Here is a 72,089-nt window from a genome sequence, read left to right as displayed (position 1 = left end):
ATGAAAATTTGTACAGAGAAAACAACAATAATAGAAAAAAAAAAACTAACAGTAGCGATACATTGCAATAGTTGCTGAGGTTACGAAAGTGAAATGAATTGTCAGTATGCACTGTGTGAAAAAAACGGAGGGACCTACTAAAAAGACAACGCTTGTAGAGTGTGGGACCCTCTTGTATTTAAAAGCTCGATGCAAATATTGATTGAAAATAGCAACAAAGTAGCACAAAAAGTTTGGCACAAAAAAGTTTGGCAGCCCACTACGAGACAGACGGACAGACAGTTACATACAAAACAACAAACAAACAAAATAATGAGCATGAGACAAGACTGGAACAGCAACAAGACTACTTGTAGGAAAAAAACTGACTTGACACGAGAGGAAACAAGACTATAGCGTGACAAAGAGGTAACAAAGAAGATAGGAATATGCATCAGAGACAACGGTCCTCGGAGGTTTGAGGAAGAAAGAGAAGAAAAAAGAATATACAACAAACCCTTCAACTGCGAAGTATAGGTTAAAGAAGATCTTATCATAATCAAATCTTAGACAATAGTAACAATAATATAAAGAACGGCAATGCAGAATTTGCGGACAGGTATCAAAATAAGCCAATAAACTAATCTGATTCTGGGGGTCGTCATTATATGATTGGAAAAGAAAAAAACCTCAATCTCCTTTTAAATGACTATAATTATAGAAGGAGCAGATTTTATATCGTGATTAAGGGAATTCCAATAATTTCGTCTAGTGTAAATAAGTGTATTCTTTGCTAGAATCGTTCGAAGAGGTGGTAAGTTAAACTCGTTAGAGCTTTCCCCATAAAGGAGAAATCCAGTCCCAAAACAAGTTAGTCTGATAAAAAAAGAGTAAAATCATACGAGTTCAACAGTAAAGATTTGACTAAAATCAGATGACAGATTCATTGAAGTAATGAAATTTTGAAGTTATTCTAATTTCTGCAGAATAGTTCTTGTACAGTGGATATGAATATGCTAATGAGTGAACTGACCATGTCATAAACTCACAATTTTCCATTGATCAAAAAAAAAATTACGGAAATTTATTGTTTCTGTCATTGAAGTGTGAGACATGATAAGTATTCCAGGTTGAATAACTTCAGAACAGTGATCAGTTAGATATATCAGGATTTGAGCCATGGACATAATTGCGTTTGAATGAAAAACTGGAAATTTCAAAATTTTACGCACAAACTATATGGCAAGTTTTAAGGGTATGACATGCTCGCTTTTCCATTTGCATATTCATATTGACCGTTCAAGAACTGTTTCCTCAAAAACTAGCAAAACTTGAAAATGTCATTAATTCCTTATTTTTCAGCTGATTTCGATCAAAATTTTACTGTTGAACTCGCAATATTTTACTCTTTCTTATCAGACTAACTTATATTTGGACTGGATTTCCCCTTTAAGATGTATAGTAACCCAACTCCTGTTTGCGTTAAGAAATAGTCTTTAAAGCAAGATTTCCTTTCTCAACACAGTTAATTTCCTGTCTGATTGACTCATCATATCTTCATTTTATCCTTTAATATCCTTTATTTCGTTTGTGTTTGGTATTGCTGACACATTCATTCTCACACAGTCACTTTGCCCAAATTATCACGGGAATGCAATTACTGATCATGTCACGCATCAAAGATAACAAAGGCATAGAAATTCTATTAAAGGACAAGTCCACCTTCATATACATAAGGATTGAGAGAATGCAGCAGTATTAGTAGAACACATCAGTGAAAGTTTGAGGAAAATTGCACAATCCGTTCAAAAGTTACGAATATTTTAAGTATCTGCGCTGTCACTGCTGGAAGAGAAGACTACTACAGTGTATGATGTCACATGCGTACAACTATATAAGGAAAATAAAAAGAGAATTTCACAAAACTTTACTTTTTGAATAAAGTGCACATTTCTTCGACTTGCTACTGACGTATGTTCAGGGTAATATTATTCCCCTGCCTTCTGAAAGAGAGAAGTCGAGTGTTCTTTTGTTATGCGAGAAAAATGGAAATATGTTGAATGTTCTTTATTCTTTCTTTATATCGTTGTACTCATGTGACATCACAAGCTATAGTAGTCTTTTCATCCAGCCGTGACTGAGCACAAACTTCAAAAATTCATAACTTTTGAACGGATTGTCCGATTTTGCTCAAACTCTCACTGATGTGTTCTACTAATATTGCTGCATTCACTCAATCCACATGTCTATGAAGGTGAACTTGTCCTTTAATCATCTCAAGACGTAGACAATAAGGAATGCTTACTCGTGGCAAGAGATAATGAAGATCATGCGGTCACTTACGGTTTGTCAGGTTGTACGTTCTCGTTCTCGTCCTTCTCCCTTTCCTTTTCTTTGCCTTCGACATCTTCTCCTTTCACCTCATCTACCTCTCCATCATTCTTCACGTCGCTGGGGGCGTCTGTTGCTGGCTCGCTGTTAGCGGGGAGAGTTTTCGCGCCTTTTTCCTCCCCACCTTCCAGGTCTTCTGCTTTCGAGGGTGTTTCCACAGCTTCTCCCTCCTTCGTTGCCGGAGGATCTGATTCCGGCTCTTGTTTCGTTTCCTTGACTATAGTCTCTTCAGCAGTCGTCTGCTCGTTGCTAACCTGTTCTCCGTTATCTCTTTTCTTCTCATCCTCCTCCTCCTTTTCCTCCTTATCTTTTTTGCTCTCCTCTTCTGGTTTATCTTGTGCTTTGTCATCGGACTTAGGCGGTTCCGAGTTCTCAACTCCCTGACTGGTTTCACCACCACCAGACTCCTGGCCCATATCGGTATACTCCACGCCGCTGACGCTACTCAGTGTTTTCCCCTCTCGCTCTTTGTCATCTGGTATAAACAAATGCCATTATATATAATATATTATATATTATAAATTGGAATATATATTAGATTTTATGTTATATATCATATCTTATATTTCATATATTATATATTATATATTACATATTATATATTATATATTATATATTATATATTATATATTATATATTATGTATTGTATATTATATATTATATGTTATATATCATATATTATATATTATATATTACATATTACATATTATATATATTTATTTTTTTTCAACAGTTTATGTGCTTAGATGTACTAAACTACCATGATAAAACAGATAGACTGCGAGGGAAGTATGCTCTGCTCGTTGTGAATGATTGAAATTTAATGGAAAATATTGTACTCCATAAAATTGTAAAATAATGATTTAAAATCTACAAACTTGCAAACAGTTGCTTGAAGATAATAATCTTCTAAAACACTACAAACACAAACAGTAAAGATATATAGAACGGAAAGGCTTTTCAGTGAGGCATCATTTTTTTTTCTTTTATCATTACATTTCGTATTAGGGAAATGTAAATTTTAGTCATTGATAGCATGCTTTGTCCACATTTTAATTTGTGAATTTTTCAATTGCAAATTATTCCAAACTTTTTAAACTTCTTTTAAACTTTGTTTTAAAGACTTCATCTGTCATACAACCTGTTCAAACAAACCGAGAGGGGAAGAGTGTGTGTATCAACAGACAAATGTGGTAAATGTTGTTTCGTTTTTTCTCACTGACAATAATAGGACTTCTGTATTTGATAATGCTACTTCTGAGGTTCGATGGTTATCATTATTGTATATTTCTATGTAATATCAATTAAAATAATCATGTTAACATTTTACAAAAGTTGCTGATTGCGTTTTTTTAACCAAAAGATAAAAATATCAGCCCGACCCGATTTTTGTCATTTTTTTTTGACCCACCCACCTTTCTTCGTCACGTCACCGTTTGCTTGAGATTTCACAGCGAAGTCGACTTCATCTTCGACTTCGACGAGTGGAATGTTGTCGATGCCGCCATCGGGACTTTCTCCCATTGTCGGGAGGTCCTGGTGTTCGAAGTCTTGTATCTCCTTCATGATGACGGACTCTCGTCCTGACCTCTCCCTTTAAAGTTAAAGAAATCGGATTGATTAAAGAATATTCTGATTACAAGTTGGTTATATTGCACCGATTTAATTCAATCTCAGTTTAATGTAATGCCAGCTAATCCTTTCCTTAACATCATACTGAATAATAATATAGAAAATGTGTTTACTGTTGTAACTTGGCCATTATTTTTCCACTTATTATCTGTATACATATAGTATAATATATTGTATTTCATTTCAGGGTCTGTATTCTTTTTTTGAATTGCTCAATTTCATGAATCGAAGTATGTATACCTTTATGTATCATTTTTGTTGATGATGGAAATAAATTGCATGGAGCTGAACTAAGCTGAACTGAATATGAAAACAACTGAAACAAAAGTAGCTAAAATCATGCCGCAAAAAATGCTGTTAAGTCACAAATCAATATTTTCAGATGAAAACTATACTTTGTCCACCACGTTTTGATCAATATCCAATAAGTAGAATGGTGAAGGTGTCATCAACATCTCACTCTATTCATCACAATTGCTTTTATCTCTTTCAAATAAGATTTTGTATTGGATATAATGATGTGCGTACATTGCATAATTTGTTTGCTTATGATTTAATTATTTTACAACTTATATACCACATTATTAATGTTAAATTTGTCATTTATATATAATTTGAATAAATGCAGAAAAGTACATGCAAACGAAAGAAATTTTATAGTCTCACTTGTTTTCACGAGAGATAAAAATTGATAGTAGCAAATTGACATGCAAATGAATGACCTCCAAAGTGCAAACTGATGAACTTTTTGTCAATTCTTCGCTGATTTCATTTCATTTACACGAAAAAAAAAATATCCCTTATCCCTCGCGTCAAAGGGCTGTTGCGCTAAGATTACTTTGCGTTGATGATGCGTTGTTCAACCCCATATCAACGTTGTTGCAGGTTTACAAATCCTAAAATGGTCTTTAGGATTATTTATAATCCTTACGCAGAAGCTAACGTAGGGAACAGTGAATTGATGATACGCTCACCTCAGCTACTTTGCGTTATCCGGTTGTCACTGATATAATCATTTAGCGAAAGTGTGAAACTTACAACTACAAGTCTTTATCATATTCGTTTCATGCAACGTGTACTATTCAGCTCAAATCCAACACCAAAAAAAAAATCTACTGCAATGATTATTATTTTATCACTTATCATGTGAATTTCATAGCATATCTTCTATACATTGGAACAATATCAAATGTGGGAACGATTAAATTCATTTAAACTGTTCAAAATCAGAACTAAGAAACTGATACAAATTTTCCAACTTATGGAAGGAAGCAGGGACTTCTATCTTTCAATATATAACATGAAAACTTGAAAAACTTTACAACTTGAAAACTCATCAGGTGAACTGCGTGTGTTATATTTGCTGTATAAATATTTAAATTTACATTAAGAAAAAAGATGTAGCCCCAATTACACAAATACGGCATTGGGGACTCGATAGGTTACTAAACGTGGTAGAAAAAAAAATACTAGGACGCAAGAGGACCACTCAGTCAGTAATAGGGAAAACGAAGCTTTGGGGTTAACTTACGGTGTCCTGCACTTCTGCACCAAACAAAAAGCGAGCGCAACGATAAGGATCAACGCCATGATGCTCCCTATGCTGATTGCGGCGATGATCGCTGGGGTGAATTGAAACTCTGGGGATGGGAAATGGAAAGAAGAAGGAAGGGACATTAAATAGAAGTCATTGACATGAAGAAAGTCACACTGTTTAGTCCCGCACACTACTTTACCAAAACGTGACATGAAAAGAGCGGATGAATAGAAATGTGTTCAACAATAAAAGAAAAGTTTAACGACTAACGCTGACATAACATGTTGTATACAATATGTAATACATGTATTAGAGGTCTTAATAGCTTGGGGCAGCAGGTTGATTGGTTTGTTATCGCATAGAATTGTAAGATCGCTTCAGAGATCGTTGAAGTAGTTTCTAAGTAATTGTAGTTAGAGGCAGCATTAGTGTGATTAGCAGCAGCTAGTAAGTAGTGTAAGTAAGTAAGTCTAGAAGAAATTGATAATTTCCCTTTCCTGGTCTGGATTTTGATGCCTAGACATGTCTCCGAATATCAGACTTTTAATGGGGGCTTTTGTTTTTACTTGTCATAGAGTAGTGTTTTAATGTACAATCTCATACACATGCTTGACTGCCTCTCACAGCGCCTCTTTCCTCAAAACTGTAGACTGCCTTTATGCTGCATGGTTTTTTGGATAGGTTTGTGCAAATACAAAAAGCGGGACAAATCAAACATTGTTAAAAAAAACTTAAAGTCATATCAAATGTTATAATCAGTTCATCAATTTTCGGCAATCAAATTGGGCTTTCACGGTTTTGAGACAGATTTGCAATGTATATGATATAGTAGGTTTGGAGCCCAGGGAGTACCGGTAGGTAGCTGACTCGGAAACATAGTAGAAGTAGACGGTGTTGTAATGATATTGGTAGCTGCAGTCCCGATAATCATGATAATGGCTACTTAATAGTAATAGAAGGTAACAATATCAACGGACTGAAAATACTTATTTGGCTGTCTCGGAGCACTTTTTTTTCACCCTGCCTTAATGTGTCATGCATGCTATCATGTAGGCTTGTTTTGTTTAGATTGTAGACTATTACCATGATGCTCTCAAGTCGCTTTATTTACATCAATGCCACATTTGCAACAGTGAATGGTTACATTTTGCGAGGCTCATTAAAAAAAAATGTACACAAGATCGTTACACAGAGATGATGAATAGAAATAATAGTCTTGATAATAACAATGATGACGTCAACAATATTAACAACAACTATTCATGATAGTTCTTTCTATTCATTTCATCGATAGATCCAGCAGAATTCATCAGGGAACTACACTTCGTTACTGTTGCAGCAGGCTTTTATTTAAAAAAAAGCAAAAACGAAAGAAAACAGCAGAAAATTATGTAATCTAGGTTTCTCCTACAGATGATACCAGTCGCGGTGACATAACGGTGTCATATCGGTGTCATAACCACACAACTACGTATTTTTGTTTGTTCATAGATACATCAGCAATAATTCCCAATGACTCCACATAACAATATAAAGCTTTAGGAAATCATCATTGTCTTAATTGTTACATCGCTTTAACTCTACAACAATTTGATGTGAAGGATATTCTTTCCTCCGGTGCAGAGGTGTAACTATACAAAAGATATGAAAAGTAAAACAAAAGAAAACAAATCCTATCTTCTTTAACAATGTCGAGACAAGGCTGATTCCCATCGTACGAAATCTATTAAAACCAGGACTGACTTGTCTGCTTTTCTTTCAAACGCACAGAATGAATTGTATGTGTATTTTTTTTTTTCGCAAGCCCTAGCCAAATGTCATTGTTGCATGTTTGGGACCTTCGGGGGCGGGGAAAATACCAACCATTGTTCTGTTGAATAAGCATGAGCAGATTATGGTTCCTTTGAAAATCATCAAACACTGCAGTTTTTGTCTGGAAAATTGTGTCATGACACTGAGGTATGTGCTGCGGAAAAATACAACAACAAAAACAGGGGATTCGGGGGTGATTTTTCCCATGACGATTTTCACTCGTTTGCTAATGTAGGGGAATTTTCAAAATATTCGTCCTTTTTTGTTATAATCGTAATATTGAGAACAAGTAATGTTGTCTAGATGGGTACATTGCACTGTTTGTCTGTTTTTATGTTCTGCCTAAATTACTTCCGTTGGTTAACGAAATTTCTCAATTTATTTCATTTTCAAAATCTCCCTTTGTAATGCCACATCATGCATATTGAGTGTCATTTACCTTCAGATTGTATCCATTGGGGTTTCTATACTGGATTGCTTTAGTTGACGGCTGTGTTGCCATGTACTCTTCATCACTCGCTGTTTGAAATTTCAAAGCATTCACTTTGCGCCATGCTTACATGTTAATATAAAAATAGATATCAAAATAAATCAACTGAAAATTATTAAATGTACGGCACTGTTGCATTCCAGAGGTAAGCATTCTTGTTGTATAGTTCAAAAAGAGGCACGATAATTTTTCCCCACCCTTGGAGGTCACCCCACCTCCCCTTTTCCCCATGTTAATTTTCATCGTCCATTTACACAAATTATATTAGATAACGCCTTACCTGCATCTCCTCCATCGGCAGTGGTGTCTACGGTAAAGAAAGTGAAATAATGGACAGATTAAGGTATGGCTGTAAGAAAATTAAAGGGGCACATAGCAATCAATGACAGTTGCACATCCCGTAACCTACCTAACACAACTCTAATGAACTGAAAATATTCGAAGTTGTGTACATGATTATAACTGACGTAGGAGATTAACTGTAAGGTTATGAAAAAGAAATGTAACATATCAGTATTGATTTATAAACTTATACAAGGGTTTATGATGTTAATGAAGCACATAAAAGAGTACAATATTTATATTCATCATATTTAAGTTCCTTATCATTGGGCACCTGCAAGTTTTCGATATATCCAGACTTGTGCAATGAGGCGTTAGGCATTCATTCCGATAACTGTGTATAGAAATTCAGTTTTGCAAAAGAAACAGACTTGATGTGCTATCGATACCTCCTCCTCCCCCCCCCCCCCCCTCCCCTGGACAAAATTATTGAATGTAGGCCTACACGGTCCTTTGCCGGAGATTGTGAACCTTAATTTAACGACAACTGAGTTTGGTTGTGATTTCAGTTTCATACAGGTTAGTCTACACTCTAAACAACGCTTAACAACATTTATACCCAGCCAACTTAGCAAGTATGCACTTAATGATGATATTAACTTTATTAACTAAGCGTAATGACAGCAAAGTAAACCATTCAGGTGTTGGGATACATTCTCGGGAAGTAGCGAGATTATGGCGAGAGATTTCGCAAGGTAATCAACACTATGAATAGCCTACTCTTGCTATTGGGAAAAGTATGCCATTCTATATAAAAAATGTCACTGCATGGAGAAGATTATAAAAATATGTTGCACTTGACGATGAAACATATCCACTGGTATGCTATATATGGCTGATAAGGCTGATATGGAAACCTAGAGTGAATACAGATATTGATATCTTTTGAAAAGGAAAATAATTTATCTGCTTTTACAATCATTTAACTACTAAGAGAGATAATCCACTTTCATTTAACATTTCTGTTTTTCTTCATTCGTCTTTTTCCCAACTCTTTATCATTTCCAAACCATTCGTCTTTATACAAGATAATTTTCCCTTTTGCAAATCATTTGTCATCTGTAAACCATTCGTCTACAATTACAAACTATTAATCTTTTTATCACTAGTCATCTCTTTACAAGCTGTTTGTCTTTTTACAACCATCTTCCTATTACGAATTACTTGTCTTTCACAAATCGTTTGCCTGGTATAAAGCAATTTATCTTTTTTGACAATCACTATCTTTTTATTGAGTAAAAAACAGAATATCGTTCATCTCAGAGCACAGAGCACGAGATCGAGATTAAAGAGCATTATACGCGCACTGTTACGGCTCTGCGACCGGATGTGGACCGGACCAAATCCGTGCACGTTCGGCTTTGTTCGGTCAGTCTGGTCAAGATCCGGAATTGTAAGCAACTAGACGAATGAATGATGTTAATAGCCAGCTTGGCTGGATTTTTTTTTTCTGGATGAGTCCCAAGAGACATTTGCATGTTTCGATTTGTTTTGCTTAATTCTGCTTTTATCAAAGCGCTTTACTTTAAACAATAATCACCATCAACTACTTTAGGGGTTGAAAGATTACAGGAACGACTGCTTTTCCTTCGCATTTTTGTCATGGTTATGTCTTGATCTTAACAGTAAGATTGCATTATATCAAGTGCACACCCTTGATCTTTTTCACGAGACACCATGGCCCGAATTCACGAAGGTGGTACAAATGATTCCATGGTTTAAACCATGGACAAAAACCATGGAGCGCCAAGTGTCATACGGAATATTTCGTTATAAAATTGGTCATTTCGTCGGAAAAATGACCGTTTCGTTAACGAAATTATCATTTCGTAGACGAAATGTTCATGTAGTTACAATATGTTGCCATTTCGTTACAAAATGATAATTTCATCGACGAAATGACTGATTTCGGAACGAAATATTCCGTGCGGCACTTGGCCCTCCATGGTTTTTGTCCATGGTTTCATCGATGATTTCATTTGTACCACCTTCATGAATTCGGGCCCGTATGGACAGGTATAGGTTCAAGTGGCTATTACAAAACAATGCATTCTGACACCTACTCGGTGTTGCCAGAGTTGTTCGGTCTCCAGCCTCTGTTGAAGTCACCTCCTCGGCTGTGGTAGGCAACTTGGTAGAACCTGATATTTCATCATCAGTTGTCCCCTCTTCGTCGGCAATCGACGTTAAGATTATAGTAGAATATGTTGTAGATGTTGAGTTATCCGATGGATCGGTCGCATTTTCCGTCTGTTGTAAAGTTGTTGTGGATGGCCGGTCTGTGGTACCGGACATCGTTGTGACCGTAATGTCATCTGTCGTAGTCGGTGGTGGAAACGTTGTGCCATCGGTTGCTGTCGATGGTGGTAACGTTGTGCCATCTATCACTGATGTCTGTAACAATATTGTTGCATCTTGAGTTGTGTCACCTTTAATGAGAGGGGAAAATACATTCACCAATTTGACAATCAACCTAACGTGAAATTAATTGATAATGATGACATCTGCCAAATCGACTTCGAATATTTTGCTGCCTTCGTAATGTGTAACGTCACTTTGTGTTCAAGTTACTTTTAAAGAAGATCCGTAAAAACTATTTAAGCTTGAAATCAGATTACAACAAAATGTGGATTCCATATGGAATTTCAAAGTTCCACATTGTGGTTTTTTTTTTCCCAGAGTGGTAACACATGTGGCAGTCATATAGTTTGCACAATATTTTGTTCTTCTGCCGGTCTATCAGTTTATCTGATTGTAACGTTGCTGTAGTTGCTAAGCGTATAGGCGGTGATTACGTCTTGAACTTAATAAGTGGTACATGACTGTCATGATCATTATTATTAACATGGTATGCAAATTAGACGAAGTGATGGTGCCATGGCCAACAAATGTCCCTTTACAAGCTGAGAAGGCTTCATTTTACCTTTTTACCTCCTGTGAATGAATCGAAAGGTAAAATATGCATCATTTGCATCAAAGATTTCTTAAGCTGTAATAAATGAGCTACTATAATATCTTAGAAAGAAAAAAGGCATCTGCAATTCAAAGCAGAGATAATCATTAATGAAATGCTTGATGTTCAATAACAGGGAGAATTTTGAGAGGAATTATTATCATCTCAGCTAATTTGCGTGTTCTGTGTGCAGACTTCTCTTCTTTCTTCTCTCCTCTTCCTTTCCTGTCTTTTGTACTTCGTAGACTTGTATTGTTACCGTCTTTTGTTCTTCGTAGACTTGTATTGGCACTAGCACTGGTATTCTATTTTTTTTTTCCCAACCGGTGTATCTCAAAATAATTACATGTATATTGTTATAGAATAGTATATCATTTACTCATTATTTATATAGCGATCCACGTCCGACAAGCTTTGCTTTTTAGTGGATCACTATTTTCCATAATCGAATTTGTTTTCCGCTCGCCCACGAAGTATCTATACAGTGTTTTTCCTAAATATTGTACATGCTATATGTTGTTCTATAATTTGTCTCGTATATATATTACATGAACCTTTTGCAAACGTTTGAACAATATTATTTCATCACATGTATACTTTGTACTATGTTTTTTGATTTTCGATGATTGGAAATAAACTATGATTGAATTGAATTGAATTGAATTGAATTGAATTTGCTTAATAGTAATTACGACTGAAATCATGCGAAATACGAAAATGTTATAGCTACGACAACGAAACTCTTTTTTTTTTAATTTCTGTCCGATTTTAAGAAAAATTTCTCACTTTTAGTAAACGGAATAATGGGAGATTACTCGTTACTATCGAAATCTCCAATTTTGACAATTTCAAAATGCAGTGTATAACAGATATTTAAATTGCGTGTGATTGTGTTTTAGGTGCATTGCTTTATCTTTCTTGTTTGTTCCGCAAAGGTATCATAAGCCAAGATTTCACTGCTATTTCTTCTTTTCTCTTTTTTGTATGCCATGAGACTGAGAAAGTAATATCAGCCATTCATTAAGTTATCAAAAATGCAAAATCTCCAGAAAGTATAAGTCTTGCCCGTAGTACACATACCTGCTCCAGAAATTAGTTATATGCTCAAAGGTTCTAGCTCAATGAATTCCCAGCATTTTTTTTTTCTTGTAGGGAAAAGCAAAATTCGGAAAGTTGTACAAGATACGAGCGCATGATATTAGATTTCTTGTGTAACTTTGCGTCTGAAGTAATATCAGCCCGGTTCTCTTATAGCTTTTCACTGGCCTGTTGATATTGTGTTACTCTTGAAATGCAATATAATTGTATCACATTCAAAGTTGACTTCAACAAATAGGATGAAATCAAACAAACAGAATGGTAGAAATGTCAACAAACTTGGACTTAAAATAATAATGAAGTTATGTGATGGAATGGCAAGTTCCACATGTTTTACAGAATACACGCATACTTGAAGCGATGATACTTTCACTTCACCTCCTCCATGTATATTTATTTGTGACCCTGCAGAACAAAACCAACAAAAAGTCGCCAGGCATGGATTTTTAGTTAAGGGCAGATTCTGAAAGAGCAGACTCTAAGCTTTAAAATGATGTATAACTCAACTCAAATGGACTCCCCTAACCTATCTAAATGCTGGAAAGAAAGCACACACTCTGAAAAAGTGTGATGAACTGAGAAAAGAGGCTTCGAAGTACATCATGTACATGGCCTATCGTTGTCAATTCAAGTGCTTAATCTTTACCAAGCCGTGCTAGCTGTGTGATGAAAGGGACAAAACACAGAATATAAGCCACCAGAGCAACAACAATGAATTGATTATCAGATTAAGCTGAAATTGGACATGCTCTATGAACACATTCTGTTCATGATTAATGCCAACTTTCAAAGCAGTAGCATTATCCTGTCAAAAGTTATTAGACTTGAAAGTGGAGAGTATGCAAAGAATTTCAAGAAGTGAAAAAGCGTCTATAAAGACATACTAGATTATTCTACTCTCCCCCCCCCCCCCCAAAAAAAAAAAAGTTAAAGAAAAACTGCAGAAAACACACTTTCCCATTCATGTTATGATTCCAAACTAAAAAATAATATAGAAGAACGATAGCTCTTTCAGAAAATATGAAAAACTCAACATTAACTCGGTTGATCCATTTCACCCTTTTTGAGTCCTCATGTAAAATCAAGGGCTGCGACTTTTTGTTTGTTTTGTGATGCACTGTCATGTTTGGTTTATACTCAAAAAGTCATTTAAATCATCTTTTGGTAGTTGGTTTTGAATAGCCATACCAAGTTCCTTCTTCGTTAAAGGGAGTGTATACTTTTGGTTGAGAGCTAACTTCAGGCTTCTAATATTTTTTTGTGAGATAATGAGAAACCTCTCAGGAAATATGAAAAAGCATGTAATTCCAAGTGGGATTCAACGTTTATTTGATGAAAATTGGTTTTAAAATGGCTGAAATTTCCAAAACAGAGCATTCCAAATAAAAGATGGGACAAGCCTTTTATTAGGATCGTTTTGTTTTACTTTGTTTTTGGATATCTCAGCGATTCCTTCAACCGATTTTCATCTAATAAACCTTGAATTCCCCTTAAAATGGCATGCTCTGTACTATTTCATAGGTAGTATCTTGGTATCTCGCAAAGAGTTGAAAGCCCAATTCTCATCTCCACCAATACTCTATACAATCCCTTTTAAGTCTCCTTTGCTCGGTTATTACAACACTATTCAAACGATTAGACATGAAGGATACACCTTATATTTGTTGATTTTTATGTTAAAAAAAAACAAAAAAAATGCTGAAGATATTATGAGCAGCTCATTTCGAGACTGGAAGGTGTTGACGTCATCAATTCTTCAAATTTGAATATGTGATCACAACTCATATGGCTATTAACGTCAACTTTGAAATTGTGTAGAATGACTTACACTTTTATAGATTTTTTTTAAGTTCTCTTTTGGTTCCGTTATTGAATGTTAACGTTTTGCGAAGTTGAGGAGACGTGGAAAGGCTATTTGCTCTATCATCGTAAAACCGTACGTATAGATCATTTTTAAATGATTCGTAAATCCGTCCTTTAAATTGCCACACGCAAACCTTTGAAATCGTATAATTTTCTAAATGTATCGAAACTGATATATGCAATCGTAATGGAATCCCAAAAACAGAAGAGGAAAAATAAACCTGAACCTTTCATTTAGTGTTTTTCATCTGTGACCTTGCCCCCTCCCCCCCCCCCAAAAAAAAGAATGATTCCAGTAGATTTTATTGGCAGTATCCACTTGATATGTGCAGTTCAATGACATTGATGAACCGATTTCATACGAGAGCTAATATATGCACCCCCTCCCATTAGCGCAGATTTAGGTTAAACTTCCTTGTCCAAAATCTCAGCGACAAGAAGTGTATGGTAGAAATTCATCCCAATATAACATCCAATAACAACTGATAAGAACCCCCATGTTGACCTTACTGTTCTATACCTCCCAGGCCCCCCTTACTCTCTTCTTTCTCTCTCTCTCCTTCTCTCTCTCTCTCTCTCTCTCTCTCTCTCTCTCTTTCACCTTTCACCACCTTCTTCCTATTCCTGTAATTATCATTATTGTCAACATAATTGCAATTTAATAATTCTTTTTCATTAATCATTTAGCATTCGGTTTCTTCTTCTTTTTTTTCTTATCAATTTCTATACGCAAAGGGAGCCAACGATGTATTTAGGAATATGCATGAGGAAGCTTAATGTCAATAAAATACAGATATAAATAGGTTAATGTTCAAGTACCGATCCTAGATAGTGATACATATAGGCGATCAGCAAAGTGGGCGACTACATTCATGCATGCATGTCAGTGTGACGCAGGTGGCTGAGCAAGCTGGCTATCAAGGGGAAGTTTCGGAGCAAAAAATATGGAAATCTCTGCAAACACGGACTGGAATGTCGCGTTATATTTTTGACTGAAATCCCCGACTGCATGACGGCTGTAAATGGGAGCGAAGTGCACTTTGCCTCTTTAGTTTCCAGACAATGATTTTCGATTGTTGAATATCTCTTTATCTTCTCCTTCTTCTTCTTCTTTTCCTACCCCAGATGTTTTGCCCAGTAGTGCCCACAATGATTGTCAACAATGAACGTCAATTGACACAACAGATTGGGGAAGAAATCAAGGACACTAAATCAAGGCAAATTAATCAGGTATTTGAAACATATTCCTTTGCAGATTTTCCTTTTACAATTTCCTCGTTTGATGGTAGCGAAGTTCAAAGGCGTGATCGTGTACTTCAAATAGAAGGACATGGAGAGCTGCCATCTCTTCATGCTCGCAAAAACAAAATCTTTTCCAAATTTGTCTCCAGAAAAGAAGTCTTCTTTTCCTGTAGCAACGTTCAAAATATCGTTCAGGAATAGTGTTTGTTGACAACAACAGCAAAAAAAAAATAATATTTTTTTTTCCTTTCATCTCCAGTAGCCAATCATATCGCGACATTATTCAGTGGGTTGGAGAGATAAAAAAAAACAGTTAAGTGTACTATTCTAATCATAGTGAATTATGTCATGATATTGCAATTTTGAGTACATTATCTACTAGAGGATCCCACATTGTAAGCACTTGCAAGACACACCACCCTTACGTTCACTAAGATATATCTTTGTCTGGTTCAAATTTTCAGTGTATAAAACTTCCCTAATCAAAGTGAGAAAATGAATGTCAGCATTTGACGGTCAGCGCGTCTCTAAGTATAATGGACTGCATTTTTTTGTGTGTGTGCTGGGTTTCCTTCAAGTATTCATACTTTTTTCACTTGATTTCAAATACTATGCCCTTAAACTTGATTGTAATTCTATTTATATTCTTTGTAGGGGTTCTTGATATTAGTTCAGAGTGTCTATGAATTCATATCGTTTGCCTTCGCAGGACAAGAATACATACAATCTATAGAAGCATAACGATCTTTACAAATTCCTAATCTCAACCAATCAAGTATATTTTGCTTGGAAATTCTGATTGCAAGTGCAACTACATTAAGCTTGGTTAAAGCCGGTGAATTTCTTAAGCAACAGGAATTCTCAAATTCTTTTATTCATATACACTGGCCTACAGGTCTATAAACCTTTGGTTATTTATTTCATTCTTATACTTATAGGGCATTTAAAACCACACCTGATCTGGTGGCAATGAAGTGTAATAATGTATATGGTTAGATCTCATTGGAAATTGGCACTGTAGCACTAATCTCACCTGTTGATTGCGCTTCGGTTGAAGGCGCCTCTGTTGATAGGTCATCGGTTGATGGCGTCTCGGTTGATGGTGTCTCAGTTGGTGGTGCCTGTGTTGATGGCGCCTCGGTTGTTGGGGCCTCAGATGATGGTGTCTCGGTTGATGGCACCGCTGTTGACGGCGCCGCTGTTGATGGCGTCTCTGTTGATGGCGTCTCTGTTGATGGTGCTCCTGTGGATGGCGCTGGTGTTGTTGGCGTCTCTGTTGATGGCGCTTCGGTTGATGGCGCCGCTGTCGATGGCGCCTCTGTCAATGGCGCCTCAGTCGACTGTGCCGCGGTTGTTCTGATATCGGTAATTGTTGTTCCCCCTTCTTGTGGCGTTGTAACCTCTGTGGTTTCGGTTACCACAGTTGTATACATCATTGTAGACATCGTCGGACTGGTTGCCAAGCAACAGGAGAGATGCACCAACACTAGGAGAAACACCCATCCTCGCCTGCTCACAAGCATCATGACTGAAATTGATACCGCTGGTAGTATTAGGCCTGGTGTCTATTATGTCCTCCTTGTTGAAGGATGAAGCGATGATCTGCGATCACTGAAAGTGAAAAAGATTTTGCTATTGCAGATGATAACGAATAGTGCGCCATCATTCTTCAATTAGACTTGAAGAAATAAATGAGAAAAAATACCTTTCCGTGAATACTAAACAGACGTAACTCCCCAGCTATCACTGCATGCAAGTCTGTCGATTTCAGCTAAAGTTCACATCATGATTTCTATGGTCTGGTCTTTAATTTGCATCTGTATGCAGTGACATCTAAAAAGTTTATAGCAGGAAGTTGAAAGAAAAAGTTCTTTGGCAATCGCCTAGACTACAACGAAAATGAATTGCTTTTCCCTCGCGTTAAAGATATGCCCTTGGTTTTTGAAATCTATCAGCTGTTGTCTCAATAGCAGGACAGACAATAGCTCTGCTTTTTTATACGAAATATGTTCAAAGATTGTAAAGTGCTGCTAGACAGATTTAAAACCCGTGATTACTCCGTTTGTGCCCCCCCCCCCCCCCTTCTCTGGAAGAACCTCCCCACTAATATTCAGCCCTCCACCTCCATTGACATTTTCAATGCATTGTTGATTATTGTATTCGCAGTTGATTTATATGTTTGTTTTCTTATGCTCATTGTAAAGCGTTTCGAAACATGTTTGTCTTAAGCGCTGTATGATTTTTTTTTTCAAATCATTATTTATTTTTATCATTATGACAACAATCATTCTATGAATGAACGTTTTCCCCAAAAACTGTACCCTGGGGTAATTGTTTCATCAAAAACAGCAAAATTACCGAAATTATCAAAAATGACATGACGAAGGGACACGTAGAATTAAATTCCTGGCGAAAATGCATGGAATATTACAGTATTGCATTGTTGCTGTGAATTCTTAAGCAGGCTTAATATTAAATATTTCAGCTTATGAATGGAGTTTTCTCGTTTAATGATAGAACTCTTCACTAATTTTGTTGTTTGGTTCTATAAGATAAAAGCTGCCAACGCACTTTATCATCATATAGATTTATACACGCCTGCGTTTGACTGAAACAGGTAATCAAAAGACCGCGCAACGATCTGCAGCGTCTACGTCAGAAATAGTACACACAAATCGGGATGCAAAAGAAAACAGCTGATTGTTACGCAATCGGGAGACCGTTATCGTAAGCAGTGATGTATAAAGAAATTTAAAAAAGTGCAGTTGTCATGACATTTACTTACCGATAGGTGATACCGAGATCTGAAGTGCTGATCGATCATTTGCCGTCTGCTTTCGTGCTCAGGATTTCCGCGTAATGACTACATACCCTGGCCGAAACGAACTCGCGAGTGTTTGCCAAGTTTATATTCCTTACAGCCCTTCCTCGTGGTTGAGCGTTTCCGGAAGCGAGTGAGGAAAAATCACTGGATTATGGCAACACATTCAGTTGTAAAGAATTGGGGTTCAGTCTCACAAATTCCGTAATGCCTCAACTGGCAGAAAAGGAAAAAAAAATACACCCGACTCACAACTTCATAATCTGATTCTTTGTCTACTATGAAAAAACAACAACAACAATAAATCTGTGATACAAAAGTGCTTCGTGGTTTATACGGAAACATTCCCGTCCCCTAGTCTCTTTTCATCTCCTTCTCTCCCTCTCCCTCTCATTCTCTCTCTCATTCCCTCTCTCTTCCATTGTCTCTCATTTTTTTAACGTGTTCCTCTTTCTCGCCTTTACCTCTCTTTCTTTCTTTCCTTCTTTCTTTCTTTCTTTCTATGTCTTTAAAAATTGTATCGCCATGTTCATTCAATTACCTGTTATGTTCCAAACTTGAATGCTGTGTTAAGCTTGTGTCATATCACAATATATGCAGAACACGGAGAAATGTGAACATAATTAGCTTGAATATTCAACAATTAGTTTCATAACTTCAATTTTTAATAAGCGGTGAGGGATACTTTTTTTTCTTGTTTACAGACGAGTCTGCTGATAATTTCAAAATGTGGATTAAGTTTAGCTTCAGGTGGAGCTATTTCCTCTTTTTCTCTTCCTCTTTCTCTATCTCTCTTTGTGAGATGTTATATAAAATATATATTTTCCAAATGTCCATATATGTATATATATATATATATATATATATATATATATATGTGTGTGTGTGTGTGTGTGTGTGTGTGTGTGTATATATATACATTTAACAATTTGCCAAAAATGAAAACGCTAACTTTGTGAATCTATGAGGAGTAGATGGTTGCGCTCATGGTTCTATATCATATACCTAGATGAAACATGATAATATTAATAATTGAAAAGGCCGATTAAGTTATATGCATAGATCAAAAACTCAATAACAAACCAAATACGGCCTAGCATTCTTACGATTAAAGAAAACTTAGGGGAAACATGTTTTGATATGAAGAATGACAAATGATTTATTACAAGTAAATATTCTCAGAAAATTTATGTTACCAAGTATGAGATATTTTACAATGATGCTTTGCCATCATTCGTGTAAGTGCCACGGAACTGCTGACAACACGATGTTCCCGTCCATGAAAGTCACCTGTTTCTTGTTAGCTTCTGTACAGTTTTATATGTTTGTATCATATTTTTGTCCATATTTTGATATCATTCATCCACGTGCATGCCTACCTCTGGAAAGGCGTCCATTGCCTTAAGAGGAAGGAATGCTGATTAGAGTCATTTGCTTTTTGAGGGGTATGAACGAAGTAATTTTATTTGTATAAAGTAGGATTTCAGGGGTACTGTTTGTTTGATTCATTTTCCATCTGAGAAGATGGCTGGATAGCCCATATTCAGCTACGTTAAGCTGGTCTTCCATGCATGGGATCCAGTTGGGTGTGAGGTGGGACCACTTCACCGGGTTAAACACCCTGCTCTTTGCGATGAATGAATGAAGCGGGATCTTTTACGTGCATGAGTTGTTACTCTCTCATACACGGGACCTCCATTTTATGCCCTATCCGAGGGACAGAGTGTGTTGCCTCTTGCTAGAGGGGACGGTATGCTTACACACAACATTGCTCAGTCCAGACTCGGGTTCGAACCCGGGCCGCGTGATCGTGAGGCAGACGCGCTACCGACTGAGCCAACTCACCGCCCTTGCATGAGTGCATTGAGTGCCTACGTCGTGGAGAAGATGAACTAAAGTTTTTGGCAAAGTACAAGACGTCCAAAGGAATGTATACATCTCAATAGCTATCCGCCTATCTTAATTCATTCGATCTCTATCGGTTCCACGTCACCCACATACTGGCATATGATAAAGCTGCAGTCCAGCTGAAGTTTCTAACAAAGTGGTACAGGGGAATCCCGTTATACCGAGATCGGATACAACGAGAATCCGCTTATAACGAGATAAATCGTCCGGTCCCAAATAAATTTGCGTGTTAGCCTATGGAGATTCGGAGTTCCGATTATTGCGAAATAACTTTCGGGTCTAAAACACACACACACACACACACAAAACAAAGACGAATTACACAATGAGACGTAGTATACAAGCCTGCAGTGTATTTTACCCACAAACCTGTACACATTGTTATCACTTGATTTAGTCACTTTATTCGTATCTCCTTGATGCATTCTTTCATAATGTGTCATTATAATTATGCTCTGCGGTATTTTGGTGTGATTTACAGTTTTGGAGAACCCTTTATCACTATATTCGTAAAGGTGCCTGTACGAATCTCCTCCCTTTTTACCCCTATGTAGGCTGATGTCTGAGAGAAAAGATGAATATCAGTGTGGTGCCTGAGGAAGTTTGAAATAGTCAGTAAAGGAATTCGGTAGTGTGACATTCCAGGGGCGGATCCAGGGAGGACCGCAACCGGCGCACGCCCCCTCCCCTTTATTTTTTTTGAAACAAAAGAAATAAAAAGGAAAAAATCGGGGAGGGGTGCGTGCCCCCCCCCTTTAATTTTGTAACCGCGCCCCCTCTTTACGGAATTCCTGGATCCGCCCCTGCATTCTAACTGTGTATCCAGTAATTCACAACGCATGTTTCCAAGTCGGGGGGAAAACAAAACGAGAGCTCTCAAAACCAAAACAGCAATAACGACTCACAAACCAATCAGCCGTGACGTGCTTCAAAGCTCTCCGGTGTCCGATAACACATGATTAATATTAGACTGTTAGAGATTAATGCATCGTAGTTCATAGTACGTCATAGGTATGGAGGAGGAATGAGAACTCGACCGGTAATCTCTAAAGGGGACTTCCCCCGTTCCTCGTCATGACGGGAGTCCGACTTCAAAAAATCCAATACGTCCTGAGGTGTCAGTGTGCGTGTTTTTCTCGGCACATGTATAATGCTTGTGTGTGACCGCATGTGTGTGTATTATGTTTTTGTGTTTACTTGACTTGTGTGTATCTGCGTTAACATTCTACTGTGTGAATGTGTGTGTGTGTGTGTGTGTATGCGTGTGTGTCTGGGCGTGTGTATATGAGGGTATGTGTCTACTTGACCGTTGAAATTTGCGATAACATTCCTTTACGGTCTGGTGAGCGAGTGCACTCACAGAGGTTCAGTGTGTGAGTTTCAACCAAAGAGAATCTCTTTGGTTTCAACAGTGTGTGTGTGATGGCGCGAAAATGTGTGTGAATGCGCGCGCGCGCGCGCGCGCGTGTGTGTGTGTGTGTGTGTGCGTGTTTGTCTGGGTGTGTGTGTATGAGGGTATGTGTCTACTTGACCGTTGAAATTTGCGATAACACTCCTTTACGGTCTGGTGAGCGAGTGCACTACATTACATTACATTGTAACTATTTTGGAATGGTGCATTAACTATTCAATTCCTCACTTTTGGTATTCATCTGAAAATTCATTATCTCATTTTCCACTAACCATATACTGTATATGTCCAAATACATTATCCATGTATTTTGAAAATGGAATGATATCTTTGTAGCTGTCAAATGATTAGCTGAATTTTGAAAGCTAGTAACAGATCTATAGCCTAATTACTACAACCCTAGAACTCACCACCTTTTCTTTTTACACGACTGTTTAAGAATATGGTACACTACAGAACTACAGTGGTAGCTTGTTACAGCGAGGTCTTCTGGACCTGGAAATTTTGTTGTATGTGTGTACATGCATAATTATATCAATACATGTTTTATGTATGCTAAAGTATATACACACATTTTGGTGTACATGGGTACCTTGATGTCCTTTTTACGAGTGTCAGGCATCCCTTTGCATCGTGTTTTCAATGTACTTTATGATTATTATATTTTGTTCATACATGTATGTATATATGTTAACATCATGTTTGTTGTATTTTACTGTTAAAAAGACATTGTAAATTTCTCATACTCCGAAAGGGGTCGTTAGAAATTGTTCAAATAAACTTCAAACTTCAAACTACTTACTGGCACTCTAGTACCCTTCACTGTGTGTAATCACATAGGTTCAGTGTGCGAGTTTCAACAGTGTGTGTGTGATGGCGCGAAAATGTGCCTGCCTGTGACTTCTGAAAAACAAACTAACGTTGGCCTTTATCATTAGCAACTTTACTGTACTATAGAAATTAAAACAGGGCCCTGTTTTATGAAGACTTATAATTGATGATTTATTGATGTGATAATTGAATTTACAGTCGATTATATCTTTTGATAGCAAAAACGGGGCCAAGGTGTAATAACCGCATATAAAAATTAGCTGAGAAGATCGTTATCATTCATGCAGATTTATTATTAAAGTGCAGCTTGAACAATGACACAATATTCATTGCACGAAATAATGGTAATCTGCGAGCATTCAGAAAAAGTGGTACTCGCTCAAGATATTTGTTTTCTTGATATACTGCAGTATTGATGTATCATAATGGCTGAGTAACACAACAGTTCATAGGGGATTCTAAAGCGTCCTACTTAATTTTTCTTTAAAAAATATTTGTGGAAATGTGGAAGTATCAAGATATTTGCTTAGATCAAAGATGTGTTTGTTTATCCCAGTGGGAGAAAGAACATGAGTGCGACGTGCAAGATTGCAGCGGTGATAGTGCAGATGATATTTGTTGCAATGTATATAAATTATCGATAAGGACAACAATACATCTAATATAGTATAGCCGCTCAAAAATAAAAAAAAATAAAAAAAGACAATTCTACAATCTGCAATCTCGGTCATTATAGTCTTCAAGTTTGCTGTCACTTACCTTGGCCATTTTAACGTATCCAGTATAATTTCTGATCATTTGTCAATCGTCACGATCAGGTTCCTATTATCAGAGCTGTTCTTTAATCTGCATTTATCATAATCGTAACTGTTCTCATTGTTCTGATCATTATACTAATAACTATACTTTCAAATAAAGTACTGCACAATTAAGAAGTGTGTTCCAGCGAGTTTTTCCAATTTTTGCCGCTAAAAGTGCATTTCTCATTGTGCGTTTTGATTCACAGCTCCAATTTAAAGCATAAATGTTGATTGCTGCCAGCACACTGAAAGAAAAAGCGAACTGCAGCCAGGCAAAATCTTTCCTGTTGTGAGAACTGTAGACCTGATTACTGAATGCTTTCTAAACGTCAAAGCAGGGAGGTGTGGTCAAAGCATGCACCTGGTCAGACTATAGGAGCGTGACCCGCTCACTCCACTACATCCGGAATCTGCACACTGGGAAGGCCTGACGGGGACAAAAGGCTGGATTTAGAATGTAAAAAATGGGGAATTGAAAACAGAGTAAAGCGGGTGCCCTGTCTCACCTCCTGCCTTGCTCGTGTTGCAGGGTCCACAATCAACTGACGCAATAGCTCAAGGTTTGAAGCAATTAGATAAAAGATGTGAGATACGGATCGAGAACCAGAAAGGGGTGCAGTTACGGGGTCACCCGACGCCCACAAGTCATACAGCCCACGAGTTCGACGTTGAAAAGAGGACCATGAGTCACACAGCTCACGAGTCATACAGCCCATGACTTCGACACTAGGTAAATAAAGCCCATGAGTTAGACACTAGGTAAAAAACAGCCCACGAGTTCGACAGATACAACACGGGGCTTAGTATGTGTCGGTCTCGTGGGCCCTGTTAGCTTAGTGTCAAACTCATGGGCTGTATGACTCGTGAGCTGTATAACTCATGGGCTGTATGACTCGTGAGCTCTATGACTGGTGGGCTGTATGACTCGCGGATGTCGGTCCCGTGACGTGCACCCGCAGTTACAGTGCATGGGAAATTTCGGGTGATCGGAAATATAGGCAAGTCAAGAGGGCATTAGAGTTTATTGATTTGTTTTGTTTTGATTTGATTTGGGTTTGTTTGTTTGTTTGTTTGTTTGTTTGTTTGCTTGCTTGCTTGCTTTCACGACCTATGTGATGAAGACAAATATCTTGAAGTGGTTACCTGCGATCAAACAAACACAAAACCTATCAATGCAAGTTTGAATTGATATGTTAATAAATTTGCAGCAATTAAATGGTTATCCTTTTTTTTCTCCACTTAAATCCGCCTCGTAAAGAGGAAATTATGCGAAAATTTGTGTGCAAGCCTCCCTGCGAGCTGCGACATGTATTGACCTGCGAGACTTATGGAATTATAAAAATTGCCTCATTTGATTCGCATGCACGATTTTGACATGTGTCACAATTTGTGAAACAATGTGGACATTTAAAATTTCACAACTCTTACATTGTCTGTTTGTTTGTTTGTTTGTTTGTTTGTTTGTTTGTTTGTTTGGTGGACTTTGGTGAAACCTTTGTTTGTACAAGACAAGACAGTCTTTAAAGATTCAATGTTCATTAACGCGATGAATGCAGAATCAGCACAACATTTGAATATTATACGTTCTATTTCTTATTTTTTAATACAAAAGAATATCTACAATTGATGGTCTCATATAAAGATAAATGTAAATCATGACATGTTTGAAAAAACAAACAAACAATCTCACTAAAAAGTGACAGTTAATGCCTCTTCATTTTTGGGATAGCTATCATCTAATTATTACAATCATTCTCACTCAATTTTACATTCAATACAAGCATATAATGTCAGAATACTCCCTGCTCTGTAATAGTCAATGATACAAAATGTACACTCAATAGCTTGACAGTATGCTGACGGTGAATTATTTACAAAAAAAAAACAGAATTATTATTGATGTTTAACATTACGTAATATAGAACTCCTTTGTAAATTCCTTTACATTTTTCCTGTTAACAGTGACTTTTGCAGTTGTCACCTGGAACTCTAATTTACATTTATTTCAATGTTTGGATTATATCTTCTTCAAAACCTTCAAAGTTGACATGATTATAATATGAAAATAAGTTATAGAAAACAATTTCTGGCGAATACACGAGAACACAAATATTGGTAGCATCGCTGGGTTAGAGTTATATCCTCTCATTTACAAAGACATGATGCTAGCCACTCGCTTGAAATACTCAATGTGAAATGGACGTGAATACTACAAAATTTGATATTTATATATCATATATATTTATATATATTCTACTTCTAAACAAAGGACTAGTGATTTTACGTAATGTTTCTAGTGGCATGGTCTTTTTAGTCAAGGTATATAAGTTTGTTTGCATTACTTCATAATCGAGATCACAATAACAGACGATGATTTCATTAAATTGATTGAGATTGTGGCATTATAGCAGCAATAATTTTTTTTCATTTATTAAACAGAATGAAAAAATAGGGTTCTGTATATAATTTCATAGATAAGACAGTAATTTAATTTTCTTACTTTCTACCTTCTTTTTAATCAATCTTTCTCTCTCTCTCTCTCTCTCTCTCTGTCTGTCTATCTGTCTCTCTCCTTTATCTCTATCTATCTATTTCGTTGAATGGCTTATCCAATACTGAAGCCTAAAATGTCATTCTTGACACAAAATAAGCAATTCCTTTTTTGTATAAGAATCAGAATTTATACTTTAAATTGACTTTACGACGGTGGAGTCGTCACGCTCTCCTGATGATAAGCAAAAAAAAAAAAATGGAACAGAAGTCGATTGAAGATTTTCCCTTGTAAATTACCTTTCAACCTGTGATACCTAGTTCTCAGGTTTTTTTTAGAAAAAAAAATCCCTTCTCGTTTCAAAATTGCACGAGCAGGCGAGGTTAAAAAGGAGTGTTCTAATACTGGGTACAAATTTATCTATGTATACAAAATGCTATTGATCGAAGTGATACATTATATCATGTACCGCACTAAACCTATACCACTGACGCAATTTGTTCCTTTGTATGAAACGCACGAAAGACAGTAGATAGTATGGTCTTCCGTGTGTGAACTACGCAGTAGCTTCTACATTTCTTTTCAACAAAGCTTGGCAGACTGCCACTGAAATTCCGGGGTGGACATTCACTGCTTAACCCAAATATGAAATACTGTTTCATGTTTAAGGCGCATATTTGCACGGACTATGTCTTTTGTTCAAGGTTCAAGCTGCAAGACATGAAAGAGAGGATCAAAGGGAGTATATCATTTTCTCTTCCAACATTGTATTGGGTCGATATCTGTTGAGAAGAATTCATCAATAACATGAATAAAGCATTATTTGGCAAATGATGCCGTGAATGTATCACAATACCATACAACCCGTCCTAAAGTTATGGTCCGTTTGATAAATCAACACTTGTTTGTTGTTAGTTAGTTAGTTTGTTTGTTTGCTTGCTTGCTTGCTTTTCCCTCTTTATACGGTGACTTGACAATGTCCGGAGTAGCTGCTAAAAGGAGACAACAATAGAATCATTAACAAAATATATGAGATCATTTTCACAGCCAAGGCCTGGAGGCATATTTTCAATTCAGACGCATGGCATTCTATGACCTAAAATGGCCGACTGATTTGATTTGAAGAAAAATTTGCTTGAGTGACGTTATGATGGTGAAATTATCAATTTGAAAGAAAAAAATATATATATACTTATTTATTCAACAAAATATTTTACGTCTATGATCGCCACATTAGTTCCATTAGTTTACCAGGCAAACAAAATGCCAGCGTCGACGTAGACTGGATTCAAAACGAAGAATTAAAGTATACCGATGCATAGAGCAACCACATCAATGTTTTGTTTTATTTTGTTTTGTTTCGTTTTGTGTTGTTTTGTTTTGTTGGCCTCAACATTACCATGGTTACTAATCGTTTTCTTCTTCTTTTTTCTTTCGAAATTCTCCTAATACTCTACTGCTTCCACTTGCCACGCATTTTTGAAATAAAGAGGGTATGAAAATATTAAAGGGATAGTGCAGTTTTGGTTGAGACCTAATTTCAGGTTTCTAACATTTTTTTGGTGAAATAATGAGAAACCTCTTATGAAATATGAAAGAGCATGTATTTCTATGAGGAATTCAATGTTTATTTGATGAAAATTGGTTTTGAAATGGCTGAGATATCCAAAAAAGAGCAATTCTAATAAAGTGTGGGACTCACATTTTACTATGATCGCTTTGTTTTACCTTGTTTTTGGATGTTTCAGTCATTCCAAACCCGATTTTCATCAAATAAACTTTGAATTCCTCTTAAAATGGTATGCTCTGTACTATATCATAAGTGTTTTCTTGGTATCTCGCAAAAAGTTAAAAGCCCAATTCTCATCTCCACCAATACTGTACCATCCCTTTAACTTTATCATAACTATACCGATAATATAAACACTACATTCTTATTACGATGAAAAAGAATAATATGTATCCTCTCTCTACCCCTGTTCATCTCTCTCCTTTTTGAGATCTCTCTCTCTCTCTCTCTCTCTCCCTCACTCTATATAAGTTTCCTTTTTTTCCTCCATATTGCTAAATCTTTTACGAAGTCATAGATTCTTCGAATCAGCGATGCTCGGATAAATAAAGTTGTGTCCTCCATTCTGCACACGGTGATTGAGATAGCTGAGGTAACACGCTGCTCATCTCCGTCATAGTAGTCTATTACGAGTCACCACGAGAAATCAGTGCTGTAAGTAATGCCTTTAACCCTTTCAGTGCCGGCGGTTCCGAACAGTGTGTACAAATCTATGGGGTTTTCTCTGCCAATGGGCACTCAGAGCACAAAAATAGTTAATGGCGTCCAAGTCATCAACGACACAGCCGCAGTTCATTCTCATGTCTGCATGTTGTGACTCTGATTTCTACGTTAAAGTGTTCTCGATCGCGACAAGTCCTCCATCCAGCCTCCAAAGGAGATGCCGCCGAGCCCGGCGCCGGGACCGGTGAACCTCCTGTAGGTCGGTTCGCTTTTCTCCGAAGTGAGTTCGCGCATGTCCAACCCACTCTCGTAAATGACATTGTCCACCCACCCGCTCTCGCTCTGCCGACGCGAGGTCTCCGTCGACTTCGACGTCGGCGCCTTGGTCGGGGTGGTGTTCGCCGCCCGCTCGATGATGTGCTGGAGCGAGTAGGCAGTGACGAACGAGTCGCCGGTGGTTGCCGTGCCCGAGCGGTGGAAGCGGGACCGCTCCTCGGCTTCGGTGATCTCGGCGTAGATGCTGGAGCGGTTGCTGTCGTGGGCCGACAAGTAGGAAACGTGCTTCCAGCGAGGCAACGTCGACCCGTTGTCATTGATCATGACGTCCTTCTGATGAGGGGCCTCCATCGTGCCGCGCTCCGACTTCGTCGACGAGATCTCCTCATATGGATGTGCAGTGGAGCTTAGTACCCTGCAAGTTGAAGACAGATGGTGACAGTTAGCCAATGAAATGCATGCGAGAGTCAGAGCAATGAAGGTTTGAGAGGATGCGTTTAATAATTAAACGGACATACGATTGTTGGTGGTCAAAATTATTATGGTACATGTATTACGTTATTCAATTGTTTGTGAAAACTTCAACATTACCTCAAACGAGAAGCATAGCACGTTGTTTGTAAGTTGATAAGTCTATCCAAGCAGTTATGTGTGAATGTGCCACAATTAACTTTAGGCCTTATGCTTTTATGGGAACCGAATTGATACGCATGTTACTTGTGGAAAAGGCTTATATCTTGTCATATCTCTGAAATATCAGGGAAACAAAGCGCAGCTTACGAATTACATTCTACGATGCTAGAGCACAAATAAAACAAACATCTGAATATGTTTTTGGATGTCAGATGTCAAGTGAATGTTTCTTCATCTGGATTTTGCAGACGCGGGAAGATTTTTCTTCCTGACGCGCAACCTGCATTGTACTTGCTCGCTGTTTCTAATAATATTCATTGGCTGTGGCTCACGTCCTAGCTGACAAGTCATGCCCTGGCGAGTCAGCTGGAGAGCGCCATCTACGGACAACATACTAGTCAGACCAGTCATCATTGCAGCTTTGACGAGGAAGCGAAGGAATGTGATTAAAGAAACGAGAAAAAGGAGAAACCGTCATAATCCTCGGCTTCTCCAGTAAATGGAGCTCACACCAGAGTCTCTTGGACAAATGTAAATGTAGCGAGGTCATAATACCGATGATGTTGTGCACCGTCTAATCATTCATATATGATTTCAGATAAATATGACAAGACAGTAAGCGAAAACTTCCAACCTATGCTAACTTTGCACATTACCATACACTTAATCCGAAGTATTAGAATGAAGAAGAAAGCAAGAGAAACACAGAAGGAGAGATGGGGTTGGAGTTTGGAGAGTTTGTACGTCTCATTTTTCCTTTCAGCACAAATACGATAATTATGCAATCAACTTAGAAGGGAGTAATGTGCTTATAATTGATTGATTGATTGATTGATTAGAATGTACTTCCACTTTCTGTTTGCAAAACGAGATCTAATCATACCTCTCAGAATGATTTAAGAGAAAATGATGAGAACAAAAGTCGTGTCTTTTGTTTCCACCAAATTTGTGTCAATTAGAGATATGTCCCGCTATAAGCTAACTTCTCTAGAAACTGTAGTCACTATGATAGAATGGCTCCATATCTGCCACTCAAACTTGGTCTTATACCATAGTAATCACAGGTTTGAAGCTCATCATACATAAAGTCTGCTAAGCAGACGGATCTTGCAAGGCTTTGGGGTCATTATTTTAAAGCCGTTTTTGGTTGTTTATTATTTCTTTAAAGCTTGGATGATCATTAAGGTCAGATGAAAATCATTGTCATCACCTGATTTTTCGGACGAGGCAGATGACGACCACTGCAAAGAGGAGCATGAGCACGACCAGTAGACTGCTGGCGACCACGGCCACCAGGAACGTCAGGGTGGGGCGGGAATCTGCAGGGGTGGGGTAGGGTGGAAGGTCCAGCATGACACGAAACAAGAATTTGTAGCAATTAATCATCATTGATTGGTTGATTGGTCGTCATTTACTGGTCACACAAATCATGTCGTAGGTAGTTTGGCACAGACATGATAGATGGCGAAATGTACACATTAAAAAGTCGCGAAAGTTGCGTGATATATCGTATCTTCATGAAAGTTTCATTATACAATTTCTGGTGAAGCTAAATCAAAGTTATCGTGGAACAGCAAATTAAGTACGCTGCTAAAACTGTTCTTTCCCGGAAACAATAAGAATGGATTTAGCGTAAATGTAAGTACGGCGTGCAAAAAAAAAAGAAAAGAATGCATACCATTCTGCATGCTCAAAGCAACATTTGTGACTAACGGACAACACAGAAATCTTAAAAGATATTATACTCTGCATATAGGTTTACAAATTTCATTCATGACAACAAAATGCCCTCCTGCATCACAAAGTTGAGGTTGGGTGACACAGAGTATGGGGGTCGAATACATCGACAAAGATCAATTTATGGAAACGAAACTTGCAATTGCATTCAGCCTTTCCAGTGATATCTTTTTACCTTATTTTATAGTGCATATTTCTTGCCATAACTATTTTGGCACTTATAGTTACCCTTTTAGACCAACTCATCATAAAAAAAGCATAGAAAAAAAAGTTGTACGACTATAAGTTTACAATTGAATTTTGACTCAGCAGATTTGGAATGAAAAATAGCACCGTAATCTCAAAATTGCAAGAAAGCTTTAAAAACCTTCCGTTGCATGGGCGTAATGCACGAGACTTTCAGGCAGCCTGCGAATTGGGAGCCGCGTGTTATCATTTCTGCAACATTAATGAGAAGCAATAAACCCTAGATCACCTGTGGCGGCGCTAAATCGCTCTGATCCCTATGTGGCATTTTCGGCTCGGATTAGCCTGATATCGTAGTCCATCGAAAACACCCTTACCCAATAAGGGAGGCACACAAACACAGGGTAGGAGAATCGCTGCAGGAATTACTGTAGCTTACTGGAGAGTGCTGAATGTATTAACAAAAGTGTGACTCGGGATGAAACCTGTGCATTTTAACCCAAATTAGTAAAGTTTTGTACAGGTCTAGGGATTTACCTCGGCACTAAAGCGAGATGCGATGTTGCAAAAACAAAAAGTGCTGCGATTACGGGTCCCATAATACTTTAACCTGTAAGTGCTTTCTACAGAACTATCAAGTCGTCAGTTCTTACTAAAACTCCGACCGTAATGGAAATTTGTAAAGTTTCCCTTTTCGGGTTTTGGTGTTCGTTCCACATGAAATGTGCATAGTCAAAGTCTGGAATTTGTACAGCTTGGGGTGTTGTCGTTGTTCAAGGTGGTAGAGGTCATAATGAGCCTCTATTATAACAAAACCTAAACGTAGGCAGACAAAAATGTTTAACCCGTTTTTATAATAGAAACACTGATCTTATTTGGTCGATTATTAGGTCGATCTGTCAATCATTTTCTTTTCACCTATTTAGTTCGTTTTAAATGTTGCGATAACATGAAGTCCAGCTGTACTGACTAAGTCACAGACTTCGGTATAATAATCATAATATCGATTTTTTTTTTCAGAATTCTTTCGCTAAATTCGTAGAAAACTATAGAATAGAGAATGTCATTGTTTTTCAAAAAGAAAAAAAAGTCAAAGGAATAAACTGCTTTCTCATATTATGTAAAACCGAAGTATGGCACTCCCAAGATACCGGGAAAAAAAGGTATTGTAGCATTTTCCCTGCAGCTCCCAGTGGGTATCAAACTCTTTAACGTGCCGGAATCCTTCAGTCACGTACGATGTCGACATTCGCTCTCGACAAGCGCCCTCAACAGCGGCGCCTGCAACTGCAACTGCAACTCAATGGCAGTATTGTCCCCGGGACGGGACAGATAGTGAAGCAGTACTCAGAATTTCGTTCGACCTTGAATGTGGCAGGTGTCGTAAGCAACACCCCTGGCAGATAGCTCGCCGGACAGGTGGGGAGGGGAGCATTGGCAAAAGGTGGCTGTAAAGCTCAAGACGCTCGCCTGTGAATTAATCTCTGATTGCGGATCACGTGAAGACAAGTACGTCTTGCTCATCACAGCATAAGAATTGGGGGCCCCTTGCCGTCTGAATGACAGGGGAAAATGACACAATCTTATGTGGGAGGCATACGTGATAGAATACGATATTGTGTGCTCCATTATTTTAAAGGGATGATAATAGTTTTGGTTGAGATGGGGATTCAGGTTTAAACATTTCGTGAGATAATTAGCAACCACTTAGATATAAGATACTTAAGAGCATATTATAAGAGGAATTAAGGAGTTTATTTGATGAAAATTGGTTTTCAAATTCCCAAGATATCCAAAAATAAAGAGGTCCTTATTTAAAGGTAGGATGCACCTTTTATTAAGACCACTTTGTTTTGCATTCTTTTATGGATATCTCAGTCGTTTCAAAAGCAATTTTCATCAAATGTAAACTTTTCATTTTTCTTAGATTTGTATACTCCTTACCTTAATATTTCATCTGAGTGGTTTCTAATCATCTCACGCAAAATCTAAACCTGAATCTCAATCTCAACCAAAAGTATGCCATCCCTTTAAAGTGAGATATTGATGTCGTGTGGCAAAATAAGGGGGAGAGGGGCGGGGAGAGGGGTGTAACGAGAAGCATCTTCATCAACGCCTTGTCATCGTGTATCAGCGCACAGACGTGTAATTAGTTTTTATAAAGATTTCCGCCGAAGTCCTTTTCATGCGTGCTGCTCTTACATCTGTGAGTTGTATGATAAGTTTTCACGTATACAAGTTGCAGCAGGGAGCCAAGCAGCGTCGGAGCTGCACAGAGGTCACGTAAATTGGATAAGTTTATGTTTCTGTTTTTCCTTACACATGCCAAGTTCGGGTCTTTTGGATGTCATTTCACAGCGGCAAGAGAATCTTTAAAGTTGCGATGATCCAAGAAAGGGAAAAAGATAAAGGTGTTCATGTACATATCATCATAACCTTTCAATTTTGTCTTTACGCAAAGTTTGTTTTTAATAGACTGTTGTCACACATCTAGGCTACTGTCCATATTCCAATTGTATTACTAAATTTGCTACTCGGCAAACTGAGCGAAAGTTGGTGGGGACATTTTGGGGCTCCGAATATTTTCCCTCCGCTTTCTCGTGTGTAACACTTTCGCTCAAGAGGTTAACGAGATTACTTATTAAGATTAAACACGATGGTCTAATTTTAACACGATCTTTTTTGTCAACATAATGACGAGCTATTTTCATCCCTTCATGGACACCAATCCAGCGTATTGCGTGGAGTGTCTCCCGACTGAGAAGGGGTGGACCTGCACGGGTTTAAAAAAAATGAATCAGAAATAGGTAATTTGATGAATTTGGAAGTAAATTTTTATGCACCTGTTTGGCATAATGGTAAAAGCGAGAACAATATGGCTTTGTCTGTATATTACGACACTAACCTGCTAACTCTTCAGTGAACCTGTGCATGTGAATTGAATTTTTATTTTGCTTCGTTCCGAGGACTGATGCCTTTGTTACATTAAAAACATGAGTAAGGAGTTTGATCCACAAGATTTTGCAACGGAGTGACCGACCGACCGACCGACCGACCGACCGACCGACCGACCGACCGACCGACCGACCGACCGACCCGACCCGACCCTGCTTCAGAGTGAATCATATACCCCGAATACACGCTGTGTGAGGGTGAGGTATAAAAATAACATCGAAGGACTCACAGATCTTCTCGGGGTTCTCCGTAGCCTCCTCCAGAATGTTCCCGCCATCCTCGGCCGCCAGGGTAGACGACTCCTCCACCACGTCGATCTCCTCGCCTGAAGAAGGGGAACAATGATGTGTGAGCCAGATTTCAGCAACCTATATCTCTCCTAGAGCAAGTTCCGATGGTTTCAGTGATGATGAATTACAGCTAATGATGTTGTCAGTGATGATAATGATGATGATGATGATGATGATGACGATGATATCATTACGATACTACTACTTCTATATAATTGCTGCTGCTGCTACTACTACTATACTACTAGTACTACTACTGCTACTACTACTACTACTACTACTACTACTACTATTACTACTACTACTACTACTACTACTACTACTACTACTACTACTACTACTACTACTACTATTACTACTACTACTACTACTACTACTACTACTACTACTACTACTACTACTACTACTAGAAACAAAGCAAGATAAAGCGGTATGATAAAACGTGGGTTCCACCTTTTATTACATGTATTATTAGAGGACCATTTTGTTTTTGGATATCTCAGCCATTTCAAAACCGATTTTTCATAAAATAAATTTTTAATTCCTCTTGGATGCTCTTTAATATATCATATAAGTGGTTCCTAATTATCTCGCAAAGAGTTTGAACCTGAATCCCCATCTCAACTTTAAAAAAAAAAAGCCATCCCTGCAAGTCCAAGAGACCACGGATTTGTGGTTAGTTGCTGTGTTACTTGAATGATATGAATTTGTTTCCACTTTATGTTCACAAAAGCAACGAAACAACATAAGTAAGTAACATCAACATCGATTATTACTATACAATAGAATTTTGTCTGTCTTTTTGACGGTACAAAGACATAATTGAAACGTATACCAGGTATTCGAATAACGTACTGTATACATTTGCCATGGTGAAGTACATGTCAGTCATTATAAAGAACCAAAGTGTGGGTCAAGAGCCTTTATTATCAAATGCACTGCGAAATTTTCGCCATTACCTTACTATTCATTGTTAGTGATTCGAAAGTAAAGTATCTATAAGGAAATCTTTCATTTTAATCTATTGCTATTCATATAAGCATGTTTGTTTCGCTTTCATACGTTTTGAAAAAAAAAAAATCTTTTTCCCGCAACGTCTTCAAATCAATCTAGATGCTTATGTGTTTGCTTTCTCTCTGAAGTTGGCCGATTTAATGATTATTTGTACATATCTAGTGATTATGTGCAGATCTAAAGAATCTAAGCAATAGTCTTTCTCCCGTATAAGATAATAATGAAGTGACTTTCAGAGTTGCTAATCTAAAGGTGTCAGGACGATAACATCCGGGGCAAATTTTCTCAAGAGGTGGTGGGTTCATTCCCGATTATCTCTCCTTTCTGTTAACATTGGGATTCCTGGATTTCATCCAACCCAGACCGCGACACGTCCATGAATACAATCATGACAATAATGTTTTTTTCGTTTTTACTGCTGTTCATTGCACACGAGACGTGTGTTCTCTTTTCTTTCAACAGATGGCGTCTATTCAAAGCATGAAGTTGGAGAAAGAACTGGCGAGCAAGGCGCCAACAGCCTCCTGTTCTACAAATTCAACACGCGCCCGCTTGTCTCTCAACATCGCGCCATATTCTTCGTCCGTGAGGGCAAACCTACCATCCGGCCAGAAACGTCGAGTTTTACAATTTCTACCCGATATCGATAAAGTTACAAGAACGTTTGATTTATACATAATCACATGTAGGCAGCTCAAAAAATATGGCGTTTTCTTTTTCTTCAAACAGGAAATGTTAAGTGGAGCTGTATTAGGCTGTCGCAAAATTCTACCGGCAAAATGAAAGGTTGTTTCGTTATGACGTTGTTCATTCCATGCAGAATAGACTCGCTGGAATGGTGAATTGTGTCAGAAAATCCAAGTTCATTGGTGTTTGTGCCATCATTTTACAGCTACTTTTATGCTTGAGACTTTGGCTTCAATAACCGACATTATATGTGTACGTATGTATGTGCCAAATCAGACAATTAGAATGTTTGCAATTATTGTATTAAAGTAGAAAATCGCGGGAGGCCATAATATTATGCAGTATAAACATGGTATATGGGCAAGCGTTACCCGAAAATATAGAGATCCTCAGTTTTCAATGAAGAGAGAGAGAGAGAGAGAGAGAGAGAGAGAGAGAGAGGGGAGGGAGGGAGAGAGAGAGAGAGAGAGATTGGAAATTTATACTTGGTAGAATTCAGGGTATCATGTACTTAAAAAATAATAATGCTATAAATGATAATCACAAATTCAGCTTAGACGTTACCAGCAGTCTCCAGGTGCACTCAAATTGCTCTAAATTTGTTTGTTATGAAAAAGTCTTTGGAATCTGTCCACCATTTGAATCAATATACACCATAATGCAGGATTCCCTTAACTTTTCTGCATGAGGGGTATATACATATATATCAACAGGTTTAGTTCTGTGCAGTTTTGTATGTAAATACTTCACACTCCATTCAATCACAGCCCGGCTTCCTGTCGCCATAAAGCCGAAAGCTGTCAAACATTCTATGGTGACAATTTCAGACATTTTGAGCAGAAGGGGCTCACCCTCTCTATACTACGTGAAGGGGTGGTGTGACAAATCCGCTTGCTTTAGTTACGATTCAGTATTTTTCCCATTGGGAGACCGTGCTTCTAATGCTGTGAGAAGCCTACCTCTCTCGAAAAAAAACCAGCAAGCGATGATATTCAATTGTACAAATTTGGCACAGGCATTACGCAGGAGAGGAAGCGAAGAATAAGGTCAGAAATTTAATTCTACCAGACACCTTACTCCTCTGTCTGGTGACGTCGCTGCCGGTAATACCTGGCAAATCCCGACCGGAGTTACTGGCTTAGAGTTGTGTTGGAAGAGGTGAGCTGACGACTGCAGCTGTTTTTAGTACGGGCAAAGTCTGGAGCCAAACTTTGTGAATACAGGATGTATGAGTACGTTGCTTTGCTTGTTTCGTTTGTTCTCTGGCTTTTGTGTCATTAGGTTTTGTTTTGTTAATAAAAGGTATCGTTATTCATTTTTCCATTGTTTGCCCTGGTTTGAACGCCATTTTCCAAGTGGGTTTGATAGCCGCGAAATCATTATAAATAGGTGTACTCTACATCAACGGTTTTTGTAGCGACGTTTCTACACTCTCAAAATTCAATCTATCTTTGTTTTTAATTGTTTGTTGTCTCTGAATCGAATAAAGACATCTCTTTGTAATGACATGCAAACTGACCAAGAGCCTGTTTCAGAAAGAGTTAAAATTGATCTTACGCTCGATTTATTGAGTGTAACTCAGCGAATTGAGCGTAAGATCAATACTGATCGTAAGTATCTTTCATTAAGATACTTAATGCTTGGTTTTAGCACACATTTAATAGCAGATCTAGAGCGTATAACCTTTTTTGAAGCGCACCAATCTTAAGATCAACCTTACGATCAATCTTTATGGAACAGGCTCCTATCTGTGAGCTCGCGTGCGTACACAGACACACGCACAGACACACACACACACACAGACACACAGACACAGACACAGACACACACACACACACACACAGACACACACACACACAGACACACACACACACACACACACACACACACACACACACACACACACACACACACACACACACACACACACACACACCGACTTGCACCAGCCTGTATCGCAAGCTATACATCTGACTTCTCTCACATCACGAGCAAATGCCGGCAGTCATAAGTTGTACGACTGCCAAAGGCAAAGAAACCGCTAATTAATAACGCGGTATGGGATGGAGGAAGCGACGCAACCAGATCCAATTTACGAGCCGGATATTGAGGAGCGGAACCGAAAGGAGGATGAACACGAGATACCCTCCTGAACCATATTCTGCTCTCGACACGAAAAAAAAATGATGATAACCCATGTATGTTTAAGTACTGTACTATCACTGACTATGCCTTCTTTTACCTCCGCTTTGTGTAGGCTACTTGTCTTTTCTTGTACCCATGTTTTTAGCTTAAAATAAATATCTAAAAAAAAAAAACAAGCCGTCGACCAGTTGACTTTACTGAATACATTTAACTCAGTGAAAGAGAATGGAGTTTTCTTTGAAAATTAGCCCAAAGAAATAAACAATTTATAGAGTAAAAAAAGACATTTCAAGTTCAGATTGGCTTACTTGAATACAGTAAAAATCAATCAGATAGAATTAAGACAGCCACAAGATACTAGGTACAAGAAATAAGAAGTTCATGGACGTTTGCGTTTTTCCCCCAGAACATGGTTATGCAAATTACACTGTCATGGCCTCAAAAGCCTCTTGTACATAAATCTTTACGTACATCTTCTGACATGCGTCAAAGACATGATATTACACCCTTTATATCAAATTGCTCTTGAAATGAAACATATGAAATTGATAAAAGGATAACATCGTAAGATTTTATACTATTTAATGACAGTGTTTTGTGTTGATGACATCGTCCCCGTGTGTAATTTGTTAAAGGACCTAATCAGGAATGCAATGCATGTTATTGACTTATGCTAATTTCAATAATATCATGAGTGTCACTTATGTGTGTAAAAAGAATAGCTGGAAATGTGCCTAATGTTTCATGATAATTTTCTGCTATTGTTCTTCCAATTACTTGAGTCCGCCACCAAAAAAAAAAAAAAAAAAACACAAACAAACAAACAAACAAACCACAAAACAAAAACAAACAAACAAATAAACCAACAACAAACTAATAATGTCCAGATCAATATTCAGCCGATGACGTCATCGCTCTGTCAATCAGCTAATATGATTAATAAAAGGCATTACAATGTACATTGCCATGGACTGAGCATAACTGGCATGTTTCCATGTTAGTATGCATGATTAACAAAAGACATTGTATGTAAACCTGCAATTGTGTTCATTTTACAGGAGGTGTGCATTCTTATACCTCTTTTGTTAACCATATGAATAGAAATATACCAGATGATAAAACAATACAATAACAGAAAACTATATGGCACAAATTAAGATATTCTTTTGGCCATTTTTTTTTTAAATGAAGATAAGGGTATTATTAATGCACACCGGATAACATGAATTATTATAAGATATATATGACACAAATTAAAATATTCTTTTGGTCATATTTTCCAATGAAGATAAAAGAAGGTATTAATCAACACCAGATAACATGAATTTGCATTGTACATGTCCTTTAATGTTACAGTGACCAAGAATACTATTTCGTGAAAATCTATTGAATTCAAAATTTCCTACACCTCTCTCAATGTACTTTCAGACTTCAATGGCACGTTAATACTGATTTGTTTGTTTGATCGTTTTGTTCTTGATCAATTAAAATTTGAACATGGAGTCACGTTTTCCTTTATATTTTGTGGAGGGGGTTAGCAGAGAGGTGGGTTATAGTTAACATTCTTGGCCTTTACCCTGATTCTGGATTTTCAATTTCATTCCTTTTATATTTTCAACAAAGTCCCTCTTATTTGCAGTAATGATTCGGAGTTGTTTTATTCGATATGAAAAGCAGAGTTGTATCCGTGTGTCGGTTTCTGTATAATAGAGGTCAAGATTCGTCCCTGTAAAGGGCCTATTCATCGGACAATTGTCTTTCGCCTGCATGGAAGCAGGAGGATCATTGACGAGAAATTCTCGAGTCACGTGACTTACCTGTGAGTTTCTTCGGGCTGTAGACCGTGAAGCTCAGGTTGCTAAGGGCAACGCCACTGCGCAGAGCGCCTCCGAGTTTGGCTTCGAATATAAACTGGAACGGAGATCAAACAGAGAGGGAAAGATAGAGAAAGGGGGAAAATGCATGAAGCTGTTGCATACGGGTAATTAGATAATTGAGGCGCGACATCTATTTTAAACTCGTCTTCTACGTTGGTCTCGGGCTCTTTAAGCTTCTCCATAAATATGTAAAGGTATATATCGATTTTGATATCATTGTGGACCCCATTCCTTTTACATTTACCATCAATATAATTGTTCTAAACCCGATGTTACTATCGTTTCCCCCCCCCCCCTCTATTTCTCTTCCTTTTGTATTTTAACCTACAATGTTTATTTTTTTTTATATATTTCATTTCCAACAACATAAAATAATTATACATATACATAGTAACACAAGATCAGTACAATTTAGCAAGAAAGAAAATACTGTGAATTGACAATAGGTACTGTGGCCTTTCTGATTAAAATAAAATTTGTTGGGAATGGAGGAGACTGCTGAAAAGGAAAGCTTGTATTTTTGCAGTTCCCTCGTGGACAATAACTAATTACTGAACTGAACTAATAAAACTAAAGCTAATCTCCCAAAAAGGAGAAAAGAAAGACGTAAAGACACACACACGCACACATACATACAAACAAACAAACACGATCTGTCAAAACGATATATAAATTTCTCCCACTTTCAAGCGATCTCAAGCGAGTTTTTTTTTTCTTGATAGGAAGAGTGCCATGATGTTCTACAAAATTTGAATACATTTTCTCAAGTGCTAAAAATTATCGATTTTATGAACGTCCACTTTCCCAGGTTCTTTCTGAGATATTTTAATCAAATACTTTTCGTGTTCTTTCCGGAGGAGCTTTTAGGACAAACGCTCTTTCTGTATCTTGGAGAATTTGTTTGTTTGTTTTTTGGGTACAATTCGTTTTTTAATATATTTACGCTACTGTGACTTCTCGTCTCAATCCAGAGAGGTCGACACATGCAATGATATTATGCTAACTTTAAAATGAAAAAGAAGGAGAATAGTAATTTCGAATGGGCTGTACATCCAAAAAAAAAAAAAAGTTTGTTGTTTTTCACTACTCTCTCAGCATTATGTCGATTACATATTTGGTGGTGGGGGGGGGTAACTTCCCCTTTAATCAGCCGAATTTAGAGGTGAATAAGCCAACAAAGCGAGACGTGGCCATTTTCACTTCTACAAACTTGACAAAGGAGCAACAGCTTGGTGGTGTCGACTTTGAACGACTCAGCGCCGGCCAACTTGATTTACACGCCAAAACCGACTTCTTGGGCGATTTCCTGGTGTGAGTGGTTTGCATTAAGATAATAACTATTTTTCAAGGAATAGTCTCTTTCCAACCCCCTCCCCCCTTTTTTTTTTCTCTCTCTCTCTCTCCCTCTCTTTCTAGAACATGATCTCGCACCAACAGCAGGGGAGACGCCGAATGTACAAGGCACGGAAACTTGTTTTCGAAAGGACAGAGAATTCCTTGCGGTATAGATATTGGATTCAGACATAGAAAAACAGGAAATTCATACTTTGAGCATAATGAATGATTTGCCGCTGATGCTTGTGTTTCCTTTGTGTGACACCACGAAGTGAAGTTAAGCAAAAAGAGACATTTCAATCAATACGGAAAAAATATTTTGATAGATCAATCCAATCAATTTCATTTGATTGAACTCATACATGTAAAACGCTAACAGTGCATTAAAGGACAAGTTCACCTTCATAGACATGTGGGTTGAATGAATGAAGCAATATTAGTAGAACACATCAGTGAGAGATTGAGCAAAATCGGACAATCCGTTAAAAAGTTATGAATTTTTGAAGTTTCTGCTCAGTCACGGCTGGATAAAAAGACTACTATAGCTTGTGATGTCACGTTAGTACAACGATATAAAGAAAGAATAAAGAAAATTCAACATATTTCCATTTTTCTCGCATAACAAAAGAACACTCGACTTCCCTCTATCAGAATGCAGGGGGAATAATATTACCCTTAACCTACGTCAGTAGCAAGTCGAAGAAATGTGCACTTTATCAAAAAAGTAAAGTTCGTGTGAAATTCTCTTTTTATTTTCCTTATATAGTTGTACGCATGTGACATCATACACTGTAGTAGTCTTCTCTTCCAGCAGTGACTGCGCAGATACTTAAAATATTCGTAACTTTTGAACGGATTGTCCAATTTTCCTCAAACATTCACTGATGTGTTCTACTAATATTGCTGCATTCTCTCAATCCTTGTGTATATGAAGATGGACTTGTCCTTTAACCTTTCTCGGTTTGTATAAATTTATCATATAGCGATTGTTTGCATATCATTTTTCTCAAAATCTGCAATGTACCGGTGGGAGCTGGGAAGGAATTCAATTTCCAGACACCTTATCTTGTTTTAAAGGTTCAGTAAGGATTACGAAATTAATATGCTTCGGGGAAAAAACAAACAACGTTATACTTACTCTGAGGAAAATAAGTTGAAATATCATACACTGCATATTTGAGTTTAAACGAAAGTTGTGCCATAATTTTTAGTATGAACATTTTAAAGCTATATCTCAGCCTAGAGAGCGGGGGGGGGGGGGGGGAGAAGAAAACCCTCCTCATATGACGAAGCCAAATTTAGTGTCAGAAGACAACATCTTCGGTGGATCATTATTACATTTTGCGCGCTTAAAATAGCAGATATTCCAAACCAGATCAGGGCCAGTAGGCTGAGACTGGGGTACTATAGATTGTATCTCTGTGTATCTTGCGAACTGTCAGTATTATACGTGTCATAAGATGAGAACTCGACTGGTATTGATCCAAAGTGTTTGTCTGCTTTTTGACCATCGGTGTGCTATTCGTCACTTTCTGAAATTTAAGATATCCGATCAGCCTTACAGAAAGACTGACGGAAATATATATCCACACAATCGTCCGCACTATCCATATTTACAGTTCATTTTGGATTGATCTGAATCATAATCTTACGTGGAAAAGGGTATAAAAGTAAAACTCAACTGCTTGAACTGCTGTGTCAACATCTAAATTATCAAATATTTTCATATCTCCGAAAGCAGACGATTGGATAGGATCGTGAAATGAAAAATAAAACATTAACAACACAAACATTGCTCTTTACCTGTTGGACGACTGTGTTTTGTATGGTCGATGACTTATGAATAAAAGATTAGAAGGGAAAAAAACATCTTCCCTCTTTGTAACGAGTCTAGAATGTAAATGTTTTGGATGTCGTTGACATAATTTGCAGAAGTACCAAGTCACAATGGTGACTTTGGACTCACAAGCGTATAAAACAGATGAAACAGTCTTTCCGTCGTCACTCGTATTTTTGAACAGCTAATGAATCCTTGATATATATAATAATGAAGACAGATTGCACAAAATCCGAAATCTGCATGCTAGGCAAGAGCAAAAAGAGGTTGAGCGACTGTGTCGAGGGACCTTTACGATAATCGTCCCCCCCCCCCCGACTCTTCTACATTTCCAACATCGTATTCCTCCCTCGCTCTCGAGCCGAGCTATTTCCTGTTTCCACGGTTCTATTCCGATGTGTCATAAAGTGAGAAATCCAAACAATTGTCCACTAAGGTCATCTTACTAATTTCGTGGGGCATAAATAGATTTTTTAGTCACAGACGACACTGGACAAGGTCGGTCATTAGTGGACAATCCCTAGCTCCCCGCACTATAGTATCGCCCATCCATGCATCGCGATCTTTTACAACGACAGACTGACCGCCGGAGCAAACACTAGTATACAGCTAAAACTTTTGTATCAGTCGTCTCGTGGGCTAATCATCACGGTTTTTAATTACGAAGGGTTCTGCGCTTTTTTTCTAGTAATAAAAGTGAAAATAGCGACGGAAGGCGTGAGGATTAACAGTACTTATGAACATAGTATACTGGGTTGAAACCCAGTGGCTACTGGCTATACGCAGGGCTATGCGTGTCCCGATACTTGTCATGCTTGTAAATGACGCACTCTTGGAGGATGGTCAATAATCATGGAAAGTGATGAAAATGTTTTGTAGAAAAGGAACCACCAGCGATGAAACATGAGTCAACGTTGTTTGAAATTGCCAACACAAAATTCATCGTTGTGAATTGTAAATTAGATTATTGGTATACTCATTCAATGCGTCATGATGACGTAGGCCCTATGCTGCAACCATCACATTGTATCTATACTTGACTATTAAGCCTTACATCCTAATAACATTTATGATAAGTGCCCTTGTATTTAATTTCTTATTCTCAAAAGCGCAACCTGGATATTAGCTCTCAAGGTCAGAGAAACTAGAACAGAACGATATGTTTAAATCCTTGCAAACAAAGCCAAAGAATTCTCGCCTCACACCATTTGGCATGCAACAAACTTTGGGAATCACGATTGAGGCTTTGTTTAAAGACAAGAGTTATATAAAGCCAATCGTTAATCAAATAGCCATTGTTTCGCAGATTTGATTGATGTTACAATGACCAGTGTGCATTTTGTATAGTATGCTCGTGTCAAGATGTAAACAGGTAAAGAACATTTTAAAGGGACTCTCCACTCCATGCTCACTGATTAATAGTTGACGTCACTACTACAATTATCACAGTAAGTCGGACTATAACTGCTCCGACTCGCTATTTACCAACTAGGTCAAATTACAGTGCAAGTACCGTATATCAACGTCAAAAGCATGTCTTATATGTATATATCAATCATTGTACAAACATTATGTAAGTATGCATATTCATTCAGTTAGGTATTAGCTCATCTCATCTCTAATAATTACTTTCTCAAACTTTATAATCAATGTTTTTAAAGAAAATAAAAGACCAATCAGCCAGTGGAAGACAATATGTAGGGCGCCGTCAGTGGGAGGATGTAGGCATTTTGCATTCTAAATCATCCGCAGTTAGTAACTTTACTCTACAGCACCCATCTCTATATGGGCCTTAACATTAGGGCCTACTCGTGACCTGTTGAATCACCGGGTGGGAAAATCTCAGCTTTCATTGCATTTCGCCGATATCTAACAAAGACTTGATGATAAAAGAGGATGTCCCCTATGAAATACCATGCATGAATATGCGCATTCCAATTAAAAGAGACGTGCTGTGCGTTAGGTGAACAACGCCCTTCCCACAGCTCGTCTCGGGAGGTTGGCTGCAGACGCCTTTCTTCGGGATGCGCCTGCTTCGCCAGTCCGACATCCTTGGAAAGGTTTTACCCTGCTCCTCAATTTCAGAATTGCTCCAGAATTTTGTAATACTCATTACGTGAATGAGTTGGGCTTCCATCTGTGACCATACAGTGTTTAAAGGTATTGTTAACCATTGGGAGCAGTGATTCTAAAAAAAAAAAAATGTTCGAGTTGTCACACTTAATGCATATGTGTATGTCAGTCGTATCACGAAACACCCTACCATATAGAAATTTTGCAATAAAGGCTAAATTATAAAGAGATAGTTATCACTATTTTTTCACTAAACCATAACTGTAGACGATTTAGTCTAGAAACAATGTTGTTATAACTATTATTGTTCACATTTTGTGCATTTAACAATACTTAAGATTGACTATGATGATATTTTTTTACATTAATTGTTTCTATCCCTAACTCGCATTTTAGAACTATTTTGAAGCACTAAAGCTGGGTTTTCGTTTCATCTCCAAATGGTAAATAATGCCTTTAAGAGAGATGTGCATCCATGAATAACGCGCTGACTCTTGGCAGAAAGAAAGGACCAAGCAATTAGTTATCACAGAACGTTTTCCTTAATGACTCCTTGAGAGAACACGCGATGACACACAACATTTCTGCTGGTATAAATAAGGTCCCTGCAAGAAATCGAATCCGGGAACTGCTCTGTGTGTGAGTCAGACGCGGTTACCACAGTACGAACTCGCCTTGATCCTAGCTGCACATGTATGAAGCCATGAGCCGCCCCAGCGGTTTCGAAGAGACGAGCTTCACGTTGTTTACATTGCCACTGCCGACAATGTTTTGCTTGTTGCTAATATTCCTTAATTTTTCCATAGCTAGTCAGTGTGTTATGTGAATGTCAACACTGAGCGCTTGGCATCTCCGTAAAACGCGGTTGGAGGACGAGCAGAACAGTAATCGTGAATCACAGTTAGTTTACCTCAACCTCCAAGCCCCCCCCCCCCCCCCGAGTCTCTCTCTCTCTCACCCCCCTCTCTTTACACATTGAATAGTGTTGTCATGTTGCCTTAAACCTAAAACACCATCGCAACAGGAGTGCTTCTACTTGTTTGTTTCTGCTTTCATATGGAAGTGCACGGATAATAACAGTAACCCTTGTTTTGTTTGGTTTTTTTAAGTAGACCCCCTCCCCTTCTATTGTCTTAGAATGGACTCACATTAATTGACACGACCAGTTTGACGAGAAGTTGCCATCTGGTGAAGATAGCACGTAAGATTAACCACAAACGTCAACAATTGTGGAACTTTCAAACTGATTGTCCGATTTTCCTCAAACATTCACGAAGTCTTGCAATGATCTTTCAGCTTTTGCTGAATTCTTGTGACACAGATAACCTTGCTTACGCGAAGTAATCCTTCTAAATCTTGAGGGAAAATCCCCTTATGGTTGTAACAAGAAAAAGGAAGATCCTTAACTATTTCAGAAAAGAAACTGAACACTGGTTTTCAAACTGGCTCACTAATCATTACGTAACGAATCCTCTCCGTCACAGCCACATCTCGGTGGGAAAGTGGACGTATCCGTCACTTGTTGACCCGGTATACCGCAACTGACGTATCAAAGCTCTACGCGTTGGACGGATTCCCTCACCAAGTGTGAAATGACCCAATTTAGATGAGGATACTGATTAATAAAATCAACATGTTGAATCGGATCCTGCACACAGATGTTGACCGAATTTCTTTCAATTGCATTTATCAAATCAGATCAAATCAAATCGTATGCCTAACTACTTACAAAGAGGTGTATGCGGGATCAGAGATTGCTGCGCCCCGGTGAAGAGCGCACGCGCACTTGACATTCACCAACATAATGACGTAAGTGTGTAGTTTACATTGAAATAATGCTCACCTGGAATGGCTCCGATACGGACTCGTTAAAGTTGACCTTGGTCCAGCCCGCTGGCTCGTCCACGCGATTGAACACCATTCGCCGATCCTTCGTCGACCCGTGGTTCTGCAGAAAGACCGACAACTCGCCCCCGTCCTGACGCTGCATGCTGTACCAGAAAGACACGGTTACCACCGACTCGCCACTGGCAGGGAAGATGCCCGTCTTGAATCGGGCCGTCGAACCTCGTGTCAACTGCTCTCGACCGTCTCTACACGCACAGACGTACGTTTCTATTTTCCCATAAAGGAGATAAAAATCAACTTTAGTTGCAGATCGTTTGTATTATTTCGTACATAGAGAAACTTTAAACCGAGCACTGCATTAATATATTACATCATATTATACATAATTATATTCATGCATAAGACATAAAGATAAAATGATATAATTATAACATAAATCGTTAAACATGAGATGTATAAACTCCAGAAAATATCCGTCTAAAATGTCAAAGAGCAAATACTCTATGAGCAAAGCAGAATCAGGTAACAAAGTATACTGAACCAGTATTTAGCCGGGGGGGGGGGGGGGGGATTGCCCTCGTGGGTAATTGCCCTGATACGACAGTGTATTTATGAACATTGATTTTATTTATTGGTGACGACGAAAGTAGTTTTGGTCCCCTTGGTATAGAGACTCTATAGTTTACCGACACATTAAGTTTTCATGCATGCCTTTATTCATTTAAAAAAAAAAACTAATCCAGACTACCAGAAACCTTTCTCAATAATTGCCTAAAACTTAAAGGGACTGTACAGTACTGGTTGAGGTGGGGATTCATGTATTCGACATTCCTAAGTGAGATAATGAAAACCCTCTTATGACATATGACAGAGCATGTAATTTTAGAAGGATTCAATGTTTATTTGATGAAAATTGGTTTTCAAATGGCTGAGATATCCAAAAAAGTCACGGTGCTAATAATAAAAGGCGACATGTCACAACTTTATTAGGATCTCTTTGTTTCACCTTGTTTTTGAATATCTCAGCCATTTCAAAAGCGATTTCCATCTAATAGACTTTTGATACCCTTTAGAACTGCATGCTCCTTGACATCTCATAGAGTGGTTTCTGAATATCTCGCAAAACGTTAAAAGCTAAATCCTCACCTCGACCAGAACTGTACACACCCTTTAACACGGTGAATTCTAAATATTGCATTGCATTGCACTGAGTGTGTGCAGATAGACGGAATATCTAAGAAGAAAAGGATAGTCATAAATCTGAAAACGCTTTAGTAAAGTGATCTTTTCCCTGCATATACGGCGGTACACTCAGGCCATGTCTAATCGCTGAAAGTATAGACTCCGCTCGAAAAGGAACGAATTATTACATTATTCATGTTTATTTAATATTCTATTTCATTTCAGTACATCAGGATTGTACATATGAACTGCGTCATTTTTCTTCTTTGTTTTTTTTTTTCGCTTTTACTTCTGTTAGTTGATTTAGTTTACCTTATCTATTTGTTTGTTTGTCTTCTTCCGTGATGACTATTCTACAAGATGATTATCTGTATAGTTGAATCAACAAGACTCGTGCGCATCAACTGTCAGGAACCTGGAAATCTCTCAAGGCTTTGGCAAGCCGCTGCCCAGACATGATTGATACTTGCGCGTAAACAAGGTTGTTTTCTTGTTGACAGGTGTATCGATTTGCAACAGGTGCATCAAAATGTTACAATAGTCAAACGTGTTTTGAGCAGATGTTGAAAGAACAATATCGATATTACCAACAACTACAACGACAAGCATCACCTATTTACACCGGTAGCATTATCTTCTTTTCAAGAATTTATAATCACCATTGTCCCTCACTCCAAATGAAAAAAAAACACACAGAAAACAAGTATAATTGTCACTTTAGGTCTCACATAGCATGATTCACACGGACACAAATTAGCGGGTTACAAATCTCGATACTGCATCGCTATCGCAAGCTCGAGTCGTTTACACGTATGGACACACAAAAAAACACACAAATTAATGCGAAAAGCAGCGTGAAGCTAAACCCAAGAAATTTTGCCCTTATTTATAAATCAGCGCACTAATTTACCCACGGTTACGGCGTGAATGCTCGACAAAATAAAACTCAAAATTTTATATCCCATCATTCAAAGCACACAGCACAACAGCGTGCGTACCACACCACTGTGAGGCGCAAGAACAATTAGAGTCATCATAATTATTATCGATCAGCAACTAGCGTGTTGTTTTTGTCCAAAATTGTCTAAATTTGGAACGCAATCGCTATCCCACTATTTCTGAGCGTGTGAATACTTGCATAAAATCACGTGATGTGGCTAGAAGCGCGAACGTCATCCCCGCCATTGCCCGCTATTTTGTACTTGTGAATGAGGCTAATGCATGATGTAAGTTTGAATTAGGATAATTATATCTTCAGATATTGTGTTCGAGTATTTAGGCCTTATACATTTCATCCCTCCCTATAATTATCCTTCACACCAGGGAGGTGGATCGCTCTTCCACCTCCCTGTTCACAGTAAGAGCCTCTTTCAGTCATTTTTTTAACACTTTAAAACAAGCTTTATCTAAGCTATTGTTTATGTCTATCCTTCGCGTCAAATTCTTGAAGTTATTATCAGAATTGGATTTTGCCATGATGCCTTTCAAGTGGGGAAAGGCTTTTGAATTTCGAATATTATCGACCAAATGCACAAGGTCATGAGATAATTATGTCTGGGTATACATCTATGGTAGAGTTGTGAACTGATGGCTTAACTATCACCCCTTCCAATTTGAATATCACATTTCTATCTATAATGTGAAGGCCTATGTTGGGATTGTCCCGTATAGCATGTAATCTCCTTTTCACTTTTCATGTGAAAGAGTATTGCATTCCAATGAACCATGTGCTCCTCGTTAAAAAAGCAACAAACAAAACAAAAAACAAAAATCCAAAGCAATTGTGCTATCCTTCTCATTCAAAAACTAGAGTCTGGTTGGAGGGGGGGGGGAGCATTAAGGGGTTGATCTCAATTTGTGGAGAAAATTGCAACTTAACACATGGAGAAGCGCCAGATCTGTGGTTGCAAAGATTTCGTCACAATATTGTTGATTGGATCAAGTTGGGCGATATGCGGGCGACCGCATTTTCGCTATAACGCTATAACGCCAATGTCAGCTAACTAACGGCATCCGGAAGTGGCTTAATGGTTGATAAATTCCACTTTTTTCGAAGTTTTTCTGGTTCCCATGGAGATTTAATTTGTGGATTTTAACGCCAATCCAGCGAAAGCGAGATGTATCATGTACTTATTGACAGATTTACAAGAACATACATTGAAAATAGAAGTCCAGCTACGGAGAATGATAACATCACCGAATATAAACATGAATGTCTTATGAGTACATTATGATATTTATGTCAAGTTTTTTCCTTCGTCAAATTACCGAAGTTGGAGTGGTCTTATTATTACTTATAATCAATTCTCACTTAAACGAAAACACATTCCATCATCATGTATTTTTCATTCGCTCACATACGTATCTTCTTTCTACTGTAAAGTGTATATATATATTTCTTGTACATAAGATATATATATATATATATATATATGGGTGAAAACGTTGAACGATGTACAATTGGGCAAATCAGGGGTCAAAATTAAAACATGTGACTCATTGATATAGATACATCTCAGTGAAATGTCATTATTGTCAGCTTTCTTGTAAACCCAATTATACTGGGATATCTCCAAGGGTGTTGTTTTTATTCAAGGTTAAATAGAACTGTGACATAATGGCGAACGTCTCTGACTAAAATAAACATCGTTTTAGTGAAAATTCAAATGAAGGGTGAAAAAACATTCAAATGAAGATAGTTTAATCTTGTTCATACTTTCGAAGACTGTGTTAATTTGTTCCTAAAATATTGTTTGCCTCCTGTGAAGTTTACAAAAGCTAATACACATGGAAGTTAAAGACAAAGTGGAGTTTTTGTCATTTAAGCAGAGATTTTCATATTCTTATCTTCACTTTCATCTCATTTGAACAAAACATGTAGCAGGGGTCTCATTTGTTTAAATGTTAATGTTCAGTAGATACTAATAATGAATTAGTGCATTTCGTTTGATCAAATCACCATAAAAGCCCTATACAGACGCTGGAAGTAAGCCATGTTTTGATCAGAGACGTTCTGGTTTCACTCATAGACGTTCCTCAGACATAGGCAATACAAATGATGTCCTTTGATCCATATTTAAGAGTTTTGTGAGCAAACAACATTTTCCTTTATTAAACACATGTCTTTTCATCTTTTGTCAACAATTCAGAATGGTAATTTCACCTTGAATTATTTTTCATACTAATTGATTATAACTACGAATCTCCAAATTGTAAGAGGAATTTCGATTTCTGCACCAAAAATCAACAACAAGCCTGTTCTTGATATATCATTCAGATCTTACAACACCTTTTAATGACAGACAACAAAATTACCTGAAAAATTTGCAATTTCAACTACTTTACCTAATTACTCATTTATATCAGAGACATTTGCTTTTCCATCAGGGACGTTTCGGCTGTAAGTTATCACTAAAATTAAACATCAAACTCCCTATTTTAAAAGATGCTCGCAACTGGACATTCCACATTCATTGAGAAATCATTTACCTAGGCCTAAATGTCGAGAATTGTTTTTGTTTATGATGACCACTACTTTGCATTTTACCTTCAGGTGTATATGCAGGTGTGCCCACACGCTATTAATTTTGTATATGTTTGCTTTCAATTGTAGTCCAAATCTATTAAAAAGGTAAACACAAATTTATTGATACTAATTTAATTTGACCCCTTAGTCTAAAATATAATTGTATGAGTATAAGCCAGTTTGTATTTTCATTAGGGACCTTACCTGGGCCACTGTTATGATGTCGTCTCAGAAAGCTGTAATTAACCTTTGCTTATCCTAGAAGCATCAAATTTCGCTACGCTTTTTTTCATACTATGGCAGATATAAATTGTAAACAATGTAATGCACTTGCCACAACACCAAACTCAAAAGAATATCGACAGTATGGTATAGCAACTGTTTGTTGACGAAAAGTGAACTGAAAACCTCTTTCAAGAGGTTGACAATGATAACATAACGATATCACATTTTATCTGTCACATCGTTAGGGGATTATTAATCCTTCTTCCTTCAACTCAAAGGCGATGCATTATAGTGTTCATAGTGGAGACTAGGTAAGGGACATTCTTAATAGACGTTTTCTTGTTTCATCACAGACGTTAGTATTTTTCCTTTTCTCCTGTATTTGGCTTACAAACCTCAAAAATATCACTAGAATATTTCACCTTACTTCCAAAGGAAAAAGCTTCATTCAAGGGGAAATTCAGCCCAAATGTATAAATTTATTCGCTGATAAGAAAGAAAATCATACGGGCTCCACAAAAATGAGAAGGTTGTGACATTTTGAAGTTTCGCTAGTTCTTCAGTAAACAGTTTTTGAATGGTCATTATGAATCTGCAAATGGCAAAATGAGCATGTCATCCCCTCACAACTTGCCATAACATTTGAACATAATATTTTGAAATTTCCAGTTTTTCATTCAAACATAATTATGCCCCAGGCTTAAATCCGGGTATATATGTAACTGAACACTATTCCGAAGGTATATAATCGACCACGAATAGCATTATGTTTCAGATTTCAATGCCAGAAACATTAAATTTTCGTTATTTTTTGTACACGATCAATGGAAAATGGAGAGGTTATGACATGGTTAGCTCACTCATTTGCATATTCTTATCCACTGTACAAAAACCTTATTGCAGAAATTGGCAAAAATTCAAAAAGGCAGTTAAGTAAGGGTGCATTTAAACATAATTAAGGGTTCAAGTGTGTCCTGCCATTGTTTCAAATTGGGTGCAAATTATTTGAACCTTTACTTCTTAGCGTATAAGCCTCAAATTTCACAGGCTCAAAAGCAAACGTAGTGACGTGCATTAAAAACGGAGTCGGCATTATAACATTGAACTGAATTTCTCCTTCATTTGGTATTCAATGTCCTCAATCAGTGCATAGTATCGACTGTGTCGCTTGCGACACCAGCTGAAACCGGGGTTGGGAAAGTCATTATTGTGTAAACAGATGGCACCTCCAATCAGATATCCGTCCGGTCTTGCCAGTACCACGGCCGTGGTCTGGAACTTGTAGGCTCCATGAACGTGACTGAGACTAAAGATCCTAAACAGGATATTCGGAGTGTTTACAATCCATCCGGTCTTCCCATCTTGCTGTAAGAAAAAAAAATAGAGTAAAAATGATATTAAAGTTAACTTACCATGCACTGGAGCAATGTACGCACAAAATGAACGTCTCTGATCAAAATTATAAAATCAACATTGTTTCTAGATTGCGCAAATTACCTAGAACAATGTATGTATACGAGGGCCATCTACTGTGGAATAATGAAATATCGACTCCCAATTGTAGTAGTTGAAAATATGTAAAACGTCCCGTATAACGTCTCTGACGTAAACATCATTGCTTATCAGTATTTAATGGGTTTGATTTTTACAAGACATTGGCATTATATTTGGATTGAGGAACCTATGTGCTATGTCATCCCCTCACTACTTGCCATAACATTTGAACATGATATTTTGAAATTTCCAGTTTTTCATTCAAACATAATTATGCCCCAGGCTTAAATCCGGGCATATATTTGTAACTGAACACTATTCCGAAGGTATATAATCGACCACGAATAGCATTATGTTTCAGATTTCAATGCCAGAAACATTAAATTTTCGTTATTTTTTGTACACGATCAATGGAAAATGGAGAGGTTATGACATGGTTAGCTCACTCATTTGCATATTCTTATCCACTGTACAAAAACCTTATTGCAGAAATTGGCAAAAATTCAAAAAGGCAGTTAAGTAAGGGTGCAATTAAACATAATTAAGGGTTCAAGTGTGTCCTGCCATTGTTTCAAATTGGGTGCAAATTATTTGAACCTTTACTTCTTAGCGTATAAGCCTCAAATTTCACAGGCTCAAAAGCAAACGTAGTGACGTGCATTAAAAACGGAGTCGGCATTATAACATTGAACTGAATTTCTCCTTCATTTGGTATTCAATGTCCTCAATCAGTGCATAGTATCGACTGTGTCGCTTGCGACACCAGCTGAAACCGGGGTTGGGAAAGTCATTATTGTGTAAACAGATGGCACCTCCAATCAGATATCCGTCCGGTCTTGCCAGTACCACGGCCGTGGTCTGGAACTTGTAGGCTCCATGAACATGACTGAGACTAAAGATCCTAAACAGGATATTCGGAGTGTTTACAATCCATCCGGTCTTCCCATCTTGCTGTAAGAAAAAAAAAATAGAGTAAAAATGATATTAAAGTTAACTTACCATGCACTGGAGCAATGTACGCACAAAATGAACGTCTCTGATCAAAATTATAAAATCAACATTGTTTCTAGATTGCGCAAATTACCTAGAACAATGTATGTATACGAGGGCCATCTACTGTGGAATAATGAAAGATCGATTCCCAATTGCAGTAGTTGAAAATATGTAAAACGTCCCGTATAACGTCTCTGACGTAAACATCTTTGCTTATCAGTATTTAATGTGTTTGATTTTTACAAGACATTGGCATTATATTTGGATTGAGGAACCTATGTGCTATGTCATCCCCTCACTACTTGCCATAACATTTGAACATAATATTTTGAAATTTCCAGTTTTTCATTCAAACATAATTATGCCCCAGGCTTAAATCCGGGTATATATGTAACTGAACACTATTCCGAAGGTATATAATCGACCACGAATAGCATTATGTTTCAGATTTCAATGCCAGAAACATTAAATTTTCGTTATTTTTTGTACACGATCAATGGAAAATGGAGAGGTTATGACATGGTTAGCTCACTCATTTGCATATTCTTATCCACTGTACAAAAACCTTATTTGCAGAAATTGGCAAAAATTCAAAAAGGCAGTTAAGTAAGGGTGCAATTAAACATAATTAAGGGTTCAAGTGTATCCTGCCATTGTTTCAAATTGGGTGCAAATTATTTGAACCTTTACTTCTTAGCGTATAAGCCTCAAATTTCACAGGCTCAAAAGTAAACGTAGTGACGTGCATTAAAAACGGAGTCGGCATTATAACATTGAACTGAATTTCTCCTTCATTTGGTATTCAATGTCCTCAATCAGTGCATAGTATCGACTGTGTCGCTTGCGACACCTGAAACCGGGGTTGGGAAAGTCATTATTGTGTAAACAGATGGCACCTCCAATCAGATATCCGTCCGGTCTTGCCAGTACCACGGCCGTGGTCTGGAACTTGTAGGCTCCATGAACGTGACTGAGACTAAAGATCCTAAACAGGATATTCGGAGTGTTTACAATCCATCCGGTCTTCCCATCTTGCTGTAAGAAAAAAAAAAATAGAGTAAAAATGATATTAAAGTTAACTTACCATGCACTGGAGCAATGTACGCACAAAATGAACGTCTCTGATCAAAATTATAAAATCAACATTGTTTCTAGATTGCGCAAATTACCTAGAACAATGTATGTATACGAGGGCCATCTACTGTGGAATAATGAAAGATCGACTCCCAATTGTAGTTGTTGAAAATATGTAAAACGTCCCGTATAACGTCTCTGACGTAAACATCTTTGCTTATCAGTACTTAATGGGTTTGATTTTTACAAGATATTAGCATTATATTTGGATTGAGGAACCTATGTGCTTCAAACGTAGGCACCAATTCGCCATGATGGGTCATTAATATTGGTTTGAGAACAGATCTTATTTGTTCAGAGAACGTCCCTGACCTAACCCTGTTTTTCTTACATTTCTGCTTCTCTCACAAAAAAATACGTAATTCAAAGTGACTATTACATTATAATTATAGACTACTGACCTATTACTAGTCATAAAACACAGTTTCTGTCTAGGCAATGTGTTTAAACTTGCTCAATCAACAGAAAACCTTAAATTTGAAACTCTTCTACATATTTTCAACATCTTTCAGGAAGCTTCATTTTTCTTAATATTATAACACGCCCGTGTAAACTTTGTTCTTCTTGTTCCTATAATACTAACCGCACCCATCCAGACCTAATTTTACTTTAATGTTCTCATAATTTGTAGAATGGATGTCTTTATTTCATGAAACAGTAATTATCAGAGACGTTTTTCATTTTGCTCAGAGACGTGCGGTCTTTGATCTTCATGTAGAATCTTACATATTTACTGTCCATCCTTCTTTAATTTATTTATAATCCAAAGGTTAAAATACATAATTTCACAGATGATACTAATTGGCAAATCTACGGAATGATAACTGTTATAAATCGACACAAACACCAGGAAAGTTTTTGTTATTACTCACATTTTCAGGATTTGTGGGCATTTCCGTTGTTGAATTATGCCGACTCGATTCCAAGATGGCGCGTCAGTGCGTACTATAAGCGCGCAAATAAAGTATCATGCAGTGTGTACGTGTCAGATGAGGGAATATCCCTTTAGAGATTTTCAATCAGAGACATTCGCTTTGATCAGAGACGTTTGCCAATTTGGATTTTCAACCAGAACTCATTTTTATGGACAGTATGTTGCTCTTGTTGCCAATCATCATAATCGCCTGGCTCACACTGACGTACTGATCACCAGTTTTTATCTCAAGCATAATCAACTTTCATTAATGACACCATTAACCAATGGAACATCTCTGATGGTTATTCAGTATAATTTGCTTTAATGAGCCACCACGCGATTACTTTGTACAGCTCACTCACAAATTTTGATGGAATGGTAGTATGGATAATACGCTAAATAAATATGGCCTTACATGTTTTCATATTCATCCTGGAGTTTTTGCGTCAAGGAAAAGATAATTCATTCAGAGACGTTCTTTTTCAGACATGAGTGAATTCAAAAGTTCCTGATAAGATGAATAATAAACACGTTCATGGCAGAAGTACTTGATTAAATAGTTGGAGCATGTGGGCTTACTCACAAGAAAAAACAAAGCTGTAGAATTGGATAAGAACAAAAATTGCGACGTCTGATTCTGGGATTTTTTCATAAAATATGTATTTTTGTCAATTTGTTCAGCTTTAAGGCATTATTTTTTAAGGAAATGCGGTAACAACAATACAAAGTGTATATTTTCTGAAAGGCACAACCCTCCCCTACCAAATGATACATAAAACTATGAAAAACACCCACAGGTGACAATTTTACAAGGGTTTGAATATCGCAAAGCCCGAAAATGGCCAATTGTACATCGTTCAACGTTTTCATCCATATATATATATATATATATATATTTCTTTTATGCATACATATTTCTCATCCTCTACAACAGACAATATATCAGTACTTATTCATGTTAATCGATTTCATTTCTCTATCTGTTTGCCTGTCTCTCTCCCAACTAATACTCTTATACTGTCCTATTATCTCTCTTGAACTTAAAGATGAATACTAAATCTATGCTTTTCACTCAACAGTGCCAGCGGTACTTGACACCATTGCTGTGATATCATTTCTATCGTTCAATGTGGCATTTGGATTTTGAAAAGTGTGAAACGTTTGGCAAATGAAAGAGAAGAAATAACCGCAGACTTCAACTGATATGACTGTCACTGCACGGGTTTAAAAGAAATAATGACACATGTAATACGGAATGGGAAGAGATGAATTGATTCGCGTGTTCGTTCTAATGATATCAGACACCGTTTTCCCCCGCGAATTCACTCGCAGCTAAGCATGACGATTGATATTCGACGACACCGCTGAGGAGGTTGGTTAGGGCATTGCAGGGCGCCGCCGCAATACGCCGATCGCAGTATGTTTTATATTTAAGGCCTACACGGATTATCTGTTTCTGATCATTCGCGAGCGGAAAGAAGCCCTAACCGCGCAGCAATGAATGGTTCCTTAATCGAGACAAGTTAGGAGAACTTTTCAACGGTGTTGACCTTTCAGCGATCGACAGGGGGGTCGAGAGAATCTCCAGTCTGCCTGTAATTAGGAGACATCCTGTTGTATTTAGGCCCCGCAGCTAGTCTTCTACCTACTGTCTTATCACTTTAACACGCTTTCATCCCTCCCTGTCTATGCTGTGTTTATTTAAAAAAGATACAGCGAATTCAGCTCCGACAATATATTAAAGAGATAGGCCCAGACCTGTTACAGAAGCGAAATTATTTTCTGCCTGTAATAATCATAATACAACATAATACTTCGACGATAATTCTTCTGTTCTTCAAATGAATTAAAATGGAATTCTAGAGCGTTTTATGGAGTAGATATTCAGATATTGAAACATATAATTCTAAGTCCATGGATTAAAGCCCCGGCACGATTGCATCAGTGCACAATGCACCGAGTTCATCGATACCCGTATAGGCCTATGCTGCTGCGACGCTAACAGTCTCGAAACCTTAGTATTGCTTGATACAGCAGTTATGGATGAAGGTCCATGCATTGGCCTAAACCTTTTATAATGTTGTTGGAAAAAACCCAACCGTTTATACAGGATATACTGTATAATAATGGCAGCAAGCAAGCACAGACGAAGGATGTAGAAGTCTGTACTTTGTGTCTGAAGAAGACTATTCATCAACATTATAGCCTACTTGCTTTTTTCTGTTAGCTTTGAGTTTAGATCTGTCTGTTTTTACTTCCGAGCGATAAAGCAAAACAACGGTATAACAACGAAATAACGGTATTTTCATAATAAGAAAACAGAAAAGAAGCATAATATAAAACAGTGACAAGTGTTAAACTTATCGCACACATCCAAGTCGTAATACACATATACACACACGCACACAGACACATACACAGAGAGGAAGACAGATAATTATGTTCAAAGTGTTAGGGATAATCAACATAGAGAGTTGTTCTTTCTAAAGCCAATGCCGACAGCAAAAATTCACCTGAACTTGATAAATAATTCTCCGATTTTGTCCTTGTTTTCTGCCCTTCTTTCAGCATACTCATATCATTGTATTATCTTTCTCTCTCCCCTTCAGGTGTCATCCCTTTATCGCATCCTTCTCTGTCTGTTTGTCCATCTGTCTCATCTCTCAGCGGGGCATATTACGGACCACACCCTCTGGCGGGTCCGTTTGAAGAGGAGCCCACCCCCCCCCCCCTCCCCTCCCCTCCATGTACGGCTGTGGTAGTTGCTTGTCGACCCAAAACTCACCAGTATAGCAAGTCTGTTTGTGAAAACCCGTATGGAACGCGAGTGATATCATATTATTGTATATGAACGACTGCAGTTTACAGGAATAAGACTGCTTTCTTCTACTAGTCAAAAAAAAAATGAAATACATCTACCTCTTGACTTGTAGGCGATCGATGATCAAGGAGTATTAAGAGTTGCATTGCAACCTAAAATCTAAAGGGTTGAGGGAATACAAATTGTACCATCTTTAAAACACACACACACGCATCATTCACACACATTATTTCTAAAGAGTGTCATAAATGTTTCGTCATAGCCAACTTCTAAATAGTAAACGTGCTTGTATTTGACATGAGATATCCTTTAACCTATGATAAGTATGATTAAAAATCATGTCTACAAACGTCTAAGACAGAAATGATAATTACTTTTAAATCCTCGTAACCAAAGCATCCATTATCACTGGCATCAATTTTGCCATCATTATCAGATGTGAAATAAAGAGTATGATGATTTAACAAACCTGATGGTGAATCATTATTGCTTCTGGCGTTGGGCTGTAACCTTTGACCTGTCCAATCAAATTCATCGTGGGCATCCTGCTGGTAATCGCAGATGCCGGTCGTTGACCCGAAGTTACATTCATAATGAGCTACAGATGCAGACAGAAAGATAGAAGAGAGATAAATAAATGGATGGATAGATAGATAGATAGATAGATAGATAGACAGATAGTAACATAGATAGATAGATAGATAGATAGACAGATAGTAACATAGATAGATAGATAGATAGATAGATAGATAGATAGACAGATAGTAACATAGATATAGATAGATAGATAGATAGACAGACAGACAGAGATAGATAGACAGACAGATAGATAGATAGATAGACAGACAGATAGATAGATAGATAGACAGATAGATAGACAGATAGATCGATAGATAGATCGATAGATAGATAGATAAATAGATAGATAGATGAAATAAGAGGGGAACGTAGAGAGAGAAAAAAGAACAGAAGACAAAAGTGAGGGAAAGAGAAATATAAAAGAAGCGTAACAAGTATATTACACATAAAGTGCTGTGACATCAATGTCAATATAATAATCTCTTCTTGGCGTACTTGCATTAGCTTGGTCGCTATTTAACGAAGCGTACAATAAGCAATGATTTAGTCCAGTTGTTTCTTTTGTTTCCAAACGTTCCGCTTTCGATTCTGTGTTCGCTTATTCGTGAAACTGCATCAATATTTCAAAAATATAAATAGCCGGATTAAAGTTCATGAGAAAAACGAAGTAATAGGCTTTAACGATTCTGAGAAATGTTTCGAATTACAAGTCTGCATACAAAACAACAATGGAGAAAGTCGTACAGCACTGCATAGCATTAAGATTGTTATTGGTTTTCTTTTTCGTCCTCAGTATTCATTGCTTCGCTTTATCTCTGTATCATAAAGTTACTCATTTTCAAATCCAATCATGTAGTCATTATTTTGTGGCTATACTGTTTTTCCATCGAGTGATGCAAGTATTATACAATAACCAACGACTCGGAAATTTGAAATAAGAGATAGTATATATAAACAAACAACGGACACATCTCAGGTATGAAGTGAATAACAGTGATATTAATTACAACTATTAAATTTATTACATTTATCACTTTCCTATGAAGTAAAGGATAATAACAAATGGCATAGAACTATACATAAAACAGTCTAGTGCAAATGTAAATCTAGCTATAACAAGATATACGCGCGGAGAGTAAAATGAGAGGATGCAAACATACAAAGCTCTAAATATCTAAAAATTGATATTCATTTGATTTGCTTTCATCATCTGCTACCCATGCATTGCCATTAAAGGACAAGTTCACCCTAAATATCATAGGCGCCGGAAGTGGGGGGGCAGGGGGGGCGGCCGCCCCCCCAATCCAAAAAGTGGGGGGGCAAAACGCATTTTTGCCCCCCCAAAAAGCCCCCCCCCCCCAAAAAAAAAAAAATAATAATAATAATAATGATAATAAAAATAAATGAATAAACAAAGAAAATAAAATAAATATGTATACATATGAATAAAAGGGAAAAAAATATGGCTACAAACGGCAGCTTTTGGACTGTAAAATGTCAAAATTTTCAAGCTCGCTCGCTTCGCTCGCTCGCATCCAGCAGTTGAGCCCGGTGCGCCTCCCCCTTAATTTCTAAAGCGAAAAACATAGCTACGACGGCAGTTGTTGGACTCTAGAATGTCAAAATTTTCAAGCTCGCTCGCTTCTCTCGCTCGCATTGAATCGTTATGCCATTCTCCTAATGTTGCTGACAGTAATTGCCAGTAGTTGCGCCCGATGCCCCCACCCCTTAATTTCTAAAGCGAAAGATAAATAGTATTGATAGCTACAAACGGGAGTTTTGGGACTGTAAAATGTCAAAATTTTCAAGCTCGCTTCGCTTCGCTCGCTCGCATTGAATCGTTATGCCGCTCTCCTAATGTTGCTGCCAGTAATTGCCAGCAATTGCGTCCGATGCCCCCCCCCCCCTTAATTTCCAAAGCGAAAGATATAGCTACAAACGAGAGTTTTTGGACTATAAGTTAATGTCAAAATTCTCAAGCTCGCTCGCTTTGCTCGCTCGCATTGAATCGTTATGCCATTCTCCTAATGTTGCTGCCAGTAATTGCCAGCAGTTGTGCCCGATGCGCCGCCCCATTAATTTCCAAAGTGAAAGATAAAGCTACAAACCCCAGTTTTGGGACTGTAGAATGTCAAAATTTTCAAGCTTGCTCGCTTCGCTCGCTCGCATTGAATCGTTATGCCATTCTCCTAATGTTGCTGCCAATAATTGCCAGCAGTTGCGCCCGATGCGCCCCCATTTATTTCAAAGCGAAATATGTAGCTACAATTAAAACTCCAGTTTTGGAACTGTAGAATATCAAAATTTTCAAGCTCGCTCGCTTCGCTCGCTCGCATTTTATTGTTATGCCATTCACCTTATGTTGCTGACAGTATATAATTTGTCGATCGTTTCACACCGTCATTCCATAATCCATGTAAGGAAAACTTACAATGTTCCTCAATGACTGCGTTGTTGAATGTATCACATTCCGTAATGTATTGTAGTCCCATTATTGCTCACGCACACACGCACAAGCAAACAGATCAACCGTCAAAATTACTTTATGGTTCCCCCATGTTTCGACCCACCGTACGCCACTTTACATATATATATATATATATATATATATATATATATATATATATATATATATATAATAGATGTGTGTGTGTGTGTGTGTGTGTGTGTGTGTATGTGTATATTGTGTAACATATGCATGGTCTAATCTTGAGCCCCCTCCAATGTTTGCCCCCCCCAATCCAAAACTGCTTCCGGCGCGCCTGCTAAATATACATGTAGGGATTGCAAGAATGCAGCAATATCTGTAGAACACATCAGTGAAAGTTTGAGGAAAATCGAATAATCCGTTCAACAGTTATGCATTTTTGAAGTTTCAGTGCAGCCAATCGCTGGATACGAAGACCACTACATCTTGTGACGTCACATGATAAAGAAAATTAAATATATTTTCACTTTTCTCAAACAATAAAAGAGAACTTGACTAAATTACCTCTTTCATAAAAGGCATGGGAAATGACATTATCCTTAGCATACGTCAGTAACAAGTCGAGGGAATGAGTACTTTTTTCACAAAATGTAATTTTGTGGAATTCTCTTTCTTCCTCATTATCGTTCTAAGCATGTGACATCATAAACTGTAGTGGTCTTCTCATCCAGCAGTATTGCGCTGAAACTTCAACAATTCATAACTTTTAAAGGATTGCCTGATTTTCCTCAAACGTTTACTACTGATGTGTTCTGTTGCTTCATTCACTCACTCCATGTGTATTAACTGATTAAGGTGAACTTCTCCTTTAAGTTAGCAAGCACTTGTCTGGTCTACGTTGTCTACGTTTGCCTGCTCATTTTCACGTTAGTTTGGGGTCTTTTTTATTCTCTCTTGTTTCTGTTTGTCGGTCATGAAATGTGTCATCGCTTTTTCATCTCCGCATGAACTCCACCATACCCGTGTCATGTGTCACGGTGATAGAACGAATGGACAGCCGCGCTCCACCCTTCTCCACTCAAGACAACTGGGTCCCCATCATCGTGACGGCGACTTCTTGGAGATTAAAATTAATCACACACGTACACACGCCATCACACACATTCGGATAACACACACGTATACACACCCAGACAAGCAACTTGAAATCCTCGCAGGTGTCAGTGCAGAAGGCACTTGTCGTTTGGATGATCCCACACACACAAGCAAACACATACTGTAAACGCACACACACACACACACACACACACACACACACACACACACACATATATATATATATATATATATATATATATATATATATATATATACAGACTGTCGAACTTCGAATGTCACGCGTGGGTCAGTGCACTTCTCTTACTTCCTGGTAATCCAACATTAAAAACCACCAAAAAAAAAAATTATAACAAGGAAAATTTGTTATCGGTGAGCTCAGTGTGAAGCATATAAGACAACGAAACAGAAGAAAAGTGTTCTTTTTGAACAGGGTAGTGAGAAGGAGACAGCGATAGGAAATAACATGTGGAAAAAAAAAAACTTATAACGTGCAAAGTATATCAGCTACAAGTATCTCGTGGTGAGAGGACATGGTATATCGGGGTGTACGAGAAGAAACAACCTAGTGCAAGACGCAATAGTACCAGGGAGGTACCTTGAAGCCTGCTGCTTTAGCAGCAAGGGTTATCGCGAGGTTGGTCATGGAACTAGAGACGAGGGTCGTAGCAGGTATAGTGAGCAGCAGTGATGGTATTTCGGGAGCAATACGAGGAGGAATAGTACAAAGAGACGAGGGTATAGTATACCGGGGAGTATAAACGAGGAAGAGTTATATACTATCCAGTGTAGCAGGCCCCAAGTATGGCTGACTACAACTCGAGTGCAGTACAACGAGGAGATGGTATACAAGAAACGCGAGGGTATAGTACAAGGGAAGGCGGGAATAATAATAATTGTGTAGCGAGTAGCAGCGAAATGAATATTGAGGGTATTACACTGTAAAAACATCGGTGTTAGATTTAACACCACGGGTGTTAAATCTAACACCGATCAAACTTCAATAAAGGACCACACCCACAGGTGTTAAGAATGCACTGTGATGGTGTTGAAAAGTGTTCACCTGACACTTCGTGGTGTTAATTTGACACCGTACCTGGTGTTATTTTGACACAGTACTGGTGTTAATTCAAGAATGACACCACATAGTGTTGATCTGATATTTGCTGGTGTTAATATCAATGGTTTAACACCCGTCCAGCTTCAATAAGGGACCACACCAGCTGGTGTTACTTTGGTGTAAATTTATTTTCACATTTTTTCAAAAATCTAGTATTTTAATGTAAAATTCTTGATCGTCCTGTTTAAATAAAAAATCAACAAGAAGTGCAGTTACTAAGAAACTCTTCAAAACACAGTTTAAAATTTGGAAATGACACCCGTAGGTGTTAATTGAACACCATAAATGAGCACCGAAAATTTAACACCAGCTCGGTGTTCACTATTTAACACCAGACTTTTTGCAGTGTAGGAGGAGAAATAGTGCAAAAGACGAGGGTGTATAGTACCAGAAAGATGATAGTATACAAATATTGACTGCTCATGAGGACGATGGTGGAAATTATCATTCCCGAGGTGGTTTTCATACCGACCCTTCTATCACCCCGAGGCGTTAGCCGAGGGGTGATGGAGGGGTCGGTATGAAAAGCACCGAGGGAGTGATAATTTCCACCACCATCCGAATACAGAGCAGTTAATATTTGTTTTATATACCTCATCGTTTAAGACTTAACCAAGATCTAGGGCTAGGCAAATACGAAGTAAATTCTAACTGTTAGGCCTAACGTTAGCCCTAAAATCAGGCCACAGCGCTCGCTTGCATGGTTTTCGTGCATTTCGTAGACTACCTAAAACGCACGGTAATCACTCACAGTGGGTAAGTCACACGGCCTTCGGCGAGCTCCTGCATAAAATCTTGGCAGAAGATTACAGTATACGTCCAGTTTCCCGTCGCTCGTGTTTTAATTCGATATTTCCAACATGCTGAAATTTGTCTCTGCTTCGGGATCCTAAGAAATCCTAAAGACAAAGTGTACGATCTTTGATTCAGCTCACTTCAAATCACGGAAGATCGCTCGATCATATCATGCCATGTTGAAACATGCCTGCTGTGCGCTCACTGAGTGCGATGATTGTGCATGTGTTGTATACGATGCGCGTAGTGAACGTCCTTGGAGGGGTTGCGGACACCGTGCGCGAAGTCTAGTGTACTTGTTATGTGTACAAAAGTCGCGGAGGGTTTACGAATTCTATCACGAGGGTTTTGACTTACTATCACGAGGGTTTTGCCTTTCTATCATGAGGGTTTTGCCTTTCTATCACTTACATGAAAACCCTAAGGCAAGATAGACGGGACTACACCTTGTCACATGATATACTTTTGACCAATCAGTGATACGAATCTCACTTATGAGGTATATAACACCTACTGTACTATAGTGAGTAGTAACCAGCGGAAGGTATATCGCGAAGTAAATGCACGGAGAAAAAAAAATATGGGAGGGTTGCAGCCGATGTAGTGCGCAGCAGCGAAAAGTATAGCGATGGTAAATGAGGAGAATAGTGCAAGGGACTAGGGTATCGTACCGTATGAGGGAGAGCTGGATGTGCTATATTACCCAATGTAGAGTGTAGCAGCAGTGAGCAGTGTGAGATATCGCCAGGGCTGTACATCCAGTGTAGGGGGTAGCAACACGGTTTGCCGAGTTCATCGTTATAATTTACTGTAACATAGCAGACAAGGGTACAAAGTTATACCATCAGGAGATGGTAGGCGGAGGCACCCTTTAGTAGTCCACATTAAATTGCCTCAATTTCAACATGATTTGTCTTCTTTGAATTTAGCGAACGGATCGTTCGCGCCCATTTCTCTTGCATCTGTAGTATTGGAGATAAATTTTATAAGCAATAACAATGAGCTACGTTTGTTTCTGCATTCGCGTTAATTCGTGTATCAGTCAATGCCCCCGCGATGCGTCGCAGGTGGCTTGAAGGCTACCATATATAATATACTTGCCAAATCAGAAACAGGTGGCTCTAAGATTCAATGACTGCTGCAGGTTCCCAAATTATAACTTAAAATGTTATCATAATCATTTTAGAAAGGTAGAGCGTTTGAACCCGAGGTTGTGTTGTCGCTCTTCTTGATTGGCTTATTAAGCACTGATGTCATGCGCAGTCCTATGACAGAGTGAACAGTATGTGAAAGGTGCGAGCATGATAGACGGGGAATGAAAGTAGGCCTAAACTACGTTGATTGAGTGAACGCAGCAATATTACTGGAATTTATACAACAACTAAAAATATGTAGCAAGCCGATTGGTTGATTGCCCATCACGTGATATTTGATTAAAAGTACCATCGTGCGCTGTCTCTAGCCGCGCATTTTTTTTTGAAGCAAAAATGGATATTGCATGTCTGACGTCACCAATGTCCACTGACTCCCGTGTTAAACTCACGATTTACTCGAAGTTTTTGTGCCATTGCACGACTCTAATGTCACAATAAACAAACATCTTGAACTATCGCACTCGTGACCATTCAGTAATTCGTACCACATAAGTGAAGTTTGAGGAAAATCGGACTGTTCGTTCAAAGTTATGAGTTTCTAACGTTTCGATGCCGCCGCGGCCGCCAGTACTGGATGTGACGAATAAAACATTTAGTGACGTCACGCATGGCCAACGATAAAAGACGATATAAAGAGAATTTAACATATTTCCATTTTCTAATTTTTTTTTAACAGGGGGAATGATATTACCTTTCTTATGAATTGGCATGCATTAAAAGTATACTTTTCTTTCAAAAAAAATGTGGATTATTCCCCTACTTTCTGACAAAGGTATAGGTCAAGTTCTATAACTTGTTAAGCTAAGATTGTAATAAGAAAATGTTGAATTTTCTTTATATTCTTTATATCATTGTCGACATGAACTGGTGTAGTCTTCTCATACAGCGACATCATGGCACCGAAAATTTAAGAATTCATAATTTTCAATTCTATTCAATTCAATTCAATCCAAGACAAATGATTTTATTTCCATATAAAGCAATGCAGGGTAGGCCCGAATATACATAACGCTTCTAGGAGTAAAGAATTTCAAATCACACAAATTTCAATAATCATACAGTCATAGTAATTTCATCGTCATATTTCGATAAATGAGCAAGTAAGCAACTGCAATTTTATTTTTAACTCTATATGAAAAAGAAATTGAAACGGATTGTCCGATTTTTCTCAAACTTGATCAACAATGATGTGCTCACTATAGACATTTCCGCATTTACTCAATTAATCTTATATTTGGGTTTCATTTTCCTTTAATCCCTCCTGTTTCTAAGCAACACTCCCATAGTATACAAATTACAAATACACACTCCTGTAAGCACGTACGCAAACTTATTTGGTGTTTAATAGTGGCATCATGGCAAATACCAGAAGAAATCGTAGTGTTGTTCACTGAATATATAGATTCAATCTGCATTTGCTCATACAACTTGTTTGTTGCAACACATAGTTATATCGCACAGGTGCGTATACTGTCAAACTTATTCACTCATGAACTTCATTCATATTGTGTACAAAACGTCCTATAAATCACTTGCTTAATCTACAAGACTCTGAGTCAGGTTTTGTCATTGTTTTCTCGGTCACCTGTCGAGCACGATTTCACTTTCCTGCATGATATTTATTGTGTTGTGTGTCTTCGAATGTTTTGAAGTTCATGGAACAAAGACTATAACGTTGGTGGGGTGACAAAACCTCGTATCTCAATATTTGGTGAAAATGAGTTTTCTTCATTATATTGAAGCTAGGAACCATTACTATGTAATTCCCAATCCTTATATGCCCATCTGCTAAAATAAAGTCACAAATGATAAATAAAAGTTGGCTGTTTCCATTGACTTACATGTTATGGCAGTCATGTTTTTTAGCTCTCCTGAACATTTGACATTTTTGAGATACAAGGTTTTGTCACCCCACCAACGATAAACTAAACAAAATTAACAAACCCTGCTCCATCCCTTTCTCAAAACCTCGTGGAAAAATTGCTCGACAAAAAGACATAGGTATATTGACTGCCCTGTCACCACTGCTCATCATAATGTTTGTTGGCTTTTTTTCTGAAGAGCAGAAAGTATCGTTAAAAAAAGGCAAACACAGTATGGAAGAGAGACTATCAGGTTCGTGACTTTTTTTCTAGCTGTACATATACTCACCCATGACTAGTGCTAACCAAAGTGAGTAAGCCAGATTACTTTAATTACTAAATACTATAGGACTATAGATGGGGCCAGTTGAAGCTCAGCTCAAGCCGGATTTAGGAGGTGGCATATCTCCCTGTATTACACAAGAGCACATACAGTAGCAAACGCACACAAACAGATAGACAAACACACACGCACACACACCACAGAACCAGTATCATATGGTGAAACAGAGTTGCATATTATTCTGATGATGTCAGAATTTGACCGCTAATTCTCCCCCATAAATGAGAAAGGATTAACGAAACGACCTTCGATACCATCCTAACCTCGATTAAGAAAATAATAATGATAATAATAATTGAATGACATCACAGCTAAACGCTGACAGGTTTTTCCCCCTTATAGTGGGCATTATGATCACTTACACACACGCACACACACCACAGAACCAGCGGTGTGGTGAAACAGAGCTGTACATTGTTCTGATGATGTCAGAATTAATTTTGATCGCTAATACTCCCCCATAAATGGGAAAGGAATCCTAAAACAATGTTCGATATACCCTCCTAACCTTGAAGAAAAAAAAATAACATCGTATTGCTGGATAGCTAAACGCGCCGGCGGACAGTTTTTTTTCCCCTTTAATTATGGTGGACATTTTGATTACAATCTTCTACAAGTGCAATTGTTATGAGGATATTAAAAAATATAATTTCATGTTCTCAATGGTATGAAGCAACACGCTTTGTTTTCGCGTCTGTGCTACAGAGTACTCAAGATCTATTAAGTCATCTGGAGTCGAATCATGAAGACCAAAAACATAATTTCTTCGCCTCGTGTGTTTTGACTTTTTTCAAAGTTATTATCGGGTTTAATTCTTGTCATGGACTCATGATAATCATGGTAATATCGATAAATCCTAATCAAATGATTGGCTGAGAGCTATCACGTGACAAGTCTTTTATTTCTATCCAAATGCCCAACTTTACACTGCAAAAAGTCCGGTGTTAAACAGTGAACACCGAGCTGGTGTTAAATTTTCTGTGCTCATTTATGGTGTTAAATTAACACCTCCGGGTGTCATTTCCAAATTGTAAACTGTTTTTTGAAGACTTTCTTAGTAACTGCACTTCTTGTTGATTTTTGATTTAAACAAGACGATCAGGAATTTTACATTAAAATACTAGATTTTTGAAAAAGTGTGAAAATAAATTTACACCAAAGTAACACCAGCTGGTGTGGTCTCTTATTGAAGCTGGACGGGTGTTAAACCATTGACATTAACACCAACAAATATCAAATCAACACCATGTGGTGTCATTTTTTAATTAACACCAGTACAGTGTCAAAATAACACCAGGTACAGTGTCAAATTAACACCACGAAGTGTCAAGTGAACACTTTTCAACACCATCACAGTGCATTTTTAACACCTGTGGGTGTGGTCCTTTATTGAAGTTTGATTGGTGTTAGATTAAACACCCGTGGTGTTAAATCTAACACCGATGTTTTTACAGTGTACGTTTCACCGGACGTTGACATTGCTAATGACTGCCAGTAATGACCACTCGTCTGCGCTCAGTATAGCATTGCCTGTATGTGTATTGCACATGCATCCTAATTGCTTAATATGTGCGGGTTAGTCAGCGTGGAACTAAATTGTGATGGCCTGTGAATTTCGCGAAAATGACTGCCCGGAATTCAAATTTTGTCACACTTTTATATGACACATAATGCATTTTTCTTGGTCATTGTTGGTTGGACGCTGAATAGTAAAAGTATCTCCCCTCCGTAACTCATAAAAAGTGTTATTACTATTGATGTTACTATTGGCACTGACTCAGGCCCTGTGTAAGTAATGTGCCTTATTCGTATAGAATTGACCTGTCCTGAGTTTTTGAATGGGCAAAACGTCGCATGACATTGCCAGTAGTTATTTCAAGACACAATTTTCGAGAAATAGCGTCTCATATCACACTCTGACTGGGGAACGGATTAATAACAATAATCAATACGGATAACCTTTCGTTTGAGAAAACGTGAATACGACATGAAGATGTTGTTGAGGATTGTTAAAAAAGGTCCTCCGCAATGTTTCAGATTATTTCTCTAAAAGTGAAGACACGTACAAACTCGGCACAGAAGAAGGAAAATGTTACAGATCAGAACTGAAAGATTAAACCGCACCGTATAAATCACGATGACAAGACAATGCTTCAGCAACAGAATGGAGATGAAACCTCATTAAACAGGAAATCTAGTTTAATCTCGCGTTTTATCATGTTTATAGCGGAATACTGGATGCAGAGATGTGTTTCATGTTACTTTCAAGTTGTTTTCTTCATTTCCCGCTGTTTATCTATTCCTTTATTCTTGATTCACAGTCACAGTTTGTCCTTAACTTGATGATTATTTTCAAATTGAAATAAATGTCCCTATTTTCCTCGCTGTTACAATCCCTCTAACTCTTTTTTTTTTTATACGGTCCTCCTCCATCTACTTCTCTTAACATCATCTTCATCAACCCTGATATTGGATTTCTGACAATGAGAGAAACACCCTTTGACCTTGGGAAAAATGCTCAGCTGTGGTCGCAGCTAAAATGGTTCGTAGGAGATCAGAGTAGAGAACCCATCTCCCCTCTAATTTATCAACTGTCCTGGCTTCCAACAACGTTACGTTTTTGAATTATGTCTGTCTGTGTGCTTGGTTGATTGTTTTTATCTTTATAATTTGTTGTTTTTGTTATCACTGCGTGTTCTTGTTTTATTTCACTGATCGTACTTCCATATTGCTGAATGTACACTCGCCGCGAAAAAAATAGTTCAACTTTGCACCTTTACCAGTGCCATAATGGGAGCACCTTTACGGGTGCAACTTTGCAACTTTCAGACCAGTTAGCTCCTTTTAAAGGTGCAAAGTTGCACCCGTAAAAATGCTCCCAGTGTGAGACTAGTAAAGGTGTTCTTAGTGTCACAAAGGGTGCAAAGTTGAACCTAGTTTTCTTAGAGTGATAGGGTCACACAATCTAGGGTTTATAATGAGCATTCACTGTCTCCTGGTACCTCGCATAGCTCCAGAGTCATTACCACGAGTGTTCTGGGATCGGGGGATAAGTCGGAGCTGTGTCATCCTGTTGATCATTGCATGCCTGCGGTCTACAGGTAGATACGTGTCTCTTCCCCCCCCCCCCCCCCCCCCCCCCTCATCGATGGTGTCTCAGCGGTGAGGTTTTCAATACCGCAGTATATGACTGGCGTTATCTGATTCATTGGTATCGCCATTGGCACGCAGCACCACCTGCGGCGTACTCTACGCAGGGTTCATGTTTGACGTTTGATTTGGGTTTATCTTGCTATATAGCCACTAAGGAAGCAATTGAGGATAGCAAACATCCATCAGTCAAACGGCTTTATGTATCGTATGCCCCCCCCCCCCCACAAAAAAAAAAATACAACGGGACCCTCTGCAACGATAACTTTAATCATTGTGAATCATTCGAAACACAATATCAGGGTATGAAGCTGTAATTCATTACCCATATGTGACAGAAATTCCCTTCCGATTGCTTCAGTGGTCAAAGAGAAATGAGGATCTTTGTAAAGCATGTCGGGAATCTCTTCCTGCTAAGTTATGTTCAATGTGTTCACACATTAATATGCAGTTTCAAGAGCCTCCAATAGCATCCTAGTGCTCATAAACTTGGAAAAAAACAGACCCATGACTTGCTTAATTA

General features: G+C 37.9%; 1 protein-coding gene across 1 annotated transcript; it reads right to left on the bottom strand.

Moving 5' to 3' along the window:
* Positions 1–27,893: 27,893 nt before the first annotated feature.
* LOC139731585 (uncharacterized) lies at positions 27,894–68,366 on the bottom strand. Its single transcript, XM_071642474.1, has 7 exons — positions 68,363–68,366; positions 59,489–59,617; positions 46,724–46,995; positions 39,567–39,669; positions 33,852–33,947; positions 29,955–30,063; positions 27,894–28,526 (listed from the first exon to the last, which is right to left on the bottom strand). Exons 1-7 carry the CDS (start codon positions 68,364–68,366, stop codon positions 28,004–28,006), a joined length of 1,236 nt encoding a protein of 411 aa, XP_071498575.1. The 3' UTR covers positions 27,894–28,003.
* Between the last annotated feature and the right edge of the window lie 3,723 nt (positions 68,367–72,089).

This window comes from Diadema antillarum, unplaced genomic scaffold (assembly GCF_040938485.1).
Source record: "Diadema antillarum isolate AM-2024a unplaced genomic scaffold, OU_Dant_1.0 seq00000381_RagTag, whole genome shotgun sequence".
In the NCBI taxonomy this organism is placed as follows: domain Eukaryota; kingdom Metazoa; phylum Echinodermata; class Echinoidea; order Diadematoida; family Diadematidae; genus Diadema; species Diadema antillarum.
The sequence above is the reverse complement of the archived record's forward strand: the minus strand, read 5'-3'. Positions and strand labels throughout refer to the sequence as shown.

Coding starts and splice junctions, on each gene's coding strand:
- LOC139731585 (XM_071642474.1), bottom strand. Junction 39,670..46,723: donor CCGTATCGGAGCCATTCCAG/GTGAGCATTATT, acceptor TCTCCGTTCCAG/TTTATATTCGAAGCCAAACT. Junction 33,948..39,566: donor GAAACTCACAGGTAAGTCAC/GTGACTCGAGAA, acceptor CCCCTTCTTCAG/GCGAGGAGATCGACGTGGTG.